A 72,089-nucleotide genomic window follows, 5' to 3' on the forward strand; every position below is an offset into this window, starting at 1 on the left:
CATAATTACTTGTTAATTCCATGATATGTTAGGTAGCTTAAATTTCTCAATCATCTGATTGTTTACCAGTAGACTGAAAAAAAAATTCTATCTCATGGAATTATTGTATACATGATTAATCGATATGAACCTATTTGGAAAAGTCTAAAGTTTAGCACACTTAAAAGTGTGTGGTGTTATCATCCCGAAACATCTTTCAGCAAAACACCAGAGGTTTAACTTGAATCATTCACATATCCTCTTGTCTCACCTCGAATTGGGAAAGTGGCCAGAGGAATATGTGAAAAAGGCAGAACAGAATAAATGGATTCTCACCGAAAGGATTCAGATCATATGAGCATATATACTACAGGAAATTCAGCACTTGGGTCGTGGATAAGGTAAAGTGAGGTGAAGAAAAAGAGAACGTTACCACTTGTTGATCCTTAAAAAAGAAGATTGACCAAAAGCTACACCTTGTGGCCTTTGAACTGCCCTTGGCAGAGAACTCTCAGAATCTTCTCTGGTGTGGGCATGTGAGAAATGGGGGTGTGGGGGAGATACGACAACAAACCAGCAGAGCTCTGAGATCCCTCAGGCAACAGCTTGGTGGGGTCTTCCAAATCAAAATTGCAAAGCTTTAACGGAGACGTCGGCTACTTAAGTCTGGAGTCAAATGGTAAAAATAAAAAAACAAAATTGCTCTTAAGAAAGAAATGAGGGGCGTGTGGTTTTGTTGCTGACAGGGAGAAGACAAAGAGGAGAGAAGGAAAAGACACCTGGGCAGGAGAACCGGAGGCTGCAGGTCTGGAAGTGACCAAGGGATCTGCTTATAGATCAAAACATATTTTAAGATATTTACATTGTTTGAAGTAAATCTCTCCATCCACTGAAATCATCAATAAAGTTAAATTTCTTTTAAAGTGGTTTTCCTAGTTCTGATGTATGGGAGGAGTTGTTTTTTTCATAAGCACACTTATTAATGCAGCCTAAGTGTGCATCATACATGTTTGTGGTTATTTCTACTTAATCTTTTTATTAGCGAAACTAAGCATATAATTTAGCACAGAGCTTTGCACATATTGGGAGCGTCCTAAGACAGGACAAGTGCAGCAGTCACATTGGCTGATTAGGATTGTATTTCCCAGCCCCAGACCACATGGTGGTGAAGGGATTCAATGTGACATTAAAGATTCGTCAGTAGAGAAAAGGAGTCATGAGACTGAATAATTCTCAAACTGAATAATTCAGCTGTAAAATCACTGATTCCAGTAACACCACCTCCAGAGTCTCTAAGGAACTACAAAAAAACTATTCACGGCACTTTTGTCAGAAGCAGTTCTTCCAGATCTGCTGCAACAGCTGCTTGTGGTGTTCAGCAGGGAAGCCCAGGCAGCTGTTGCACACCTTCCTTTTTATCACCTCCTACAGGAGTGCAATATGAATTAAAGGGGCGTTTGTATTGTAAAGTCCACCGAAAAGGAAACACAGCCCCCAAGCCTCGTGATACAAAAATACAGAGACTAAGAAAAACTTGGTTTTCCAAGGTAAGGGAATCTCAGTATCTTCACTAGATGTCAGGCAGAAAGGAATAAAGATAAGGAAAACATCATCTGGGAAGAAAAGTACACTCAGGAAATGAAGTATATACAGAAAATGATAGTCATATTTCTAAATGAACAAACCCTGACATTAACAAAAAGGGACGCCTTTCTTACAGTAGCCTTGGCCTGCTCCTGTTTCAGCTGCTCACTCTGCTTAAGATGGTCAGCCGTGTTGAGGGAGTCTCGCCCATGGTGTCCACGGGCAGCACAGTCACCCAGCGCCAGACCTGATGGTCCCCTGTGATGAAGGGAAACAAGGAGAACACTACAACTTCCTTCTTCAATGTACTTCCATTAAATTCCTACTTTAGAGTTTATTTTTAATATATCTATTCTATAGTACATTTATATCACTTACAAAAAAGAAAATGCATATATAAACCTATGTACATATTATATATATACACATATGTGCACATATGCATACACTGAATGCTTAAACATTTCTTGCAATTAGGAATTTATAATAAAAAATTTGAATACCATTATTCTAAGGACTTAGATTCATCAGGGATCTCTTTACAAGAATGATTCAGAAAACTCTGGGGAAAAAGTTTAATTTTATTTTGACTGTGTCTGACAGCTCAGTAGAAATTGGAAGGCAAATACTTGGGAGTTGGCCTGGGTTTTTTCTTGAGAAATTGTACAGATAGAAGATCTCTTTGCAGACACCTGCCTAGGAAAGACCCTTTTGTAACAGCTTGAGAAGAACATGGTTTCCTGGGGTTACTCAGGGGATGGAAATGGTACAGAGAAGGGATGCTGAGAGCTAGGATAGCTCTTTTCAAGTTGTAAATAAACAGTTGATATCAATGGTTTTTCCTCTGCCTTATTAAGTTGTCACCTATTTGGACACTCTCAACCCACATATGGAATTGAAACCCCGAGAATCAGCAACGTCATATTCCAAGGCTCTGTAGGATTTCTATCACTATATGTGATGGAAAGCCAGATGCAGAGTGGTCCACTGTGGGGGAAAGCATTTTCTGAATAACCAGTTCTCGGCACAAAAGCTAAATATGTCTGCAGGTAAAGCGCTGGAATGACATCGAACTTTTAGTTTTAAAATTATTCATGATCGAGACATCAAAGTCTGTTGTCATTAATAATGTATTTCTGCAAAGGATGTAAAGTAATGGGGCATTTTATTATGAACTTCGGGTCTAGGCTTAGGTCAAAACTTGAATTTTGCTTCTTTTCGGACAAAAATATTTGGGTAGAAATTTGTTAACTGCCCCCTCCTCCCAACAAAAAAAAAAAATGAAAGAAAATTCTGATGATTACAGAAATCCAGCAAATGTATTAGTGTAGGATAGTCTTAGAGTGAAACTTGATTTTTGCTCTGAGATTTGCATTCTTTAACTTGATTTCTCCTAAAGTGAAAGCCAGCAGCGACTCCAGGGTTAATTAGATCAGGCAAGACTCAGGAAAACTTGGGCTTTGTGATATTTTTATTCCTACAACTGGGAAAATCAACAGAAATTCAAAATTGTTTTTCTGTGCCATGAAATAACAAGAGATTTGAGTTTATCTACCCTGATCACCACAAAATCAAATAATCTAAAAATAGCTTGGTTGGGAGACAGATGGGGGAAATCCCCTTGGAAAGACCTTTTTACATGGGCATCTTTGGGGCTTGAATGATGGGACTGCCACTGATTTACAACCTTTTTTTACTGAGAAGAGCAGGGCCAGACCAGGATTATCAGCAAAAAGGCAAAATATTTAATCATATTCACATCCATTTGGCTTATTTTCAATTACCCTCACTGCTTGTTTTGCATTGAGTTTGGTTTGAGTGCCAGCATTCCCTAGTGACTTAGGTTAAAAGGGAAAAACAAAAACAAAACAAGAAGGTTTACAGGAGTTTAAACACGAAGTAGCTCTTTCCCAGTGCTCCAGTGATGAGTGGAGTCCAAGTGAATCAAGAATACACTCTTAACAGCCAATGAGCAGAACTCAAATTGGCCCTGAGTCATTCTATCATCATTTTATAATTACATCTCCACATACAGCAGATTTACATGTGTTAAGATTCATTTAGAAATGGCACACGAGCACCTGCAATTTGGCATTCCAGTTAGAGCCCCAGTGTATCAAACTCTTGATTAATAAACTCTGAAGTGTTGAAATGATTCTCTGTCATTAATCATATTCTCTTCTACCTCTATATTACCTGAAGTCATTAGAGGAGAAGAAAGCCTGAAGTGCAATCAGCTACCAGCATCTTAATGCAATAACTTAGACTCTTAGCTCCAAATAAGCAAAAGAAATTAAGTAAGTGGGAAATAACACTAGATGTGGTTTTCATTTTGGGGAAATTATGGGGGCAATTCTTCTTTAAAGCAAGGGGTATCTTATGAAAATCACCTTTTAATAGCATCTAAAATAATTTAGGCTGTAGACAGACTTTCACCTTCTAGAATAAGAATCTGAGGAGCTGATGACTTTGGGCAGAAGGAAGCCCCCAGTAGCAACTCAGAATTCATCCCAGGTTTTGTGTGTGTGTGTGTGTGTGTGTGTGTGTGTGGAGCTATTGAAATGGACCGTGCAAAAGCAGTAGGAAGTTCTTTTACATTATCAGTTATCTCATTCTCATTCATACACATTTAATTCACTAATCGATCAGAGCTTACCCAGAGATAATGCAGTCTCTTTGAAGTATGGATCCATGTGTCTATGTTTCATTGAGATCTAGTAGCCTCATAGTCTAAATGTTTTTAAAAAATTGCAGCAAAATCCAGGATATATCAGGTCCAGAGCCATATCAGCTGGTCGATGTTGGCTTCCTCCATATTAGGAATGCACCTATGAATTAATGTCTACGTGCAAAATTGTAAAGCATAAAAGATGTTTACAAGGCAAAAGCAAAGAAAAATCTTTTGAATCAGACAAACTGACTTACTATGAGTTTGAATCCTAACATTGAAAGATATTTTAATATTCAGACTGGAGTTGGGAAGAGATATTTATCTTGAATCAAATAACTCTTAAGTGCACTTTGTTTCTTATAATTTAAATATTAAATCTTCCTAGTGTCAAGGATTGTGAAAGAGCAACCCTATTCAATAACTTCCAAGAAGCAGCTTTAGAGGAGCTATTTCTTAAATGCTCATAGCTAAATATATCACGCAGCCTGTAATGTGCTGGATTGCTATTTCTGGTTCATATGTTGAACAATACGCTGGAATATTCTATTTTCCCCTAATGATTTTATATTATTGGGGTGACCCTGGAAGTTACTGAAGCTAACAAGGGAAAAATGCCCTGTTGGATATATACATACATACCCCCTGCCCACACTCACTCACATTAAACTCAGCACTTTAATTCAGTGGGCTTATTTGAAAAGTGAATGTCTTGGGCCAGGTGATCTCTGGATGGCCTCCCGCTCACACACTCCAGAGATCTTCATCAAATGCACGGAGATGTAAGCTGCATGAAGGCAAGGACTTTGGCTTTCCTGTCCACTAACATTTTTCAAAGAACATTTACATCCATCACTTTACTTGTTCCTCATCGCAATCCTATGAGGCAGGAATATCAGACTGGTATCTTCACTTTACAGAAGGGTAATATGAAGTCAAGAAGTTAAGTGATTTTCCAGTGGCTGAGTCAGGACCTGATCCCAAGTTTTTTTATGCAGTAATGTCTTTGGCCTACAGCCAGTGGTGTCCTGGTGAATATTTAATACTCTGATATATATCTGTATATATGTATACATATATAATATATCACATACATATTTATATCTATATTTACATGATATATAACACAAATTCGATTATATATAACCAAATTGTATATAATAGATGTTTAAGGATGATATAAAGGATGTTTAACAATTTAAAAATAATAATTCAAAAATACATTAGTCATTATTGAAAATTCCTGTAGTCAGTTGATTCCCACAGAATGCTTTTGTTGGTCTCTGCCAGATTTTTGTATTTGAAGCCACCTATAGCTGCAATTCAAACATGATTTGACAAATAGGTGTTTCCTCTTAATTTACTTGCCCTTTCCTAACAAATTTATTGTCATTCACTCTAATGTGTGATATTCTCTAAAACTATTTCTCACTGTTGTGTAAATTATGTTAGTTAAATCAAAAATTTTCAACTTCAGCAAGAAATCAATCCCTGATCTGTTGGGTTTCCTAATTTTGATGGTGTAAATACTCCATGGACAAATTCAAGCCGCTGATGTGACTTTACTTAACACAGAGTTGGGAGAGATGCACGGTGAATCATCTTTATGTAGTATTTCCACTCTGCAGATACAATAGATATAAATTAACTGAACATCATAGGTAATAGTAAATGTAGAAATTAGGGAGTAATGAATTTCAAATATTCATTATCTTTCCCTTTAATGTAAGTTTTCTTAAATGTAAGCTTTTATAATTTACATTTTAATAATGACCATGTTTAACTACCAGGTTGCAAAAATTCCTGAAATTTTAACAGTTAGCTCTTACAAACAAGGCCACCAGGACCTAAATATTTTTTTTGTTTCCTAAGTAATTCTATGTTTTCCAGGTCTTGCCGTTTTAGAGTTTGGGTAGAAAAAGTACTTTGCCTACCTTGACTTAGGTATATTCAGTCTTAGGATGCTCACTGCAGTTTTGTTTTGTGGTAGTGGTTGTTATGCAGCCAGGTAATTAGTGCAAATATGAAAATGGTGAACTCTCTGAGTTCTGTGGGTTCTATGAGCCCACAGTGAAAAATAACTTGGCTTCCTCCATCCTGTCATCATTATGGCTTGAGATGTTCTCTGATGACCATCAGGATAGACTTCCTAGCCTCTTGGCTAGCTTCCTTATTCCCTTTTCAGCCTCTGGGAATCACTGGCTGTCCTGCTTTCCGCCCTTATACCACTCTACCCGCCAGTCCTTCTGACGCATCTTTTAGAGATCTTACACATTACTTGTATCGACGTAACCTTATTAAATCTTTAATTCTATAGCCATGTAAAAGCACAAACCAAACCAACAAATATTAAAAGAAAATATTGTTTTGCCTGCATCTCAGTATTTAATTATATACATAATGAAGCTGAGGTCAATGAAAGGCTGAGCATAGAACAATATATACAAAAGCATGGCAGCTTCTCCTTTCACATGACTGCATGCCAACGTTAGACAACATAGTCTCTCCCTACAACTGGGACTTGTTCCTCATGTAGTACTCTTCCTAAACCTCTATCTTCATTCCTCTTCCCAACAAGATAAAACCAAAAAAAACAAAAATGGTGAGGTGTTTTCATGCATGTTTCCACTGAGATATTTATTCTCTGCGGTAGATAGGATTCTAAGATGCCACCCCTGTCTCCAATTCCCACTCCCTTATGTACACACCCTCTGTAATCCTCTCCCTTTGAGTGGGTGTGAAACTTGTGAAAATGATAAAATATTACTCCTATGATTAGCAGCTAATCAGGTGGCCTGAGTTAATCAAAAAGAGATTATTCTGGTTGGACCAGACCTGATCAGAGGACCCTTTAAAAGAAGGTGAAGTATCATAAAAATGTTCCCCTACTGGCATGGAAGAAAGCAAATAGCCATATAAACCTTTGTAATCACATACAGCAATGCATATTTTAGTATGATACTAACTTTTTTGAGGGGATAAAATATATTACAATATCTAACTATTATTCATCTGTGAACGGCCTATACACATTGAAGACAAAGATACTCACCTGCTACTGTTTCCTAATCTCATTGTGGTATCTCTCGATGACTCATTTGTTAGCCATTCACATTTAGAACAAGTGTGCACTAAATGTCATACCATTTCTTTAACTAAAGGACATTGGCTCCATGCCTGTAATTCTGCCCTCTTTCTCTTGCATCATCTTTTACTCCCTGTCTTCTGCATCTTTTTTATTGATGTACAAGCATATTGTCTTTCCCTCATATTAAAAACAAAAATACTATCTTGACATGGCCCCCTTCAGCTACTGCCCCTTTTCTCTTCTGTCTTTACAGTGAAACAGCTCACAAGAGTTATCTAAACTCACTGTCTGCAATTCTTCCTCTTCTATTCTCCTCTGGAACATACACCAGACTTTCATCCCCAGTGCCCTTCTTGATCTGCCCTTATCAACCTGACTATTGGCAGTACTTGACAAACTGCATTGCTCCCTTCCCCGGGAAACCTTTCTGCACTTGGCTTCCAATACACAACTCTCTCCCAGTTTTCTCCTAATACTAAATAATTACTCAGTCTCTTTTGCTGATTCCCCTTAATTTCTCTAAATTCTAAAATTAAATGTGCTCCCAGGTTTCAGATCTTGAGTTGCTTTTCCTTTCTTTCTATCTTTGTGATCCTTTCTAATCTATACTCTGATGACTCCTAAATTTTTCTCTCATAGATCTCTCCTCTGAATTGCAGACTTGCATATTCTATTACTTATAGATACCTCAATTTCAATGCCTAATAAATATCTCAAACTTAATGTGCCTAAAGCCATACTTTAGCTTTCCCCTTAAACTTAAATTTCCTATATTCTTTCTCATTTTGTCAAATAGCATCTCACTTATTATAGGTATGTAAGCCATAAAACATAGTCACTCTTGCATTCATTTTTTCTTGACATCCACATATAATCTGTCAGCAAATCCTGCAATCACTCCCTCTAATATGTATCCAGAAACTGACCTCTTATCAACACATACATCATCACCTTCCTGTTTCTACCATTCTCACCTGAATTATAACGATAGTCTTCAAAGTGATTTCTATCTTCTTAGTTCATCTACCTAAAACTTACTGTAAAAAAGACAGTAGCTAAAAAAAATTTAAGATATAATCTAGGTTATTTTACATCACAGCCTAAGATTCTCCAATATTTCTTATTTTCATCAGAATAAAAGCCAAAATAATTCAAATGACCCATATTATCATATTTGCTGGCCAATCAAAGAACAAAGCACAGTAAAGTAGTGAATAGGAAATTTAACATCCTACAGAGGCCAAAGAAACCAGTACTCATGAACACCCCATGGAGTTAATCAACTGCCAGGCACTACCTCACAGTCAAGAGTAGACTTGTACTTAACACACTGCATGCCCAGAGGCCAGCAGGCACCTTGGACCAGGATGTTGGAATAGAGATGTCCTCACATTCTCCTTGACACATTTAATACATTCTCATTGCTTAATTAATTTTTCTCTCTTAGACATAGAAGTTTGAGTGATTATTTATTTGTTTATTTATTTTTTTGTTTATTTGTTCATTTATTTATTTATTTTTGGCAGGGTGTCCATTTTCATGGTACACTAGACATAATTGAGATTATTGATATTTATTGTTTAGTGATCCTGTTTAGATTGAGGACTCTACAAATCCCAATTTGAAAAACAGAGGCTAAGAGGAAAAACCTCTGTTTCTTGGGAGTCTGTGTATTTTCAGAATGTAAGTCAGCAACATAAGTACAAGGACTGAATATCTGGGCAGCTTCTAAAAAGCACTTTAATCTCCTATTAAGAATGTATGGACAGGGAAGGGAACTCTAGACTTTTTGAGTCCCTTGAAAACATATGTTGGACATCAGAATTGGAACTTGGTATCTGGCAACAACCCTGGAAGGGCCTCTAAATTCCACTCTGAAAGGACGGAGATAGGAACCCCATGGTCCTCAAAAACGGTTTATGGACAAGGAATCAGAACCAGTAATTTTTAACACCTACATTCAGTTCATTTCTATTTTATATTCAGCTATCTCTAATACATTATCCTTTTGTCTTTTTTGGGCACGCTCTCTCAGCAATCCCCAAACCTAGGTAAATTCAATTTCCACATACTTTATTTTATCCTTAAATATTATGTCCAAACTAGATGGGTTACTTTGACCTATTCTGCTCCTCCTCCAGATTTATGACTGTGAGTGGTGCTATCATTTTCTCTCTGACTCGGTGTATCTCAGCAGCCTGCCTAACTTTTCTCCTTCATTCAGGAAAACAAATAGAATACAGATGCTTGACTCAGTGTCATGGTATTAAACTAAACCTCTCTATGAGAGACCTTTCATAGTTTCAGTTACCTGTCATTGATGATAGGACTTTAGTGGCATGAAGGTCTTGTGCTTCTGTTTTTAGTACTCCTTAGCCATTGCTGAAAATTTCAAGCTTTCAGGTGAGTATGAAAGGGAATCATTTTAAAAAGACATACAGCCACATGAGTAAATCAAAATATTTAGACCTTTCTGCTTTACAATGATGAGAGGGGCTTAGGCAGGTGCAAAGGAGAGCAATTATCTTCGCTTACAGCCTTCCTGACAGTCATGAAATTCGTTGATTCTTTTGTATGACAAGTTACAAAGGGGATAGCTGTACTGAATATTTGCTCCCTACAAAAGTACAATGATGAGTCTTGAAATGAGGCTTTGGCAGAAGCATGGTGCAGTATCTTGTGCATTAATCAAACATAGCAGTTTCATTGTTGCACCTAGCTCTCTGCTGTTCTCACAGAAACTCAAAGAGCAAGTTACCACAAAGCTACAGCAATCCTGCCAACTTGACAAAAACAGTCAATACATTTCAGCTACAAGGCAGCAAGGGACATCTTTCTCACAAGCCAGAAGCTGGGGAGCTGTTAAGACCTTCTCATTTTAGAGTCTGTGTCCAAGGAGGACCCTTGGGCCAGAGTCTTTCCTGGAGCAGTTGTGGTTTATCTTTCTGTGTGTTTATTCAAAGACAGGTGGGCTCAACTTGTGCAGCACTTGCAAAAGGACAAAATCAAATTTCACCTATGCAGCTGGTTGCAGAATCTCTTCAAACCCTTAGTCAGCTAGTTTCCCTCTTTCTTTATTTCCTCTCTCCCTCCCTACTTTTCTCCTTCCCTCCCATCCTTCCTTCCTTCCTTCCCTTTCTCCCTTCTTTTTTCCCCTTTTCTTAACTTATCTGGACTAAGGTGAATGTTAAGCAAAGCATCCAATCCAAGGGATTCCTGAATCATATCACTAAATCCTAAAGATTGAAGGAAGCTCTAGAAATTGCATAGATAACCCCAGTCCCACAAATGCTTCACAGAATGACATGTGATCCCTAACCTACTACGATGATTTAGAATTCTAAAAAGCAGGAAATACTTCCTTATGTATTAAATTTTGAAGAAAGAATGTTAGGGTTTTGTTCATACTCATCTCCCAATTCTCTCAACCTGTAATGATTTAAAAGAAGGCCCTGACCAATCTGCAGAAAAGCATCTAGTAGAGTTTCTTTCCCATAAATCTTTAACTTCTCACACGGTGACTGGAGAATTAAGTAGCCCATCAGCAGAGGTAAAATTTATGAACCTCATAGAGCTCACCTCAGGTACCAAAGAGAAGGAAAGTAATTCACTGAATAGCAAACCCAGTCTCAAAATTCTCCCTGGAGCCGAGAATCATTCTGGGTGAAAGGACATGGGCCCCCTTTGGGACCTGACCCTCGGAGATTGAGCTATTACCTAGGTAGCCTGAGTGTAAATTTGCAACACAAAACCGAGTGTCTCATTGTTTATGCAGAAAAGGGCTGCATGTTATACTGTTTATCCTAATGACCTTCATAATGAAGGGCTGTTAGTCTGCAAATGCAATGCTCTCTTTATCTAAAATATGGCAAAATTCTGGTGTGGAGCAAGAATTTCATTCTCCTTTGAAAAGCAACTGAATTTATAACATTCTTTAAAATAAATTCACAAACGAAACTAAATTTTAAATAGGCATATGTTTGCCTGGAAGCAAAATAAACCATCTGAGTTTTCCCTCATTCTGTGCCTAATTCAACTTTTGTTTGGCAATCTGCAAATCCTAGGGAGGCAACCCCCAAAGATTTTGATGGGCTAGAAAAGAAGCTCTAAGAGCAATGATCCAGTTTCTCAGCTGGCAAATATTTTCTGACTCTGGACAGCTCTCTTCCTATTCGGATCCTTCTGCTCACTGAAACAGAATCATGATGGTTTCCAATTCTTGCTTTTTGGTCCAGGGAGGTGGCAGCCACACTGTTGCTCCAGGCAGCTGCTATCTCTTGAATTTACTTGGCAAGTAGTTGCCAACACAAGGTGTTGGATAGATTTCAGAGTACCAGCCACTGCTTTATTCAATACACAGTAGACAAAGCTGATGCATGTGCAGTCTCTTTAAAAGGAGGCTTGTCAAATCATTTCCATGTGTCTTTGGTTCTTGGTAGAGAACTGATTGATTTTAAGACTATCTGTTTTTTCCTCTTTGGTTCCTTGCTGTGGGATACCTCCCTAGGGAGCTCCCCGCAGTGGAAATTCCTAGAAATATTCCAATCGCATGCATCATACTGGATAGAATTTAGGGAGTTGATAATGGCTCCTCTTTTTCCAGGAATCTCCCATCATTTATAAGTCTCATCCCCCAACACACACTTCCTCAGGAACAGTTACAGTGCTGTCTTTTATAGACAGTCACGCTCATTAAGTTCCGAGGAGGACAAGATTAAAGAAAAAATTCTATCTTAAAGAAGAATAGTCTGGAAGGTAAAATACAGACATTAAAATAATTTAAAATATTTCCCAAAGATTTATTATTACTCCAGATTTCAATTTTATAAAATATTTTTGTGTATGTGTGTGTGTATATATTTTTAAAAATTGACTGTCTTTCACTTGATATATATGTAATCATGTAGGAAACATATTACTCACCAAAATGTCTTTTAGGAACACCTAGTCATAGACTGCAGGAATGCCTTCCATCATAAACAAATAGAAAACCTGACAAAGTATTTGAAGCAAGTTTTTATACAATGACAGGCAGTGCAGAATTGTGATCCTTTAGATAAGGGACACATGGATTCTGAGTCCCATATTTATCTAGGCATTATTCCTTGGGGTATGCTTCCTGTTATGGAATGATGAAACCAAGGGTTAACTTCTCACTATGCTGAAAAGGCAGAGTTTGAAGCTTAGAGCTTCAAGTGAAGTAGCTAGAACTTTTAGGGCAGGGTGTTGAAAGAAGGATGTTACACCAGTTAGAGAGGGATGGCCAAGGACGTGGCATGAAAATTTACCACGGATGCCAGGCCAATTACTAGATGGTAATAAGCAGCAAGGGCCTGTTGAAAATCAGCTGTTGTATGCCTGAGAAGTAATAGTACTAGGTTTAGAAATGGCATTTGGTCAGTGAGAATGAATAGGCACTGTTAAATCTTTCAAGTATTTAGTAGAGACACCAGAATGGCCATGCTTAGGAATAAGAAAACTATCCTAGAGTAAGAGCCATGACTGAGGACTAAGGATAAAAATTAAGTAGACTCACCCTAATAAAGAATTAAACTAAGTGAGAAAGAACTGCTAGTAATTTTACTGCCTATTAAAAACAAATAAACAGACTTATAACCCTTTGATAGAAGGAAGCAGAATCACTATTCCTTAGAGTGTATCATTCACAATGTTTACATATAATTCAAACTTAATACACATGCAAAGAAACAGGAAAATAGCAACCCCTCAAAGCAGTTAATAGGAACAAAATACAAAATTAGCCAGATGTTGAAATTAACAACCAAGGACCATAAAAACAGCTATTATAAATGTTTTCAATGACATAAAGAAAAACATGGTCATAATGGTAACCATAGATAAAAAATGTTAGTAGAGAAAAAGGAAGTATAAACAAGTGGAAATTCTGTGTCCAAAATTAAAACAAGTAAAATGAAAAATTCCTATGTGCTCTTAACAGCAGATTGGAAAGAGTAAATTTAAAGACAGATCAATAGCAATAATCCACTCTGACATTTATAAAAGACCACATTCTACAACTAAAGAAGTCACGTTTTTAAAAAAATTTCAAATGAAACCAAGAAATATAACATATGCTGACTCACAAAATAAATTTCAAAAGTATCAAAATCTTACAGAGTATGTTTACAGAATAAAGTGACATTAATTTAGATATCAAGATCACTAAGATATTTAGAAAATGCCCCACACATTTTGACAGAAAATGATAATTTTATAATAGCCTGTGGATTAATGACAACTATAATGAGGGAAATTAGGGAATATCTGAAGCCAAATGATATTGAAAATATGATATAAAACTGTATGAAATGCAGCTAAAGCAATGTTTAAAGGGTAATTTAAAGCTTGTAGCTTAAATATCATATTAGGAATAAATAAGGTTTAAAACAAAAGATCTCATAGTAAGGTAATGGTGGTCACCTAATTCCAAATTTCTCCGCTCCTTCTCCAATAAACTAAATAAATTAACAAGAACAACAAATAACACACAAATCCACACCTTAGGCAAATGTAAAAGATGTAAAATTTAACTTAAAATTACCATATATTAAAATATAAATAAACACAAAAAAAATTTTCAGCAGAGCTCCCATTGCAAGCTTTTGTTGAGAGTAGTGGGTATAGAGAAAAAACATAATGAAAGAGAAAAGAGGATACCTGTAAAAGGGCACTGGTTGGTCAAGACAGTGACTGTAAGGAAGCAAAATACAAGTTCACAGAACTGAGAAATGGCAGTATTGGAAAAGCAATGTTACTGGGGAAGAGGAATAAAAGAAAATTGAGTCTCCCTTTGGAGAATGAGATAAATGAGAAAAATAAATAAATTAAATAGGAGATAAAGCAAGAGGGGAAATTTTAAGACCCTATAAGACCAAATAAAATCAAAATAGTTGAATATAACACCTCTCTCACCTCTCAAAGGAGCCATCCATGAATCAAACTTTATTTCGCTACACAACAGACAGGAACACTCCAAAACACTAATCCTGTTCACAGAAGCTATTAAACAAAGAAAACAAAACAAAATGTCAATCAAACAGCTGATAAAATCTTCCCTTCAAATAATCAAGAAGCAAAAGAGAACTGTAATATAATACTTCAGATTGAATTACAGATCCTCAAAGAAGCATTTCAAATGCTGTATATACATATACATATACATATACACACACACACACACATATATACAAACTTGTATCAAAAAAATTGAAATTAAAGAATTAAAGACAGAAATAAAAAACAAAAAGAAAATAAATTAGAATTCTTTAAACTCAGGAAAGAAAGAGAAGAAAAATATAAAATGAAGTTAGAAATAAAGACTAAATTATACGATGACAAAAAGAATATCTTTAAATAAAACATTTTTTCCTTTATTGTTTAATTTTTTTATTTTGGAAATAATATTAGTCTTACAAAAATGTTGCAGAACTGGAACTCATTGTAGTCTGCAACATTTCTTATATATTCTTTGCCTATTTTCCTTGTTAATATAACCATAGTAAATTATAAAAACCAGAAAAATCAATACTGATAAAATATTATTAACCGATCTGGAGACTTCATTTGAATTTTTCCGCTTGTCCCACTAATGTACATTTTCTGTCCCAAGATACATTCTAGTATCTCACACTGCATTTAGTTGTCCTGCTTCCTTACTCCTTTCAATCTGTGAATATTCCCTAGGCTTTCTCTTCCTTTCATGACTTTAACAATTTCAAAACATCTGACCAGTAATTTTATAGGATGTATTTTAATTCATGTTTATCTAATGTCTTTTAATAAAAATCAGGTCTGCATCTTTACAGAATTCCACAGAAGGTATGACATTGTATCCTTTTTAGTGAATTGTATCAAGAAGCACATGATGTTGATTTAACAAATTAATAATGATGTTAATTTTAATCATTTGTTTAAAGTAGTTTTCTTCAAGTTTCTTTACTGTAAAATTGCCATTTTTCCCCCTTTGTTATCAATGAATATCTTCTGGGAAGATAGTTTAAGACTGTGTAAATATTCCATTTCTTTTACTTTTGTCAACTAGTTTTAGCATTTTCTGAAACAATTTTTATGTTGGTGTTAGTCAAATAATATTTTATATTTCCATAATTTATTTTATATTTATTAATGAAACTTCTACAGTGAAGATCTTTGTTATCTCCCACTTGCTTATTTATTTAAATACTTATTTATATTTATATAACACATGGATTTTAATTTATTGTATAAATAATAATCTATTACTATTATTATTTGCCACGTTACTGAAATTGTTCCAGTGTTGACCATTGGGTGCTTCTTCAAGTTGGCTTCTGTGTCATTTTGCATGTCTCCATAATTTTTGAGAATTTTCTTATTTCTGGTTACCACAGTTTTTCCAACGATTTCTTATACTTGCCTTGCCTAAGCTCAGGCATCAGCGATTTTTCCAAGGGTCCCTGGTTCCCTTTCTTAAAGAAAGACATTTAGAAATCAAGCCCATTATTAGTACTGAAATGTCATTGCTCATTGGGCCTCTCAGCAGACGGATCCAGGAAATACATGCATAAAAACACACACACTCTCACATCCATTTCTATATCTACCCATGTGAATTCACATTAAAAATCACTGATACAGTTCTAGATCTGTAACTGATGTTAGAGACATCTTTTCTTTACATTCTAATTTTGTTTAGTGCTGCCAAAATTAGATAGATGGCTAGATCTACTTTTCTTTAGATTTTAGCTTTAGGAAGAGAGCCCTTCAATATCACTTTATTTATAGGCTCATCAAAAATATCAATCCACTCAGCTAGCTATTCAGATCTTTACCAGAATGAATAGAATTTTGAAGTATACACTACATTAATGTCAGCAAATTAGTGATAAGTGAGATAATTTGAAGTTTAGCACTTTCCATCATTAAGCCATCATCTTATTTGGCACCCAAAGATATCTGATTTTTATTCTTAATTCTTCTCCTCTCAAGAAAACAGAAGGGCTATTGCCTGGACATCTATGTATGGAGACTGCTCCAAAGAAGGTGGAACTAGCTGCTCATAACTGGTTACATTTCTAAGTAGCCCTTTCCTTCCCTTGTAACTGTCTTCATTTCCTCACCTCGCATTCTCTCCTCAAACAACTGCAGCCAACCTTATGCTCACATACTTAGCAAAATTAAACAAAGGCCATCTAGCTGTTATTAAGAAAATGTTTCAGTCTTCATTCCTCTTCACTTTGCTGTTTTTATCATGTTCTCCTTCGGGGCTCTTACCTATGTAGATTTTGTATAAAGTCAGTGCTGTTATGTACTGCAACCCCACTCTCCTTATTGAAATCTACCACCATCACACCTCAACTCTATAATATCCAAACAATTCTTCCTTTGAGATTTCCTGTCTTTTCAAATAGAAACCTGTTATCACAAACTTAAGAAGCACCCTTAATTACTGAAGCTCCCTTACTTTCGCGTCTACTCTGTTTCTAAGTCTCACTAATTCTATTTCTAGTTTCTCATTTATCTTCTCTTTTGCATCTGCATAACTGCCATCCAAGCCAGACCTTCATCACCTCTCCCCTGGACTGGAAACTCCTCAACGATTTCTCGATCTTTAGAGTTCCCTCTGAACTCTATCCTTCACCCTACCATCGATGAGACTTTTATACCACTTACATCTGATCATTTCACTCTTCCACTCAAATCTCTTTGGTATCTCTTTGCCTATCAGTTTATATCTACCTCTTTGGCAAGCTTCACACTATCTTTAATACCTGCTTATTTCCCGCCTAGCAGTTTAGTTATCTTAAAATCTCTCTGCTGTTTCTCTGCTGTGGATTAGTTTTCTCACTGCTCTCATTTCTTCATTATGTAACTAAATTGATTATTTTCACTATGGGCATTTTCCTCTCAGGTTTGTGTCAATCACTTGCACATCATGAACCTATATTTACAAACACATATATTTTCCTAAATATGCATATGGTGATCTTTGTATATTCTGAAAGAGATCAAAGTAAACAGAAAATTAGGGAGAAAATTTCTCCTATGAAAGAGAATAACTTATCAAAAGCAGAAACTTAATGTCTTCAGCAAACAAGGAAACAAAATAAGCAAGTGGTTCTCAGTGGTTTGATATGAGTGTCAAAGAGAGATTAGGGGAGGATATTAAAGTCTGAAAGGAGAGTCACGTTGATTTTGAAAAAGTTGATAAAATTTCTCTAATTTGTCTTTGCCACACAGAATTCACTTTACATTCTGAATAATGTTAAATGAAGTCATGAAAGAATCTTGAGAGACACTGATCTCAATCAGCATTGGCTCTGTCTCTTAGGCTTTGCAGCAAAATTCCTTCACGTCAGGTGAGATTTGTGGTTTGGCACAATCCTAGCTATCACAAGTTAATAGTATCTCCTTATTTCATGGGTATAGCATCAAGCACTCCTGAATGAGTGATTTTTTACATGTCATTTGGCTATCCCATGGTTTTGCAGTCTTTCACTTGAATATAGTTACTCAGAAAAAGTGCCTGGTTAAAATAAAATTTAAGGTAGTCTAAATAAAGATTAAAGCAAACTGCAGAGATTATGATAAAAGGTGAGGGAGGATGGGGAGTAGAGGAGAAGTACTGTGTCATATAGCCAGTCTCTGTATGTTCTTAAAGTACGTAAAAAAGCATTATACAACAGTATCTGTGGCATATAGGCAGCCTTCTCCAATATTTTAGCTGTCTGTTCTTAAAAGAGCTCCAGAGGGCATCCCTGAGAGAAAATTTTACATGTAGGATGCTTGGCATCGGCTGAAAGTCAGAATCTCACAGTTGTCCAGGCTGTGGGGGAAAAGTAGAAAATATTGAGACTGCAGTTGGGAGAGAAGAAATAACCTGGGGATTTAAGATTCTCTCAACTCTTTCCTACACACATAATTGGGCCTGGTCCAAAGAAACAGCTGCGCTGTTAAAAGAGTAAGTGCATGATGTTGTGGTGCTTTTAATTGAAGAAGGCATAATATAGGCCAGATGAGGGTCCCACCATAATTAGAAGACAATTTAATGGTCATCAGCCGCGTCCAGGAACGGTGGGAATTTGGCTGCTTGGCATTTCTCTCACTATAGTTCATAATGGATTAATTAAAATTGTATAAAGATAAAAAGATGCCCAAGATAAACATAAAGCCACATGGAATTATACTGAACAGCATTCGGAGCACTACAGCTCAGGGCTTGCTACATACACGCCAAACTGGAAGCGCTGAAATGAAGGCTGTGGGGAGCTCTCTCAACTCTGCCCTAGCCTTTTACTCAGCCTCCGTCTTGAAAGGGTGCAGCTTTACAACCAGATCACTTAGGGCTCCTACAAAAGGAGGTTGCAGAAGAAATCCTTCTCATCAATGCTCATTTCGAAAATGAGCTTTTTCTCTTTCACTACTTCCTGCCACGTCATTTCCTGGATTGGATCCGTCTCTGAAATAGCTGAGTTTTCCATGTTGCCCACCCTCAGAAGGAAATTTGAGGTAAGAGGACACTTATACTGATGCCAAAAGGGTTGTACTGGAATTTAATCCATTTATAGCAGGCTGGAAGAATATGAATTCCAAAGTGCAGAGGTTTAGGCTCATCTCCTTAGAAAATGTAGAAGTTGAATCATATCACTGATTTTTTTTTTGAAGGATTTATATTAGATTGGCTTCCTATTATGACAGATAGGTACTATTTTATTTGTTTATTTGTTTACTTGAGGCTTGGGTAGATGGACAAAACAAACAAAATGGAAGATGAATGATTTTCATCAATTCTTATTTGAAAAGAAGCTAGAAGGACCAACATGACTCAGATCTATGTATCAGGTAATAGCTCACACAAGCAATACGATAAGGTACCAGGAAACTTTTCTATATTTTCTGGATATATGTTTTTGTTTTTGTTTTTGTTTTTGTTTTCAGTAATAATATCTGGGATAAAATTGAAGTTCACTTTGAAGATTTTAAGCAGTGAGTCAGTATTTACTTCTTCAAATTTTGTGTGTGCTAATTTAAAACAAGGGTCCTGTTTCCTCAACAAGGAAACAGGAATGAAATATATACAGAGACACTGCATACTTTTAAAACCCAAGAACTTCTAGGAGTTGATATTCAAACTATATCCTAAGTCATGCTACAGGCTTTAAGAAACCAGAGGCACCATGCATATTCTAGTTTAGAATATTCCTAGGGTAAGGGAGGAAAGATGGGGCATCTAGGACAGTAGGAGGGGTAGAAAAGAGATGATAGGAAGGCATAAAAAACACATTTTAACTATTTCTAATTTTTTACCTTGACTCTAGAAAGTGCAGTGAAGATCTCTCCTTCTCTGAGTTTTCAGACAGAGACAATTTTTGAAAACAGGTTTTGTGAGGCATGTGACTGTTACACAGAGGGACTTGAAGATTCTATATCTAGGAAGTCATGCATAGCCTACTGCCCAGCTCCTACTCTGAGCTCTTAATGCTTCATCTCAGACTCTCAAACACACGCACAGTCCTTAATATGCAGAAATGGACGATGACTCCCTTTAAAACTGCTTGACATATTGTGTTTGTAGAGGTGGAAAGAACAGTTAAATAAAACATGCAAGCTACGTAATCCTTAAAATTCCTCTCTCTTCCTCCCTCTCAAGGTGCTCTGTGTGTTGTATAGTGACTACTTTCCATAGAACATAACTAGGCTGTCCTTTTTGGTGTTTTTATTCCACAGTACCCCTAGGCACTAGTCCATCTTTTGGAAGAATAACTTAATGAAGCCTCAGGAAGTCATTTAATTGAAGCAGAGGAAAAGAGTGAGATGGGTGCAAGGCTGAAAAGCAGTAGGAGGGGCAGGGAGCTCATAGAGGCAGTGAAAGACAAATAAACTGGCTCATTTATAAGATGTAATGAGAAAGAAAAATCTCTAGACTGTAAGGGGAGCAAAGATGATGCAAGAAAGTAAGGAAGAAGCATTATGAACACTCAGTACAGAAGGTTCCCCAACTGGCTTTGTACTTCTCATCCAAGGCATCTGTTCCTCTTTCCTTCCCAAAAAACCCCACCATAATTTATTATGTGTGATTTTCCTTATTCCAAGAAAAGAGGCATTAGTAATCACTCTCAGATCTATGCTAGAGAGTAGTTTTTTTGTTTTTTGTTTTTTTTAAAGAAAGCCATAAACTCAGTCTAATGAGACCAGAATCTCAGTAATTGCTACCATTGTGTTCTATGCAAATGTTGCCTGCTGGATTAATCTATCTGGTTTGTGGTACAGCAATAATGTTTATTCAAGCATTCGTTCATGTGATAGTAATTTATGAGCACCTACTGTGTGTATAAGACATCATTCTTACCCTTGAGGATCTCACAATCTGTTGTGAAAAGTAAAAATGTGGGTAACTATAATAAAAAAGGATAGCAATTGTTACACTGAACTACATGCACAAAGCGTTCTAGACATAAAGGAGGAACCATATTCATTAGTTCTGTTTGGAAGCAGGGAGAAGATTATAAAATCCATCTCGCAAGAGGCGACTCATGAGCTGAGTTTCAAAGGACACAGACAATTTTGCTAGGTAGAAAAAAAAGGTATTCCTTGGGATAGAAATAGCATAAGCAATGATATATTTTTGAGAGAAATGAGTGGATTGGTGTGACTAAACATAAGATATGATGTAAAAAGGGTTGGGAGTTGTTATAAAATGTGGCTTGTATGGTAAATGGAGCCAAGATAGTAAATCAACCCATGGTTAAACAATCTGAACTATATCTTTTAGCGATGGGCCATCAGTGAAGGGGTGGGAGCAGGAGAAACATCATCAGAACTTTGTGTTAGAATATTCACTGGGACCTGGTAAAGGATAGTGAAGATGTTACTGGAAGCAAGGACAGTTTAAGCAGCTATGGTGTCCTAAAATAGAGGCTGAACACAGATACAGGAAAGATGGCAGTGAGGCAGTTTGAATATATCCCCAAAACTGTGTCTAATTCAACTTGGAATTCTGAAGTCCTGTTGGAATACTCTGAGTCAAGGTGAAGAAATATATAACAACATGGGAGAACACAAAGAAGTGTCTAATAAAAGAGAGGAGAAACACGTGTCTCTCAGGTAAAAGATCTCATCCTGTGAAAAAGATGGCCCACCTTCCCTGGAAATATGCAAATTTAAGACTGGGCTCTTGACTCAGAATATATAGGTTGGAAATCATTTCCATGATTTTTGAAGTGGGCAACTTGGAGAAGTTACGTAATCTTTCTGTGCTTTGCATTGCTCATCTGTAAAGTGAGAATCACCCAATACCTCTCATAAAATGTGAGACTGATGTGAGGATTAAGTTAAATAATGCATATAAAATGCTGAGAAGAGAGCCTGGAACATCTTAAAGGCTCAAAAAGAATCGGTTGTTAGAAGCAAGGGTAGACATTATCAATCTTAAAGATAGTTTGATAGGAATCCTCTTTATCTCAAAACATTGAGATAATCTGTTTTGCTTGTTTTTGCTTGTTTTGTTTTGTTTTAATGGACATGAAATTCCAAGAGGAGCGATTAAACATTGAAGCAGCACGTTTTTAAAAAGAAAGCCTTTTTCGTTGTTGTTGCTATATTGAAAAAGTGTATTCAGTCAATGAGCGGGGAGGAGATCAATACCCTGAGAAAATTGTGCAGTGGGCATCATCTCCATTTCCTGACTTTGACACTCCCATGAGGACTTGGAGATTCTTGACACTCAGGCAAACACAAATCACATCAGTGAAAAAAAGCAATGCCTATTAGAGCAGACAGCATTATCTCAAATTATAGAGAAGCAAGGAAAAAGGCAAAGCTAAAGAAGAGAAGGTAAGGAAGGAGAAAGTCTTTGTTAAAACTAATCAGCAGAAAGATCTTGGGAGAAACGAAAAAGAAATTAACATGAGAGCAGAATCTTGATGTACAACTACGGCTTCAAAAATAGGATGCAATTAAGTGCTTCTAACAAGGCTCCAGTAGTCTGATGGTAAGTGTAAAAAGACCAGCTTAATGAAATGTCATGGGGACACTGCTTATAAGAATCATATGCCCTGGATGCCAAATGGAGCTTTACCTGCTGGAGAAACAGTTATAGAGGGAAAGAACAAAAGCTTGCCAGCTGTTAGGAAATAGAACAGAATGAGGCTCAGGACCCTAGGGGAAGGTGGAAAATTAACAGAGCCTGTGTCTTGTTATGTTTTCCCTACCACTGCGCTTTTCTCTTCTGGATTTAAAACTGTACGTTGCTCACAAAATGGGGGCTCTGTTAGAGAAGTAGGATTGGGGTCAGGTTGACAATAAGATTATATAGAGCCAGGGATGAAGCGTAGCTTGCGAGTCTTTACAATAACTACTCTTATCTTTTGCTTTATTATTTCTCTTGAATTCACAATTTTTACTCCCTGGAAGCCAGTTAACTTTTGTTCATTCAGGTCTCTTCTCGAAATCATGTCAGAGAGGTCTTCTCTGAACATTTTATCTAAAATCAACCTCATTCAACCCCCCAGGAGCTCTCTAGCCCATTATACTACTTCATTTTCTTCATAGTATTTATCAGTTTATACAATATTATTTGTTTATTGATTATTTACTGATATATTATTTGTCCTGCCCTGTATTATACAAGCTCCATGAGACCAAAAAACATGAATCTCTATTCTGCACATCACTGTATCCCCAGTCACTAGTGCAGTACCTACAATATATTCAGAGCTCAAGAGATATGTGTAGAACAAATTTTTTTGACCTATAAATGTAAATTAGTTTTAATGCTGCCAAGCACTCTTACTTTATGTCCTACTCTCAGAGATTATTTATTACATTCCTTCTCCACTCTCTTCAACATTCCTACCTACCTTCACGTTTTGTTTCCTTAAACTTCTTTCTCTCTTTTCTCGATGACCTGTTTTAAGTCTAAACTTTTTACCTTTACCTGTTCAAAAATCTTTCTGTAATCCTTTCATTTTCCTGCTCTATCCATTTTTCCTTCTTTACCTCATCATTACCACAAATATATAAATGTGCTAGTTTACTCCCAGCTTTAAAAACAAACAAAACCAAACCCCACCAGCTGCCACCCAATTCTTTCACTTGTCTTTACAGAAGAAAAAAAGTTTTCTCTACTCATTGTTTTTACTTTATGTCCCATTTCCCTGGAAGTGGGTTTAATCTTTACTCCTTTAATAAAACACATTATCAAGGTCACCAGTAGTCTTCATATTTCAGAGTCCAGTGGACTCTCCTTAGTTCCTTCCCTTCCTATACCTCTCAGCAGCATCTGGCAGTTGATAAGAACCTCCTTTAAAAAAAAGAAATCAAATATATTAAGATATAATTTGTACACTATAAATGCATCTTATTTAAATGTGCAGTTTGATGAATTTTATAAATGGATACATCCACATATGTAATCTGTACAACCACCAACACAATCAAGATATAGACATACTAAAATGTTCCCTGTACCCCATCTCAGTTAATTTTGTCCTACTCTCAGCTTTAGGCAATTATTTATCTGTTTTCTCTCACTATATATTAAAATAGTCTTTTATAGCTTTTCATATAAATGGAATCATACAGTATGTACTTTTTTGCATCTACTTGTGTTCATTCTGTATAACAGTTTTTAAAGATTCATTTATTTTTGTCTGTGTTAATAGTTCGTTCTTTAAGTTATTCCCAAATAGCATTTTTTTTTTTTGGTTTGGATATATCTTTTTAAAAAATATTCTTCTACTGGTGGACATTAGGATTGTGTCCATTTTGGGGACTATTGTGAATGAATAGAATGCCCATTTATACCTATAAGGTCAAGTTTTCATGTGGACACTTTTCATATGGACAGCTGTCCTCATTTCTACAGAGGAATTGAATTCTGAGTTAAACCAACCTAATATTCCTGAAAGAAACTTCCCTTGGTCATTATGTACTTTTTATTACTAGTTTCATTTTGTTAATATCATGTTAAGAATTTTTTAAGCTATATTCATGAAGGATGTTTGTCAATGGTATCATTTTATGTGTTTTGCGTATCAAGATAATATTAGCCTCATGAAGTGAGCTGAGAAGTATTTCTGCCTTTTTTATTTGTTTTATAATAGGCATTATTTATTCCTTAGATATTTGGTAGGGTTAGATAATTAAATAATCTCAACCTAGAGTTTTATCATTTTAACTATAAAATCTATTAATTTAATAGATATATGACTCAGATTCTTTAAATTAATATTTCTTTTGAGTGAGTTTTGGTTGTTTCTGTCTTTTAAGAATGTGCCTATTTCATCCGAGTGGTCAAATTTATTTTCATCAAGCTATTTTTAATATTCAAAAACTTTTATAATTCTTTTAATATCTTTAGTGTTTGTTGCAATTTTTTCTCTCAAATTCCTGATAATGACAATTTGTGATTTTTCTGTTTTTCTTTCATTTTTTTTCTTGACCTGTCTAAGTAAAAGTTTATTAATGTTGTTGATTATTTTCAGAAAATCAGCTTTTGGTTTAATTGATTTTTCTCTACTGCTTTTCTAGTCTATATTTTATTTATTTCAGTTCCTTATTTTATTTTTTTTCTTCTGCTATGTTTGGTTTTAATTTACTCTTTTCCAAACTTATTATGATGGAGGACCAGTCATTGATTTGAGTTGGGTTATTTCGTTCTAAGAAAAGTGTCTAATACTCGAAACTTTCATCTAAAAGCTGCTTTAGTTGCTTTTCACCAGTGTTAAGCAATATTGTAATTTTATTTTAATTTAATTGAAAATATATTTTCAAATTTTCAAATTTCTTTATGATTTTTCTCTGACCTATAGATTTTAAAATGTTTTATTAAGTTCTAAATATTAATTTTTACAGTTGACACTTTTTAAATAGCTTTATTGTTATAGAATACCATTCATCCTCTCATTTTAAGTCTACTAATTGTGTACTAATTTTAAACATACAGTGATTTTTGTTTTCTTTTTTTTTTTTGGTAAAGTTATAGAGTTGTGCTACCATCACTGCAACCCAATTTTTTAACATATCCTTACCTTAAGAAGATCCTTTATGTCCCTTTTGTAAAATTATGGTTAAAAAGAAAACATATAACATAAGATCTACATAACAATTTTCAGTGTATAGTACACTAGTGTTAACTCTAAGCATATGCAAACATGTTGTACAGCACATCTTGCATTTTGTGTTACTGAAACTCTTTACTTGCTACACAGCAACTCCCTATTTCCCTTTACCCCTAGCCCCTGACAACTACTATCTGCTTCTATGAGTTTTACAGCTGAGGATACTTCATGTAAATGGAATCAAGCAATAGCTATCTTTCTATAACTTGCTTATTTCACTTAGTATAATGTCCTCAGGATTCATCCATGTGTAGCATATGCCAGAATTTCCTTCTTTTTAAAAGTGTAATAATATACCACTGTTGTATATGCCATATTTTCTTTATCTATTCATTTGTCAATAGACATTTTAATTGTTTCTACTTAGTGGTTACTAGGAATAATGCTGTAATGAACATAGACCTGAAATATATCTCTCTTTGTGATCCTGTTTTTGATTCTTTTAGATAATACCAAAAAGTAGAATTGGTAGATAACTCTATTTTTAATGTTTTTGAGGAACATCCATACTATTTTCCACAGTGGCTGCATCATTTTACATTCCCATCGATAGTGCATAGGAGTTATAATTTTTCCACATCCTCACCAACATTTATATTTACTGTCTCTGCTTTTCTTATCGCAGCGTATGTATATTTGTAAAACACACACACAAAAAAAAATGATGGGGTTGCATACTTTTTCCAGCTCTTTCCACTGTTCAAATTCTTCCTTCTCTGCAATCTGGTTCTTATCAAGCCAGTTGATGATTTCATTACACTTGTCAAGAATGTTCTGTTTGTCCTCATCATTGATCTTGCCTTGAAGTTTTTCATCTTTAACAGTTGCTTTCATGTTGAATGCATAAGATTCAAGTGAGTTCTTCAAAGACACCTCATCCCGCTGTTTCTCATCTTCAGCCTTGTATTTCTCAGCTTCTTGGACCATGCGCTCGATGTCTTCCTTGCTGAGATGACCCTTGTCATTAGTGATGGTAATCTTGTTCTCTTTTCCAGTGCTCTTATCCACGCAGAGACATTAATATTTTTTTACCTTTTTGAGCATTAGGAACATGCTGCTAATTTCATCACATTCATCATTTCTGAGTCTGTGTCTACAGACTGCTTCTTCTCTGGGTTATTCATATGATGTATTCCATGTTGTTGTTGTTATTGTTTACTAGTCAAGTAGTTAAGGACTAGAAGATTTAATTTTTCTGAGGTTTTATTTTAATCTTTTTTTCAAGAAAGATCTAGAGTACCTTTATTGAAGGACTAATTTAATCTCATTTCTTCATCTTGCACTTCTGTTTTGTCTACTGAATGCTTATCCATAGACAACAAGACTTAAAAGTCAGCAAGACTTTTCCATTTTATCTGAAGGAAAATCAAATGATTCCTTGCTCTGTGTAAGCACTGGAAATTTTTCTTCTTATAGCTCTGTGGTTATTAGTCTTTTGTCAGTAGTTTTTTTTTGTTTGTTTTATTTTGTTTTAAATGCCTACAACACCTCGTTTTCCAGGGTGGTCTCCCCTTCCAAGTACTAACCAGGCCCAACCTTGCTTAGCTTCCGAGACAGATGAGATCAGGCATGTTCAAGGTGGCATGGCTGTAGATTTCTCAGTAGTTTTATTTCTTCTTGACCAGCATAGTGATGCTTTACTCACATACAGATTGGTAGTCAAGAACTTTATGTAGACTTATGAACTCTTACTCAGTTTAATTCTCTCCTCTCTGGAAGTCATCTCTGCAAATTCTAATTAAATTGACATCTCTGAATTCTGATCTTTTTCTCCTCATCTCAGCGAAATTACTGAGAAATGTGTGATGTACTCTCACCTCTCTGCAGCTTGGCAATTGCCTCCAGTGAGTAACCCAGGGCTATCAAGCGATCATTTCATTTGCTTCCTCTTTTTCAGGAATTGTGGGCCTGCACTATCATTCTCTAATGTCTGAAAGGGTTATTTTGTATATTTTGTCTGATTTTCCATTTGTTTATGAAGGGAAAGAGAGTTCTATTATAGTTAATACTTCATGAATGGAAGTAGAAGCCCACAGCTTTCTTGAAACATTTTTTCCCAAACTTGGCTAGCGACACAGTATGACACTTAGTGACACTGTATGATACATAATGACACTAGGGCTTAGTGACACTGTTTTGCTTTACCTACTACCACACTGGTTGCCCTTTCTTAGTCTCCTTCTTGAATCTACCTCTTTTTCCAAACTCCTAAATATTGGATTAAACCTCTAACTTCTCCACATTTCTGTGTGTCCTCATTCTCTGGTTTGTCTCACAGTTTCATGGCCTTAAACACAACTCTACCATTTTGGTGTTTAATAAGACTTTTCACCTTAACTTGCCAAAAACCAAATCCATGCTTTGTCATCAAAACCTACTCTAGCTCAAGTTTCATCATAGAAAATGACCACCATTCTCTAGTTGCTAAGGTTAAACCTTGGAGTCATCCTTGACTCCCTTTCTTTAATATTTCACATCCAAGTAATCAGTAACTCTTGGGTATTTTACTTTTCAGATATATCCTGAATCCAGCTATTTCTCACCACTATAATCTCAATCACCTCATCATCTACATAGAACTCTGCCATACTCTCTTTTTTGGTAATTTGTTATTTTTAAAAATGTCTCTAAATTATCATTGTCATACAATGTTAAATTAGTTTTAGGTGTATAACATAGTTTTGACATTGATATATACCTTATGGAGTGATCACCACATTAAGTCTAGTACACAACTGGCAGCATACATAGTTTTACACTATTATTGACTATATTTCCTATGCTGTCCTTTATATCTCATGACTATTTTTTACTTCTTAATCAGTTTGTACTTCTAAATCTTAAGCAGTTTCTACTTCTTAATCTTTTTCATCTTTTTTGTGTCTATCCCTTCACCCTCTTCCCATCTGGTAACCATCAGTTTATTCTCTGTATCTATTTGTTCCTGTTTTTGTTTGTTTGTTCATTTATTTTGTTTTCTTTCTTAGATTCCACATATAAGTGAAATTATATCGTCTTTCTCAGTCTAACTTATTTCACTTAGTATAACACGTTGCAAATGGCAAAATTTCATTTTTCCTATGTCTGAATAATATTCTATTGCATATATGTACCATATCTTCTTTATCCAATCATCTATTGATGAACAGCTTGGCTATTTTCCCATCTTGGCTATTGTAAACAATGCTACAATGAACATAGAGATGCGTATATCTTTTCAAAATAGAGTTTGCATTTTCTTCAGTTAAATATCCAGAAGTAGAATTGCTGGGTCATATGGTAGTTCTACTTTAACGCATAGAACTCTGCCAGTATTTTAACTTGTCTCCCTGCTTTGATTTTTGCCCCCTCTAAAACTTATTCTTTATATATAATTCAGAATTATCCCTTTAACACATGACAGATGATGCCACTCGGCTGCTTAAACCTAAAACAGTTTCTATTTACATTTTGGAGAAAATAAAAAGTCCTACAAAGCCCTTGCTTTTTTTTTAAGTCCATCTCTAACTAGTCACTTTCCCCTTACTCATGTCACCAGAGTCACACTGATCTCCCTGCTGTTTCTTATGCAGTCATACATCCTCTGGCCTTAGTTCACTGTTATTTCTGTTTCTGCTACATGGAACATTATTTTCGTAGCTGTCATAATGGCTTTTGCTGCATTCAAGTTTCTGCTTAATTGTCACTTCTTCATAGAGGCATTTCATAACCCTCTTACCTATAATAAAAACTTCTGTCTCTCCCCATCTATTTATTCTTCTTAAATAACTATTTTAATTTTACTACCTAATATTATATTATCTACCGCTTATTTGTTTTTGTCCCTTACTACAGAACACAAGTCATAAGAGGGCAGAAATGTCATTTTTTTTCATAGTCGTAACCCTAGTGCCAAATATATAGCTAGTAAGTGTATCTTGGAGGAGAAAATAAATGGTAACTAAAATTTTGTAAGGCATCACCAGGTAGATTGTGACACCTGTTAGGAGAGACCACTCTGAGTATACCAGATCTAGATATTTCATGTCTTATAGTGATTTTTTTTAATTGAAAAAGAAAACGTTCAAATAGGACTTTGTCCTTGGAGTAATTCCCATTCTTTATTTTTGGATAAAAGAAATAAAATAGCTACCCATATCTTTCTCCAATTTCTTTCAGCTCTTTTCTCTTTCATTCCCAGATGAATTCACTGATAATCCTCTTCTGTAAGTTTCACTCATTCTAGTTTTTCAGTTAACTAACTTGTTACCCTTTATCATAACCTCCATCCCTACAACTGAGTTGTGAGATAGCTTGAAATGAAGTAATTATCCCAGTCCTGAATGTAAGCTGTCATGTTACAAATGTTAAATCTAGCATTGTTTCCTTTGTTGCCTATTAGACTTTGAATCTGAAAGGCAAACAGCCTGGGGAGACATGGAGTCCATACTCATACATGTTTCTTATGTCTAATCAATTCCCTGCTTGGAAACCTAGTCTTTTCTTCTGGGACTGGGTCCCGATTTAATATCTGAGAAAGCTCATGTCTTTTACCCTTCCCAGGGCCCATGCTTGATAGGATTTTTCCCAATATGGACATATTCCTGGAATAATCAATGCCTTCAAATAAAAGGTAAGAAGAATTGCCTATTGTTTAGAATTTCTGAAGACTTGCCATGAATGTCTGGTTGTATTTGTGTCCAAATTAAAAATGAGAACCTATGTTCACTTAAATTTTTACCTGTACTATATAGATGTTATTTTCCTTATCTTTGGGCTTTCTCAATCAAGATGATTCTTCTATAACCATTAACTTTTTGTACCAAGATTCCAATATGTCCATTTTTTTTTTCTGAAGTTCACCTTAGTGACATAGATCTCAAGTGTTTTTGATTAGTACTTAATTCAGTGCTAAGTAGTTTTTGTTTCGGTTGTAATTATTGAGACTTTTTTCCTTCCATTTTTACCATTTATATGACAGTTGAATTAGATAGGGACAGCTCTGCTTGCCACTTCTTAACTGCTTTGACAATTAAAGTCAATTCAGTTGCTTTAAGAAACATAGCTGTTGCCTGATGCACTTCACAATTTTACTTCACTCTTTCAAATTAAAAAGAATCATTAATTGCATTTTAGTATTATGTCTAATTATCAATTCAATAGCTATAAAGTTAAAATTTTTTGCTGGATTTCTACTTGCAAATTGGGTTTTCAAAATGTCCCTTGGAAAGAGAATATTCTTTGAGGTTAGAAACAAAATATTAGACAGAATTTTCCATATCTCCCCATTTTAACCCAATCTACACTGCTTTACCTACAATCTCATGACTTAATTCTTAACATGGAATATGTTGCCTAGATGACAGCTTTCAGTCATCAATCATTCTCCTTTGAAAAAGAAAATATAACAATTATTTTACACTGGATAATAAAACTTGCCCTCTAAGCAATTCAGTATTTGATTTCTATACCCTTCCTTATGTTGATATAACATGACAGATATTTTTCTGAAAGAAATTATTAAATAGTTATCTTTTGTCTATTGAATACTCAAAATATGTTAAATATAATAAAATAATTTTAAAAACATAAAAAGTAAATTCCTTACATTTTCTTAGTAGGACAGCCCCCTAAAATTATGAAGTTGATAAAATTTGTCTTTGGGGTCTCTCATTTTTGAATTGTCATGCTGCTTCTTACATGCTATTGCCCCATGCCAGTCCCTCTGATGATTCTGCCACCTTAGCCTGTTCTTATCTCGGCAACCAGCCTTCACATATTTTTTTTCTCCTTAACTGATCGTATTTCCAATGAGCACAAACATTTCTCAGTGAATTTTTACATATGTGTCAGATATTTGTTCTACTAATAATATTTACATTTGAATAAGGACTTTTCAGTATGGATTCTATATTAGACACAAGATCATATCTTGGTCCTATCATATCTGCCATTTTTCTGTATGAGCTGGAACAAGTCAATTAATTTTACCAAGCCTTAGTTTATACATTAAAAGCTACTTCCTGAGATTTTTGTAAGTATAAGATAAATTTATTAATAAAATGAGTAACACAGTGTTTGGAAAAATGTAGATGTTCATTATCTTTGCATTTCTTTGTCCTTTGCAAGTATATGGAGGACTTTATTGCCCTTCAAATTTAATAATTTCTCATTCACATTGTTTACCTTCATGAACTCTCTTTTCCATAGTCAATTATAAAAAGGATTTACATTTGCTGTATCTTGCTTCTTTTTTTTTTTTGTTTCAACATTAAGTCTTTGTTTAACTGCTAGGCTTCCTTCTTATTGGAAATATTAGGTGAAAGAGCTCATACTAAATGGAAAGGATAAAATACTTGATTTTTCTTTAAAGGCTTAAGGAAAACAAAATATTTTTGACTGTCAGTTTAGAGAACAAAGGATGACAGAGGCTACAACTGGGTTAAGAACTCTCGAATCATAGTTTCATGACCCGAATTTCCTGATACCTAGAAGATTTAAGTACCTTTGTTTTCAGGACACATGCTCTTCTTTGATCAGCTAAATTGGTTCATAATGAAAGTCTTTGCCCTGTTACAAGTGCATTTTTTCTTAGTTTATCTTTCGGTTGAAATCTCCCTGTGCTGTATAAGCCCATATATTTGCACTCCCTCTGGTACTATACTCATTGCTGGCAAATATGCTAGAAAATTCCATATAGTAGGTAAAAAAATTACAATCAATAAATGGTCATTTTACTCATAAACTGTATTGTCTTTTAATCGTAACCTCTCATCAAATTATTTAAGTATAGCTCCCTAGGGACAGGAAACTAATGGTGAATATATATTACTCAAAGCCTTGTCAACTAAATCATGATAATAATAATAAAATAGCTTAAAAACCTTCTTATTAAACATGCGGTATGTAAATCCTTATCTATTGAGCAAGAAAGTAGGCCACTTTCTGGGTTAAGATAAAAAGAAAGTAAAAATAAAAGATAGAAAGCGAGATAAAGTTTGAATAAGAAAATCTGAAAGCCCTGGTATGGTAAATGCAATTTCAAACTAGAAGTTATTTCCATAATAAGATTCATGTAAATACAAATATAAACATAGCTAGTTGTGCAAATCTCAAAATGCAGAGAGCACTGATAGGATTTTAAAGCATAATATACACAGATAAATGCATATATTTTCAATACAGGAAGTTTCTTTTTCTTAAGAAAATAAAAATTGAACTAGACAACTCATACCTCTTTTTACAAATTAGGTTTAGAAAACCATGCTCCTCACCACTATTATCCTCATGTAATGTTAGACATGATAGATTATTTTCTTTTACCAGGTATTATAATACACTGCCAGAGAACTGACTGTGCATACTCTTTTAGATTTCATCCTTTGGAAAAGAGAAGGATATCTTCTATGGTATTCTAGAGGACAGAAAAAGAGCAATAGATGAAAATGAAGTTATGAGCTCAAGAGAAGGAAAAATCTTCTTATAGTAATAAATGCCACTCAGCATATATTGTAAAACTCACTGCTTGCCACTGCAAGGGAGTCTAACAGAACCTGGTAACCAGGTATCAAATAGGTAGCTGACGTGACTTCAGTGTGCTTGGAAATTATAATAAATCATTTCTGAGCCTTTATTCATAATGAGCTTACATGACTCTGAGTGTAGCATTGATTTCTCAGGCTTAACTTTGAGCAAAATAAAGATAAGAACAAATTTAGGAGGGGATAACTAATTGAGATTCGTGTTTTTTGTAGACCTTACATTATCTGAAGGAAGATTCTATTCAGTCATATTCTCTGTCCATTTTGAACAGAGGATTCTAAATGGAATAGTGTTTTATAGTAGTGATCTGATGTAAGAATTAGAAAGGAAGAGGGAATAGGAGAGGTGGGGGAAAAAAGCAAAGTAATATACAAACATTTAGTTTCTTCTTTAAAATCCATAGTTATGTGATCGATACTTAGATGCTAAATGGTGTTAGAAATAAATTGTTGGGGCATGAGACTGACCATTAAAATATGAGAAAAAAAAACAGATTTGCACAGGGGGAGAAAGTTTTAAAATATAATGCATATGAAATATAACAGAAATGAAATAATATGTTTTTTTGCAAAATTTAAATTATGAAACATTTCAAAATCTGTACATGTTTGGAAAAAAATCAGCACTGTTTCCTATGAAGGAAGGACTGTTCTGATACGGAGACATTGAACCACTATGTATGTCTCACTAATTTGAGAGCTTTCAATGTGAGTAAATAAATATTGGCAAATGCACAAAGACTTGCCTTTTCCACTTCTCTAGGTTTCATTATCAATGCAAGCACTATTTTTAGTCTAGAAAAACCTTTCATTCATTCCAAAGGTAGTGCTTGTGAGTGCAACTGAGATTATAGTATTCAGTACAGCCTGCTGCCATGAATGAACTATTAAAAATGCTGACAAGTGATACGACCTATTCCACTGAAACAGAAAAGCTGTGAACCACAAAGTGCATACCTCTTGTGTCTGTGATATGCTTAGCATCAGACGAAATTTCCTTAAGTAATCTCAACTGTTTTCTCTTTCTCCAGTTTTTCTCTATATAGCATATAGATTTTGACAATTCCCTGTCATTATCTGGTCTTATTCTCTTCTCTATTAGCTATAGATAGCATAGCAGGCTGGCTGTCATTACTATATGAAACAATGCCAAAATTAATATGAGCTATGTGGGGTTAATTTACTAGCAAAAACATTATTTACTGTAGAACTGATTTGGTTTGTTTTATTCAGAGCTGAAGCCTATTAGTGTGTTATGCTGCTTTAAAGATTTTTAAAGAGATATTCAAAATATCCCGTACAACTAAAGAAAAAAAATGGACAATAGCAACATTTAAAGGTAATATTAAATATCCAGAGGGCTTAGCTATTATTGGATTCTTAGAAATAATTCTTAAAACATAAGTATTTTCATTATTCCCATTAACGAACTTGTTTTCTTGACTATAACACTAAAATATGAATCACATAAGAAAAAACTTTTAGGCTAAACCATCCGAGATTATCAATAACCAAATAATCAGATGATGATTTTTCAAAGAAATCAAGTAGAAGAGCCAATAGAAATTAAATAACCTGAGATGAAAAATTAAATTTTATGATAATAGTTATAAAATCTTGCCAAGTCATATAACCTCTGATCCTGAACCTTCTACCTTTATAAATCGAGGAAATTCTCCTCAGTATTCTCTAAATTCCCTAACATTGACTGTTTTGCTTATTTGAGGATTCAAACCAGTTACAAAAGTATAGAAGAGGAGTGATATGGACTTGGAATTTAAGTTGGCATTAAAGTAATTTTAAGTCAAATTGTGACATTGTTTCCCCCAAAGCTAAATTTAACTTATGGTGGATCATAATGCACACGATGTCCTGAATTAGAAAAGAGAATTTTCTCAGTTTCTTACTTATTCGTCCTCATCATTTGTTGAGTACATAGTTTATTTTATTTTATTATTTAATTTTCTATCTATCTATCTATCTATCTATCTATCTATCTATCTATCTATCTATCTATCTATCTGGTGAAGCAACCTTTGGTTGACCTCACAGATTGCAGCTTACAACCCCTTATTTTTTTAAATTATTTTTGATGCCTACAGCACCTGGTCTTCCTAGGTGGTCTCCCATCTAAGTACTAACCAGGCCCAACCCTGCTTAGCTTCCAAGATCAGACAGGATCGGGCTTGTTCAGGGTAGCATGGCCGTAGACTTAATTTTTTAATTTTCTTTTAAGTCATCCCCTCCCTTCTCCCAGAGTGAGGGGCCTCATTTATGATGATGGTCATCTCTGTAGGATGGAAGTGAATCCATAGAGTTTCTGGACAGCTAGGGTAAGTCTGCCTGGCTTTCTTTAACCTCTTTTTTTTAAAATTAATTAACTAATTAATTTATTATTTTTTTTTATGGTGACATTGGTTAATGAAATCTGATAAGTTTCAGCTGTACATTTTAACAGTAAGGCATATATATACTTTTACATTGTGTGTTCACCTCCCAGAGTTAGATTTCTTTCTGTCACCATATATTTGACCCCTTTTACCCCATCTACCTCTCCGCTCTACTCTGGTAACCACTAGTCTATTGTCCATGTCCATGAGTCTCTGTTTGTTTGTCCCATTCATTTGTTGCTTTTGGGTTTATATCCCACATATAAGTGATACGTGATTTTAATTTTTTCTGTCTAGCTTATTTCACTTAGCATGATTATCTGGAGGTCCATCCATGTTGTCACAAATGGCAGTATTTCATCTCTTCTTATGGCTGAGTAATATTCCATTGTATATATGTTGGGTACATATTTTAAAAGGTATATCAGAGGATTAGAACGTGTCCCTAAACAGTGACTAAACTAAGATGGTGAGGGGACTTAATGCTATATATACACACTCACACACATACATACATACACACACACACACACACACATATATGTGTGTGTGTGTGTGTGTGTGTGTGTGTGTGTGTGTGTGTGTGTATAAGACTAATTAGAAACTGGAAATTTTTTGCCTGGAGAAAAGAAGACTTAATTATAGGTGATTCGAAACATTTGAGAGGTTGTCATGTGAAAGATATGTTAAACATATTTCATGTGATTGCAAGAGCAAAAATTAATGACAATAATTGGAAAAAAGAGAGAAGTAGTTTCAGGCTTAAACTATTGTCAATAATTAGAGCCACCAGCAAAATAAGTCTGAGTTTCTTTATATAATCCCGAGAGCTCACAGAATATATTTACAAAAAAAATTGTATGTTATCATGGTAGAATTGGTATATTACATATAGAATTAATGCAATGGAAGGGAAGAGAACTTGATGTCTTTGGGGTATCTTAAAGTGCTTAAATTCTATTTATCTACTGTCATTTTAATAATTTCCCAGTGGATATCTAAGTAAAGAGAACGCTTACATAATTGTGGACGGACAATTTTTATGGGGAAGGGGCATTTTATATTTAAATTGAAAAGCACTTTTTATAATTGCTAGATTGATCTGTTCTCAAGTTTAAATGTTTGTGACGCAGTGGCATTTATACTCTTTTATTCTTCATTACCTTCTCAAATGTCTCTATGTTGTGTCACTTTAATTATACTAAATGTTCTACTTGAGGAGTGCAAGCATCTCTATGTCTTTGTACAGACCACATAGAATCTAGTAAATTAGGTTCACAATAAGTATTTAGTATTCAGTTAATTAAGTATAGACCTAAAGGTTTTTTTAAATAAAATTATGAGTATCTCAGATTCCCACTAGAAAGACCTGTATATAAAGTAGAAGATTCTATAAGAGCTAAAAACTCATCAATGGTGATATATATTAGATAAAAACTTTATACTCTTTTTGATAAATATAGTGATGATGAAAACAGATTAAAGTATGATATTGAAGGTCAATGTACATTCTCCCTCTTGAGAAATAGTAGCATATTCAGGAAGTATATTAAGAAGACCCTGACACAATGTAGACTCAGACTGAGCAAAACTACACCTAATTGAATAGTATCACTATAGTTCATTATTTAATTATTAAAAAGTAAATAGACAATATTCTTTTATAATTGCAAGCATGATCTAATTAGAAATAGATTGACTGGTTCTGTTGTCAAGTTCATTACTTAAGTCAGATGAGGAGGTCACTATTAGATCATTTTACTAGCATCATTTGAAAAGTTTGACATTAATGGTTCCCAAAATTCTCATACAGGCTCTATGTTATACAGATCTAAAAGGCCATAGAGAACTTGGGCCTTTATAGCTACAAGGTAAGCAGGAAGAATCTGGGCACATTTATAGTTTATACATGGTATGCGAGTTTTAGGTACATAACATAACGGTACCTTTCTTTCCCACTTAACTTGAGAACAAACTGAGAAATAAGACAAAAGAAAAAGCCTGTGAAATCGAAAATATTATTTGTTACTAATAAAGCTTATAAGAGCAGCTCAAACATATTGTCAAAGTACTGTTCTAAGTGATGTACATAAATTAACTCATTTCATCCTCATAAAAGCCCTATGAAAGGCAATATTATTATCTTATTTTACATATAAACAAAACTGAACTAATGAGATATTCAATCATTTGACCAAGGTCAACTGCTCGTAACTTGCAGAACTCAGACCTGAACCATGGCACCAGGCTCCTTGCTCTTGACCATTATGCTTTACTCCTTTTCTAACTGACATGGAGAGAGTGCCTTCACTTGTGAGCAAGTCCTAATACTGAGTCCAGTTATGGATAGTCATCCATTCATCACCAAGAGCTCTGGGCTGGAGCAGAACTTACACCTGGGAAGAGACTGACCCTGGCAAAATTTCAGAAAAAGGAAAGAGCTGAATACATGATGTAAATGGACAGCTTACTCTCAAGAGAAAGGATGGGAAACATGGGCCACATATGTCCATTTTATTTTTCCCAAATTACCAATCCAATTAACTTTCTCTTCCTCTATGGAGAAGAGAGTAAAAATATGGAGAGAAGAAAGGGTATTACATCACAGGTACTACCTCGACCTGGAAGAAAACATTAGTAATGAAGAAGTATTCTCTGCTCTCCCACCTCCCACTACCTTCTCCAGCCTTTTTGCTCTCTTAAATTGGACTGAATCTATGCTCAAGCACAGCCATGGGGAGGAGATCGACGATGCAACAGGACAAATTTGTTTCTACCTTGTTAAGGGAACTAATCACTGTATCTAAGGTACCCTCTTAAGACCACTGATGGGAATTTGAGATTTTGCCTGCAGAGGGCTCTGCAATAGATATGAACAATTCCAAATCAATGACTTCTGGGTCTATCCAGTCACCACTCAAACAAATCTTTTCCTTCTATAATCAGATATTTCTACCCAGGAGATTACCTCTCATTATTCAATATTTAAACAGTATTTAATTTGATTATCATCCTCATCCTTCTTGGCTTATGTTTAATATGGCTTATATTGCCTTTTTGTTTCCAAGATTCTGAAGTCCAAAAATTACTTAGACATGATGTTTCAGGCAAAGATAATATCTCTACAATTCCTTTCTTGAGCCTAACTAAAGAATATAATTTTGGACAGCTGACCCATTGCAGTAGATTATGCTGGGCATCGGTGATTTAAAGCTGGGAACTCAGTAGTGCTCTGTTGCTCAAGAATTCAACGTTTAACGGTAGCAAATATTATTCTGTTCACCAATGCCTAAAAGGCCTGATTATGGAAAGCCTATCTTGTCCTTTAATAAATATTTGCTTCGACCATCTTTGCTTACTAAGATTTTTGTGCACCTGTAGCCTGCCAGCATCCAATGAGGTTTTTGCAAGGCCCATGAACATATGCTCTTGCCAATGCCTTTGAATTCAAGATCAAGCTGCAGTAACATATCTTAAAGTACAAGCTATTTGGCTCTACTTCTTCATTGACACTTTTACCTTTGCTGAAGCAGTATGGCCAAACTACCCCACCCTATCCAGCATCTGGAAAAGTCACGTGAACATTAATTAACATCAGATCAAGGTCCCCAGACTCTACACCATTATTGAGGAAAGCCCTTTCTGGTGAGGCCCTCAGCCTACAGCTCTGAAATTACACATTCTCAATTCTCCTGAACCTCGCAGACTCTACCTGTCTTGAGGCACTTTTGACTAGAAAAGGTAACTTAAGGTCCAAGCTCAGATGCCTTGCCTTTATAAAAAACAATAGTCACACACCTGGGATAAAGCCAACAGAAATATCAATTACTCACCAAAAAGAAAATCCTTCAGAGGCAAACACTAAAGCTAATGCAACATGGCCAAGTTGCAACAGTTAAAGGCCAAATGCCTGTCTATAAGAAGAGGTTATATGACTCAATATAATGTCTAAAAGTTGGTAAGATATAAAGCATATTAATTCTTTCTCTTTGAAAATAAAAAAAAAATATAGTAATTATGTTGTATATTATACCCCTTGAATTTATTGATCTTATAACTGGAAGTTTTTACCTTTTGACCCCTTTAATCCATTTCCCCCACCCACTCCCTACTGCCTCTGACAACCACCAGTCTATTCTCTATATCTATGAGGTTTTGTTTTTTTTAGATTCTACATATAAATGAGATCATACAATATTTGTCCTTTTTTGACTTATTTTACTTAGCATAATGCCCTCAAGTTCCATCCAGGTTGTCACTAATGGCAGACTTTCCTTATTTCTCATAGCCAAATAATGTTTTCTTTCTTTCTTTCTTTCTCTCTCTCTTTCTTTTTCTTTCTTTCTTTCTTCCTTCTTTCCTCTTTCTTTCTTCCTTCCTTCCTTCCTTCCTTCCTTCCTCTCTCTCTCTGTCTCTCTCTCTCAGTTTCTCTTTCTATCTCTGTCTTTCTCTGTGTTTCACATTTACTTTGTCCATTAGGTACTCAGTGGATGCTCAGATTGTTTCCATGTTTGACTATTGTAAATAATGTTGCAATGAACACGGGGGTTCAGACATCTTTTTGAGATAGCGACTTCATTTCCTTGCTGAATCACATGGTAGTTCCATTTTTAATTTTTAATTTTTTAATTTTTTGAACCTCCATACTGTTTTCCATAGTGGCTACACCAATTGACATTTTTACCGATAGTGCACAAGGGTTTCCTTTTCTCCATATCCTTGCTAGTGCTTGTTATCTCTTGTCTTTTTGATAACAGCCATTCTAACAAGTGTAGGGTAATATCTCAGTGTGCTTTGATTCGCATTTCTCTGATGATTAGTGATGCTGAGCACCACTTCATGTACCTGTTGGCCATTTCTTTCTTTTCTTAGGAAAAATTCAGTTCCTTTCTCCATTTTTAATTGATTTTTTTTTTCTATTGAGTTGTGTGAGTTCTTTATAGATTTTAGATATTAGCTCTTTATCAGATACACAATTTGCAAATATTAATTCCCTTTTGTTGGTTGACTTTTTATTTTGTCAATAGTTTCCTTTGATATTCAGAAGGTTTTTTTAGTTTGATGTAGTCCCAGTTATTAATTTTTGCTTTGTTGCTGTGCTTTTGGTGTCAAGTCCAAAAAATAAATATATCATTGGCAAGACTAATATCAAGTTTACCGCCTATATTTTCTTCTAGGAGTTTTATAATTTCAGGTCTTTAACCCATTTTTGTACTACTCTTGTGTGTCATATAAGATAGGGGTCCAGTTTCATATTTTTGCATGTGGCTGTCCAGTTTTCCCAACAACATTTATTGAAGAGACTATCCTTTCCCCATTGTATATTCTTGGCTTCCTTTGTTGTAAATTAGTGACCACATATGTTTGGATTTAATTCTTAAGAAGTCTCATTTTCTCCAATCACCTCAGAAGCCACAAACATTTCACATATGTTTTTCCTCAAAATTTTGTTTCCTGCTTATTTATCAGTATTCTGGGTTCATGCAACAGAATATAAACTTTTAATTTAACTTGTCATCTATGATTCAGGTCTTCTTTCCCTATAAATTCAACTTACAGCATGAGGAATACAGCATAATGCATGTCACTTGCAAGAAAAAGGTAGAGAAAGAAGATGAATTGCATATGCCCACATTCTCTTTCCAAACTCACTCAAGGAGCTTCTTCTATACAGAAGGAAATAGTAGAAAGATAAAAAAAAAGCATAATTCCCTGTAAGAAAATACTGTTAAAATCTAGCATGTAAAATAGTACTAAAGTTAGAGAAACAGAATCAATCAAGGAAGAAGAAAAAAAAAAAAAAAGGCACGGAATTGAATTTTCAAATATCTTTCATTACTCTCATTCCCTTTGTACAACTGGACTTTTGAAATGATTATTTTATCCCAGCTAGCTCTACAATTATTTTTAATTTGTATATTTAATTTTTTTCAATTATTTTTGACATACAATATTATATTAATTTCAGGTGTACAACACAGTGATTAGACATTTTACGTAATTTATCTGGATGAAGTGATTGTCCAGATAAATCTAATATCTATCTGATACCATACATAGTCATTACAATGCTACCATACATAATTATTCCCCATGCTATACTCTACATTCCCATGACTATTTTGTGACTACCAATTTGTACTTCTTAATGCCCTCCCTGCTTCACCAATCCCCCAACTCCCCAATATGACAACCATCAAAATGCTCTCTGTATCTATGAGCTTATTTTTGTTGTTTATTTGTTTATCTTGTCCTCTAGATTTCACATATGACATTTGTCTTTCTCTTCCTGACTTACTCCACTCAGCACAATGCCCTCCATGGTCCATCCAATGGCTATAATTTAAATTATGAGGGTAATCTAATAATAACCTTGTACACTATGAAGGTAACCAAGGAAAATGAAATCTTATTGTTTGTGAGCCAATTCCAGGCCTTGAGAGATATGTCTTTTTTCACCTCAAAAAGATGTAAATATGACAACAAAATAGAAAAACAACAAACAAACAAAACAAAGGGCCATATAAAGACTATGCAACTAAAAGATAATAGACATCATTAAATAATTTAAGGAGGGTCACATTTCTCCTAACATTTTATTATAAAAATTTTTAAACATTTAGAAAGGCTGACAGAATCGTACAATTATTGTTTAATAATCATTGAAATTTTGTCATATTTGTTTATACATATAACTAAATCACTTGAAAGTATATTTTAGACATCATGTCCGTAATCATCTCCTAAGAAATAAGACATTTTCCTATGTAACCACAACACCATTATTTCATCTAAGAAATTTGAAATGATTCCCCAAATTTTTTAGGTTTTTTATATTTACATAAAGATCTAATCATGGTTAACATAATGCATTAGGTTTTAGTCCTCTTTTTTCTTTAATTTAGAACAATTGCCCTTCTTTGTTCTATGACATTGACATTTGGCATAAGATGACTTTTAGACTACTCCACAACTAGATCAGTCTGTTTCCTAAGAGTAGTTTAGTTTATTTTCTATTCTCTCTATTTCCTGAAACCTGGAAATTAAGCCAACGAGAACATTCGCCAATCCAGAAAATGCACAAAAACTGGCATCTATTTCAGAGCACAGGTAAAGGAAATATGAACCCTGGTCAGCAACATTGCTCCCACACCTCTTCCAAAACTGAGAAACCTATGTGCCCTAGAAAAAGGAAGTCTGATGTGTGGTTGCAAGTGATCTTTTTCCAAATGGCTATCTAATTGTGCATATTTCATTTATTAAAAATTCCATATTTTCCTCAGTTGTTTGAAATGATGCTAAATCTTTCTTTGTACTACAATCTACTCTGGATTTTTTATTTTACTGCATTTGTCTGTTTATTCATATGCTAATATCACTTGGTTTTAAGTATAGTATAGTATAGTATAGTATAGTATAGTATAGTATAGTATAGTATAGTATAGCATAGCATAGTATAGTATAGTAAAGTGTGATTCAGTGTATTTTATATTTGCTACAGCCATATCTCCTTTGTTACCTTTTCTTCTACAGTATTTTCCTAACCATTATTGCTTATCTATTTTTTTCATATAAATTTTAGAATCAGATTGCTAGCTTCAGATTAAAAAGTACTTGTGGATATTTTTACTGAGTTTGTGACAAATTTATTTGTTAACTTTGGGAAAATTGACATTTTTATGATGTTGAGTTTTCTTATCCCAAAAATGTCTTTCAATTTGCTCAAAGGTGTTTGTGTGACTTTTCAAGAGTTTCTTAAAGTTCTCCACATGCAAGTTTTGTACATTTCTTATTAGGTTTATTTCTAACTATTTCATCTTTCTTTGCAATTGTAAATGAAGTCACCTCTTTATATTTTTTAATTATTAGTGTCTGTATATACAAATATTATTGATTTTTATATATTAGTTTTATGTCCTTCTACATGACTAAATTTTCTTACTATTTGCATTAAACTTCCTGGAGTTTTAGCATTAAATCTCCTGGGGTTTTCAGACATAAAATTATATCACCTTCAGTGAGATATTTAAAAACTTTCCATTTCAATTTTAATGCCTGTAATTGTTTTCTTACTTCCTTACAAAGTCTAATATTTTCAATGAGACATTAAAAACAAATAGAGATAGAAGCACTCTTTTCTTATTCCTGATTTTAGCAAGCAGGCCTCTAGTATTTCTTCACTGAGTAGGACACTGACTTTTGGAATGAGGTACATGTTTTATCATTTTAAGTAAATATCAATGATTATTTAATAATTTTGTTTGGATCAGAATAGATGTCTACTCTTGTTAAAGGCTTCTTCAGCATGTATGCAGGCAATCAAAGGTTTTCTTTATTCTTTTTATGTTTATTAATGTAGATTATTAGTGAATTTCCTAAAATCGAACCACCCTTACATTTGTGAAATAAGTCCCATTTGGTCATGATGTATTATTTTGTAATATGTTGCTGAATTCTATTCAATAATATTTTATTTAGGATATTTCTACCCATATTCATAAGTGTATTTGATAAAGAGATTTTTGGTGCAATTTTTATTAAGTATTTTTTTAAGAAGATATTTTCCATCCAATTTTCTGGAATAGTCTAAGAATATTAGAGTAATAGAGTCTCTGAAGCTCTGATAGAATTTTCTACTGAAAGAATCAAGGCCTATTATTCTTATGAATGGCTCATTGAAAACTTTCTGTGTTTTCATCTGGCATTTGGTTGTTTTAAACATTCTAGGTAGACTGAGGATGTTTGGTATATTATATTTCCCTGGAAAACTAATCATTTTTTGTAGGTTTTCAAATTCCTTTGCATAGAGTTACGCCAATAGTGTCTTATGATACTTTTATATATCTCCTCTTTCATTTCCATTTTGCATAATTGTTCTTGTTTTCCATTTAGAAAACGAAGTTAACTAGGGTTTTAGAATTGTCATCATTTCTTGAATGTGGTTCCATAACGTAGCAGTTAGCATGTCTGCTTTACATGCAGAAGGTCCTGAGTTCATGTCCCAGTGGACCCATGGTCCATGATCTACTGCCATGCTACCCTGAACAAGCCCAATCCTGTCTGATCTTGGAAGCTAAGCAGGCTCAAGCCTGGTTAGTACTTGGATGGGAGACCACCTAGGAAGATCAGGTGCTATAGGCATAAATAATAATTAAAAAAAAAAAAAAAAGAAAAAAAAATCGTCATCATTTCTTATTCTATTTTCTAATATTTATTTCTCTTCTTACTCATAATTTTTTCTGCTTTACACAATAGTCATTTTTTTCTAGTTAAGACAAATATTATACTCACTTATTTCCACTATTTAATTTTACTAATACACAAACATGATTTTGAATTATTCTCTTATCATTGCTTTAATTGTACCTCACAAATTTTGACATGTAGTACTTCTATTATCAATATTAGTATTATTTTTTAAGAAATTCTGACATTTTGGCATATAAGTCCCTTGAAACCCAAGAGTTATGTGAAAGAGAATTATAATATCAAAGAGGAATGTCTTTTTAATTAGTGCATAATTTCTGTTTATTAAAAATATTATTTGTTATTTACATTTTATGAAACTGACTGAAGTTTTATCTGTGATGTAATTTATGGTCAGTTTTTGGCAATGTTTCTTTTGCTTGAAAGGAAAATAAATCCACTGTAAGAAGGAAGTAATTGCTATATATTCTTGAGGCTTATCTTTGTTATTGTTGTCTAGGTTCTCTGTATTATTTTTTGTCCACTCAAACCACCTTAAATCAAGATTTATATATTAAAGTTTCATATGAGTAGTGTGATTTTGTCAATTTCTCTTTAAATGTTTTATATTTTAAGCTTTATAAAGGTGTTTGATTCGATATGTTCTGCATAGGTACTCATAACTGTTATACTGTTATTGTGAATGATATTCTTTAGCATCATAAAATAGCCTTCTTTTTTTTAAATTTCATGATTTTAGGACTGAATTCTATTTTGACAGTTATAAAGATTGCCATATCTGCTTTTTATGTTTGCACTCGCCTGTTCTATTTTGCTCATCTTTTATTCTTAGTCTTACTGAATCACTTTGTTTTATATATGATTTAGTTTTGTGAATAGTTCTTATAATGTCTTTCCATTAATAAATTATTAAATCTTATTTATATTTACTGTTAAAACTGATATGTTTGATCTTAGATCTATCATTTTTTTCTATATTTAACATTCTTATTATATTACAATTCTGCTTTTATTCTTTAGTATTTTTATTTTCCTTTATTGGATACTTAATAGTTTGTTTGTTTTAGTAGACATCATAAAAGTAATACCTTTATAAAAAGCTCTTGGTTTCTTTTCCTTGTTCATACTTCTACTATTTTGCTTTTTACCTTAAAAGATAGGTAGCTTTCACTCCTATGTATTACTTATGTAGGCTCAAAAAACTTACTTTACTTTTCCATTTCTCTCTAATGTATTTTTTCATTTCTCATTTTAAAGAGAATTTTCTTTGATTTATAGGTGACTGATATTTTCTAAATTCCCTATTTTTTTAAAGTAAAATAAGTTTACTTGACATGTTTTAGAGTTAACTGCTCTCAGGTTTTCAGTTAACATTTTTAGTATGTGAAACCAGGCATTCTGTTACTTAAAATGTATTTTCTTGGAGTGTATATAATTAAGTCCATTCCAAATTTTTTCAGTGGCTCCTTTTATACATATGTTATATCACTTTTGCCTGTGCTCTATACCTTCATTTTTTTTCTTTTGCCCATTTCTTTATTTTATTCTTGGTCTCAATTATTTCTCTCTTCCATATTCTTTATTGTACTTGAAATGATGTCTCTTCTATCTTAAATATCTTGCAATTTAATTTCTATCTTTGAAGTTATTTTACTTTTTTCAATTTCTCTTATTTTTCATTTTTGTGTCTGTTTATTTTGAAATGTCTGATTTCTGTTGTTCTTTCATATCTTTTTTGCATGTTTAATTAATATTTTGGAGTTATGTTTCAGTTCTTTTTTGTTAGGATGTTTTGATAATTATTTTCTCTTTTATTATAGTAGCTTTCTAGGGATGCTGTACCATTTTTTCTGTTCATGACAATGTATGTAGAGCAATAGCATGTATAGATGTTCATAGCTATCTTGTCATTATTTTAATCACTATCATCATCAGCATTTTCTCACTGAGAAGGAAGATTTTGGTTTCTTCAAGAGTGCATTATTTAATCTGTACAGTAAAATGCACTTATTTTAATAAATGGGAACTTTTGGAGAAAGTACTGTTATCTTCTGATTATTAAGTTATATCATGATTTAATCAACCCTTTTTTTAAAGCTATGTTCTTCTTTTCTTTTACCACCAAGACTCCAAGGGGTATTACATCTTTTAAGATGCCTCCTTCTCTCATATAATGGGTGGTTTATTCAACCATTACTTCTCATTCTACATATTTTCCAAAACATTTTTTAAAAGTCTTAAATCTAATGCTTCGCTCTACCTAGTGAAACACTTGTTTTCATCATTTCTTTACTAGGGTATATCTTCTTCTTTTGGGGCTGCAACTTAGATGATGCTTTCTGTGTTCTCCCTAAGTTAAGACTGACACAATCTCTACTTTTCTAAGGGCTCCAGAGATAAATTTACTCATCTCTGTGTTTATTTCCAAACCGACCTGTGAATTTGAAATTGGTAGTATTTTCAGTATCATTCTTGTGCTGCAAGTAATTGTGCTTGCTTTCCTTGTTAATCTGCATGGTTTATAGAGAATATTTGAAACAAATTATAATTTATCTGGCACAATTATCTTATTAAAATCAGGAAGTTACGAGATCATATATTTCACTAAATATATGTTTTTAAAATGAGGAGATAATATGATGAAACTGATTTTGCACCCTAAGTAAAATCAAAGGAAACTTGGATTTAAAAAAATAAAGTAATAGAATACACATTGAAGTGGATTCCTTGCAAAAAAATGTAAGGAATTCAATGTAATATCATAATTAAAACCCAAATTAAAATTAGTAAAGCACAGTATCAACATCGTAGAATATAAAATTAATGACTTAATAAAGTCTTGATAAATATTCCCATAACAAATATAAACAGTCAGGTTATAGACTGAAAATGTTTGCAAATATATCTAACAAAGAATTTTTATCTAGACTATATTACAAAGTCTCAAAATAAAAAAAAAAAACCACAAAAACAAATAGAACAATCTAATTAAGCAATTGGAAAAAAACTCAGCCATTTCACCAAAGAGGAAATATAAATAGCAAATAAGTACATGAAAAGATGTTAAACATTATTAGCCATTAGAGAAGACAAGAATTAAAAACACCATGAGCTATTATTAATTATCTATCAGAACAGTTAAAATAAAAACTAGCAATATCAGATGCTGGCAAGGATGCAGGGAGAAAATAATCTTTCATACACTGCTGGTAGGAATGTACAAAGGTTACAGCCACTCTGGAAAAGGGTTTGGTTGTTTCTCATAAAACTAAATGTACATGTATGATGTGACCATACAGGGCATTATGCTGAGTGAAAAATGCCAATCTCAAAAGGTTATATACTATAGAATTCCGTTTCTATAACATTCCCCCAAAATGAAAAAATGCAATAGAGATGAAGATCAGATCGATCATTGACAGGAATTAGAGATGGCAGGAGGTGAAGCAGAGTGAAATGTGACTATAAGGAGGAAGCTGGAGGGAGTTCCTTTGTGGTGAAGAGTTTTTTATCTTGACTGTGGTGATTTGGTTCACAAATTTAACAGATGTGACAAAACTATTGAATTCCACATGTATAAACAAACACTCAAATGAGTACATGTAGAAGCATACATACACAAATGAGTACCCATGAAATCTGAATAGGGTCTGTAGGTCATACCAATGTCAATTTCCTGGTTTTGATACTATATTATAATAATTTAGAATATTATCACTGGGAAACATTGAATGAAGGGTATATGGGACCACCCTACTATTTTTAAATCTTCCTGTGAGTCTATAATTATTTAAACACACGAGTATCAAACACACGAGTATCAAACAAAATCAAATTATGAATTAGAAAGTAATGAAAGAATAGAATGTGTTCGAGCATTGAATTCACTGAAGAGACTGGTGAAATATTGAAGCCTATCCAGAAATTGTTTAAATAAGAGGAATGACGGTTTATAAAAGTTTTGCTCAGTTTTTGCTCACATTTCAAAATTGTCTTTAAAATTAAAACATAAAATTAAACTTAGAATCAGAAAACAGCAATGTTGATTTCTTTGGGAATTTCTAAGCACACTGACAACAATTGTAACTACATATTCCAAATAAGATCTTCTCAAGAAGTTCTCTCCAGGTTAGGGAGTGGATGTCCAAGGTCAATCATGTCTTATGGCTGCCTCGTGTAGTAATATTTTTACTGTCAAAATATTAAGATTCAGGGAATTTTACCAACATTGTTACTTAAATCTCTCCCTTTCCATTAAATATTTACTTTGTCTTTCTTTGGAAACGTCAGGATTCTATATTGACTTTTACTACTACCTAAGCTTTACCTTTGTGAATGTTGCTGTACGTATTTAACCCATTTCCTCTTTGCCCCAAGAATACTTGCCAGTGGTGTTTGCAGCGGCGCCGTTTACTTCAGATAACTTGCATATTAAAGTCCTAACCTTAGCCTCAAAGTTTTCCATAAAATATCTCGCTTTTATTATTATTTTCACATCGCTCTAGTATATCAATAGTCTTTGGAAACAAATGACATCATTCTATTTATAGTTTTTAGTAGTGGTATTTCCATTTACAAAATATAGTAATTCTCGATGGCTGAAAATGTCAAATCCTAGAAAATGTAGCATTTCTATACGTGATGTTAAATTAACACTAGCAGTGAACTGCACTTTCCTTTTTCTAAATGAGAAAAGAATTAACTATATGATAAAAGTGGCAGCTTTCAAAAGCGAGTCTGAATCAGACTCCTTATTGTTCAAACGTAGATGTGCTGCACAATCAGCACATTTCTGGTAATAGTGCTGGGAATTTGAGTTGGACTACTGAGGGGTCTTTAAATGCCAACCTTGGGCCAATTGCTGTTTGATAGAGGGTATCAATCTTTTGAAAAGAACATTTCTCCCCACCCACACCTCTCTGAAGAAGAATTAACATCAGAAGAAAAAATATATTTTCTTAACTATATTTTACTTCTACAATGCATCAAACCAACCCAGAAGAAGAAAAATTTGGTACTTTTATCTTTTCACAGATAATAAAGGAAATCGAACAAAAAAATTAAAAATAATGAAACATCAGTCTGAATGTGTGTATGGGTAAAGTGTGGTGCTGGGCTGTGTGGATGGTCCAAAGATTTAAGAAGCCATGTCTGTTGCTTGAACCTAACACTGCTCTAAAAAAATAAAGTATATTAAAAAAATTTTTAAAAGATATGTTTGGCCTACCCAGGAGCAACTCTATATTACACACAAAGCAAGCCCGGCTTACAGTGGATAAAGAGAGCACCCGATATCGTCTGATGTTTGATCTGAGCATCTCGAAGATTCACGGTGGACCATTGGTTTGATGGTGTGGAGTTGCACACCCCTTTTCTTTTGGCAGTGACATACTCAGCATATTTTTTATTTCTTGTGTCTCAATGGTTATATGATTATGTTCTGTAGAAGGTAAAACATGATAAAAAAGGAACAAAACAGTTCTTTTAAAGGATGCATTGAGTTTTGTGACACCAAATTGTAAAGATTATATGTATACATATATGTATATATATTTTAAGCTGTATTATATATATTATTTTGGGTACTTAATATAAAAAAATACTCATGAAGTTGGTCACCTGAAGCTTACCTATCCACCATTGACTAATGTAGTCTGAGTTTACAGTCAGCTCATCCATTATAACATTTTGTCCCCCAAAGTAAGAGAAACACTAAGAGAAACTTTTTCTTTTCCTACTGAGAGCTTAGGTTGGTGAATAAAACAAAATCCATTACTGAAAGTTTTATTGCCGGAATCAGAAAAACAGTGAATAAGAAAATGAATATTTTATATTTCACCTGCCAAGAACTGAAATCCCAAATGACATAGCGTACCTAAATACAGTTATTATGCCCATATAGTATTTGGTCTGTAGCAATATAGCATTTATTAAAATGTTCAATTGTTAGTGTTAAAATTCATATAAAAATGCATATATTCCATATTCAAAGGCAGCTTCTTTGTATGAAGCCTGTTTTAAGAGAACTGTCAGTTTATGATGAGCTTAAATGTTCTGTGCTGTATATTGTTTTCTAAGCCACTGCAGGACACTGCGTTGATTTTAGCACAGAGTGATTTCCAGCTGTGTTATTCTGTGTACTGAATCTCCTAGTACCCAAGCATGGTTCAGGGTAGAATATTTTGTCCTGAGACCAAAGTGAAAAATATCTTCTACCGAGTATTGTTGGCTACAGGATTTTAAAACCAGGAGTGAATCAGACAAGTTTAAATTCATTTGGACATATTTTCTATAATATCACACAAGAACTTTTCCACCAGTCAATAAATCTACTCAAATACAGAAACTCTCTGCTCCAGGCTAACGAGTATGTTTATAGTGTCCAGAGCACTCCATACACATTTTGCCTTCTTTGCTGGAGATAGCCCCGCTACATGAAATGCTTCCCTTCTCTCCAATTGCCTTGCCCATTTAGTGACAGGCAGAAGTTTTCTCTCAAAGAGAATTACCTGCCAAAGAGGACACTGTTCTAAAACCCTAGGAGCTTGGGCTGTGTTTTTCCCAAGACTGATTGCCACAGACTTCATTCAGTGCCTCTGCCTAATAAGTCACAGATAATTTCCAGTACTATTTGATGCATAGTCAAATAGTAAAACTGCTTGCTTTACAGGTCAGTCAAGAGCCTCACTCAGCGCTGGAGCAGGGTTCCCATCTATAGCTAGTGCTTTATAATATACTTGGACCGATGTGATACATTGGCCTTCAAAATCCAAAGAGATCTCTTTGAGGAGTGTGCCTTCTTTATGATGTTAAGTGTAATAAGGTATAGCAGTTTTTCTTTCACTCTGGTGGCCTTATATCAAAATGCTATAAACCACTGATTTCCTCCATTCCCAGGAATGCCACACACAAAGCAGAATTCTGAATACTTTAATAGTTTTTCCCCAACCTTCTGTCAAGCATAGAGGTATCTGTTTATTCCTTTTCACTGGCGTCATGCCATCAATATAGTAGTTCATGGGGATGTTCTGTGATATGGCAAGATAATCTAAATTCTTGGAGATTAAATCATGAAAGAGAGCCAGAGAGTTGGTAAAGTCTTGAGATAAGACATTAATAGTGTTCTATCTCTGTCTGGTGAATGGAAACTTTTCTACTGTTCTCTGATAATTGCACAGGTTGGGGGAGGGGAAAATCAGCTTGATATCTGCATTCCAGAGGTAGAGCATGTATTGCTAACTCTAATAGAGAGACAACAAATAGAATAGCAATTGCAATTTGTTTACCCCCTGAGAAAATTTGTGAAATCCATTGTTCTTTTTCATTTTACTTATCTGTCTTACATATAATCAAAACAACAACAACAACAGCAACAATTAAATGGAATTGCGATAAGAATCATTAACCTAAATCTTTCGATGATTAAATGATGGCTCTAATCTTTGTTATTTCACTTAGAACATGGTTTTGATTTGTGTGCATTATTATCTCTTTGCTCCTTGATACCATATTATCACTGACACGGGGTTCAGGAGCCCATGTGGGAAGTCTTCTAGCAGCTTACTTCAACTATGTATTCAGCAATCAAAGAAATAACAAGAGCTTGGTTTTGCAGACTTTGTGAACCCATAGTTTATTGGACTTGGGAAAATAAGTTATTTATCACCTCAACCTTACAACCTTGACTCTGATAAGCAGACCAAAGTGAAGTTCTTGATCCATAGAGATTACCACTTGCTCAGAGTTACAAAAGGTTGAGGATTTACTTTCAGTATGCACAGATTCCCTGGAAAATGTTTACAAGTCCCTTTGGAGATAGCTATGAGAAAGATTTGCAGTCATAACTTCTGTTCTATCACAGAACAGTTGCCAAAAGTTTTACAGGCTCTTTTTCATGCAAAAAGTTCTCTGTCTGTGAACTAAGTCAAATCTAGGCTCTGGGTCACTCAAATTAAGCCTACATTCTACTGAACTCTGGTTAAAAAGCGCTGCCATGTAGCTTCTGGAATTCTGAGATTTGGTCATCTTTACCAAAATTGGGGAATACTGTTAAGTGAAGAACTTTCTAACTTTCATCCTTGGTTTCTAGAACATATCCACATTAGACTGACTGACTCATTGATTATTTCTTTGTTTGTTTGTTTATATAAATCCGGTTCTCTCTTTACTCATGTATTTCTTAAGTTTTAGTGAAGGAGTTTTCCTCTAGATCCTTCAAGGGAGTATATGTATGAGCTTAATGTGTCATTTACAGAGGATGTGTGTGTCTTGCTTTCTCTCTAAGTATTTAGATTCTTTTCTTTATATTATACCCAGAAATTTCTGACATCTCAACTTCATTTAACATAGTCTGCCCCTGAAACTAGATTTCAGCCCACCAACTGAGCAGTTATTATAATCACTCTCAGCTACATAAATTAGTCCTTTGAATATAGAATTTCAGATAAAGTTTTTCTAAACTTAGATCAATATAAAATTGTTTCTTCCACCCTTCTATAAGACCAAAAAATTCAACTTCCACACATATTTCCAGGTTTCTGCTGATATAAATTTAAATTAGCAAATTCTTGCAATTTTTTGTGTATAACTATCCTTGAAGGTCAAACTTTACTCTTGTTCCCCCCTGGAGTGTGCTGAGCTGTGGGTCTGAGAGGTGGCAACACAGGTGAGGTAAAAGGATAAATGGCTTTCCCTTACAAGGTATTTCTTTAGGTGAAGTAAATTTAGGGTTCAAGCCAGGCTCACCAGAAGGGAAGAGGGGCTATTATTGCTGGCAATGGCATCTCAGTAGTGTTCCAGGGCCGGGGGAATTCAGATTACTCAAATCTATTTGAAAGTTCCTAAATGCTTAAAGATCAACTCTTTTCCCAATGTCCCCCAACTATCATTTAGAAAAACTGGTCAGTCTATGCATTCAAATTTGCTATTTCTCAACAGCACTCAGAATCAGACTCAGCTTCTGATTTAAATATATGTCTGCCCTAAAATGAGAAGCAATAAGAAAATATTTGAGGGTAGTCATAGAAGCTTCCCTAGGCTCCTGTCCGTGGCTTCAGTTGAGAATTTAAGACCATGAGTTTACCATTTGCTTTCTTTAAATCTTTCAATATATTCACATTTCTTATATTCTTCATTTGTTCAATAACGATCTTCAATAGCAGACAGCCACTTGTCCACTAAATCTTTGCTTTCCATCACCCTTCGTATAATTAAGTATACTATCTGCCATTGGCTCCTTGGATTGCTGAACTAACAAGATTATCTTTACATTCACACTTAACTAGTTTGAATACTCAAAATCAAATTTCCATATTCTTTAGTCTTCTACCTACAACCCCTGCTGGTTTCAATTATAGTATCCATCAGGGTTTAGTTTTAGAAAACAGAATCTGCAATAACTAGTTTGAGCAATATGTGTTTCCTTACATTTCAGGAAGCAGCTTCTAGAATTGTTGATAGGGATGAAAAAAAACGGGTTCTAATTGAATGTTCAGGACTAACACCAAAAAACATACTGCAGAACCTGGTAACTAATTCACACTGCAATCACTACCATGAGGAAGCTGTTGATGTCTAGAAAATGTTCTGATCAAGAAGTAACCACAACCATGAAACTTATCAGAAAGCTCAAGAACCAGGCTGCACTTTCTACGAGTCATACTTGCAGAAATTACATACTTCACCCTCCCTTCAGACACCTATGAAGCTAGTGACTAGCTGGATACCAACATCTCTGCTAATATAGATTCAAGTAAACCTAATCACTCATTGATGGCAACCAGCAGAAACTCAGAAGCAGCAACAATGAAACTTTTGCTTCCACCCTCCAGAACTCGTAAAAGTCACCAAATGGGCCAAACATAAATCATATTTTGCAAACTACTTTCAGGGAAACCTGAGAGATAAAGTTTTTTTGCTTTATTTCTCTTAAAGTTAAGGAAAGCACAAAAAATAGTTGTGTCTCAATTCACCATATTCACCATCTCCAGGGAGGAAGAGCAGATGTCAACATTGAGAACACTTACAGCTCTTTCTGGTACCAGGGATCACAATGTAGGATAGTTCTTGATCTTTACAAGCCTCTCTTTTCTTTTATATAAAATAAAATGAAAATACGTTGATAATAAGGATGTCGTGATAAGTCAATAAGACTACACTAAATGCAATGCTTGGGATATAATGGGTGAGTACAAATAAAATTGCCAAAGGAGAGCTGAAGCATTACCTCTCTCTATCTATGCATCACTCGTGTCTTTCTCTTTCCCCATTCCTCACACCCACCAAACAGAAAACTAAGCATATCTCTAAATATCATGTTAGCTAATATTCAAACTATATTCTTTTATTAGATATAAAATCAAATGATGAATGAATTAGGACAAAAATGGAGTCATTGTCTTCCTTCCACTCTTTATTCTCTGATGTAGCTGGCCTGATGTTCAACCCATGTGTTCCAGTAATAAGAGATGTTTACAGGTAGCATACATTGATTGATCAATGCCTTTTCCCTGTATATTGTTAAATATTTTGAATGCCCCTCAGGAGTAGATATGAGTATGAAATAAAAAATCCAGAAAAGAAACAAATCAGAGAGCAAAGTGAGCATCCGGTTCCTGAATATAAAGAGGTGCCTAAAGATAAACAGACATCATCCAGCTCCTGAATGAAATTTCTTTCCCATAAAATAAAACTGTTTTTTTTTCAAATTTAAACTGACTTCTTATATTGCTTCATAGTTTACTGAACATCTTTCTATATGCTATTGTATTCAACCTTCACAGCTACCCTGTGAACTGCAAAGTCAGAGTTGTCCCTTGTTAGAAGAGCATCCTTTTACCCGTCTGCCTATTACACTAGATGTGAAATAATTACCCTTTGGATTTTCATGTTTCCTTTTTTAATGTATTGGACCTGTACTGGGAAAAGATTGTTCTCTGTAATCAGGTGGTAGGACCTTATTTAAAGAAAAAGGTCATTTCTCTGTATAGAGAAAAAGTATTCCTCTCAGTCGTGATCCCAGAACTAAGTATAGTCATAGGTAGGAGGAAGATTAAGAACTCATTCTTAAGCTTGAATAAGGGAGCCAAGATACCTAAAAAATAGTTTTGTATTGTGGAGTCAATAATCGCCCCTGAAATATGCAGTCTAAAAGCTAACAAAAATATCCTTTGAGACTCCTGTGTGTTTGTGCACAGTTGTGTATACACTTTTCTCATCCAAAGAACAGGTCCCTCCATCCCTGGGTACAATTCACTGAAGGAAGTGTTAGAAACATATGTGTATATATATCATATGTTTTTATAATGTTAATACTTTTTGTTTCCATCATCATTTTTATTCTCCCTTGATACTTTGAAAAATCTCAGCTTTTCTTTGTTATGCTAAGTAGAAATAAGAAAAGATATTTCTGTGTACAGAGATCATATAATTAAAGTGGGAGGAGGTATCAAGGTATATTTTCTCAAAAGAAAAATGTAACAGTGCAAATAATTCAGTACCTTGAGTCAGCTTTTCCATATCACTTGAAGACCAAGGCTTTTACTCTTTGAATAATAACTCATCAAAAATTATACACTCACTGCAAATCCTTGACGTTTCTGGCATTCTTTAAGATTTAACATATATTTCTTCTTTATGCTAATATCTCTACTTTATAAATAAATAGAACAAAACCCAGCAAGGTAAATTTTTATTTTATCAAGATCCCACAGAACCAGGACTGAAACCCTTTAGTTCCAATGATTATACTCCCTCTGGTGCTGAAAAAAATTATCTTTCTTGCCATAAGGGTTCCAGGTAAGAGAACGGTGTATTTTAGGTCTCTGAAGTAGCCATGACAATAACTGGTATCGAGATGGCTCAGGGACTAATGAGATCATAGAGACAGCAATGGTGCAACAACAAAGCATCTCCTTAGGACCCCTATTTGATTAGAAGCCATGAAACTGATAGATGTTCAAACAAAAGAGTTGTTTTTCTTCCTAGAGTCTATGTTATAAAACAGGTAAACATAAATCGATCTCAGTTTTTTTTTTTATTTTTTGTACTGTTATCCACAGATTTGTGCTGCAGTGGTTCTGCTTATGAATGTTCTCAATATCAAAAGAAAATTGGCCTTTTTAAAACCTACTTCCCATATTTAAGGAACCAAGTAAACATATAAAGCATTGAAAATAGAAAGATTAAAAAGGAGATGAAAGAAGAAGAAAAGAAAGAAAAAAAAAGAAGGGCTAAGAAGGAAAAAGAAAAAAGGTTCTAATCAATGTGATTAGTCACTGGGAAACAGAGACTTGAACTCCACCTCACTTCCTGATCTAAGTCTATTAAATTCTTCCAATCCTATGCCATAAGTGAGTGATAACACATTGTTTCTAATAGAGATGATGACAATGTTCTTTACTTACATTGATTCGAACATTAAGAAGAATATTTGCAATGTTGAAATTGTTATCCAAATATTTAATACAGATATGATAGGAGCTCGTACTATAACTGAGGTCAAGATAGTCAAATAAACACTTTGACATAAAATAGCATTTTAAGAAAATATTGGCTTCTCATTCCAACTTCTAGAAAAATATCAAGGCTTTTTTTATTTCCTTCAAACCCATTTCTTGACCTCTGCATATTGATTAAGGGCATAGAGTTGATACAAAAGTATAATTAATCTATTCAAAAGAATAACACTGTCTTGCTCTTTAGTTTATCTTTTGTAGATTTTTTTTTTCCTTTCTGGATATCGTTGTCTGCTCTTCTTCTCCTCCCTTCTGCTTTAGTAATACAAGCACGCAGTCATTTCTTCACTTGGGAAGAAGTACCATTTCTCATATTTCTTCCAGTTTAAGGAAGAGAACTATGAAAAAGTATTATGCAGTAAAATCAAAGATTTACAGGGTTTTAAGACTGAAGGCATAACAAATGCAATAGAAAAGCCACAAAGATCAGGGATAGAATAAGATCATAGGATGCGATTGACAATTAGGAGGTGATAAATGACCTTCAGAAGATCAGCATTAGTGGTGGGGTGTGTGATAAGATTAAGTGCAGTGGAGTGAATAAAATGAAAAAGAATGATAAATAGAGTTGCTCTTTATTTTTAAGAAGATTTAGATTAAATAGCACTTCCTTAGTAAAGACTTTCATTTGGTCAAATTCCTATCAACTAAAATACACATTTCAGTTATCTATTCTTATATACAACTTAGTGGCTTAAAATGTTATTATCTCTTAGAGTAGAATTTGTTGACTGGGCTCAATAGTGGTTCCCTGTTGAGATCCCTCGTAGCTTGCAGACAGAGATCAGCTGAGGCTACTTTCATCTGAATTCTTGACTGGACTGGACATGCCAAATGGCTCACTTGCAATAATGATAGCTGACGCTGACTAGTGGCTGCAGGCTTAGCTGATGCTCTGGACCAGAATCTTATTCATAACACCACTATGTGGCTATCTAACAGTGTGCTGGATTTCTTCAGGATTTTCCCAAGATCGAGTGCTCTAAAATATCGAGATTGAAGTTGCAACGCTTTTTGTGGCATATGCTCAAAAGTCATGTGATATCACTTTTGCCACATTCTATTGGTCAAAGTGAGACACAATCAGCTGCATTTCTAGAACATAAAAACATTGAGTAAACTTTAAATATAGAATCTATCATTACAAATTCCCCTCTGGCCCTAAATTGGTTTTCAGATAATATTGTTTTGAAAGACACATAGCGTTAGGTTGTGATCAAAATGTAAGATTTAATGAGAATTTAAAAATTTATGATGTGCATGGTCAAGATGCTATTTTAGAGGTCTACATTATTTTCTGCAGAAGCAGAAGGAGTAAGATATAGGAAATTAAGAACCTTCTCCTGTTTACCCACATAAGTTCTACTCCCAAGCCTTACTGACATCACTGATGATGTGATCATGTGCAAGGAAGCTTTCAAGACCAATAAGATGAAAAAAAAAGATTGTTAAATTCGATGCCTTTGGCAAGAAAAAAAAAATACATACATATGAATAAAGAAAGAAAATCATTTAAATAAACAAAAGAACTAATACATGTGGTGAGGCTAAGTGTCTGTTGCAGTGTAGTGTTAGGAGAAATCCTTTAAAGTAAGGATTCATTTGGCCTATAGAACATTGTAGTGTATTAGACACTATATTGAGCTCTTATTTTGAATACATAAATGGCTGAGAAAAAGCATGATGGATTTTTTTTTTTACACATGCACTCCAATGCCTAGATTTGCTGAAGCATTGTGCTCCCAATCAATAGTGCCCTTGTAGCTTGTTTGTTTAATTGATTGCAATGCTATGTCAACCTTCACAACCAAAGTGTCAAATATTTGCAGACTGGAACACATAGTGTTTGGCACAACTTGGTCCTCCCTGCAATGCTGTTGCAGATGCTGTAGTTTACATATTATATTCAGCCAGACGTGAATACAAATTTACTAAATTAAACCAAGTTAGGTCCATAGAATGCCTCAAGTCCATCAACATTACTGACAATTGTGATTTCAAAAAAACAAACAAAAGTACTAGAGTTTCCAACGCATTTATATTGCAGAGTAGTTGTTCTTGATTAATCACTCTCAGTTTTAAAAAAAATTCAATGAAAGAAAGATATTTAGAAGAGACAAATATTTGTTTTCTGTATTTGAAGATCTCTTCTTAGTACCTTGTTCCACCTCTAAATATTTATCTGCAATAAATTTTGTTCCATTTGAACAAAAAATATGAAATGGAAAATTTCTGTAAATACATTATTGATTTCCAGCTTTTGTTCGGGAACATCAGATGGGCCCACATGCTTAATAATTTTCGCTTTGACTTGAACAGTGACAACAGCATCCCAGTGTTTCCATTGAAAGTCTTGGTGAAGAGAGAGCAGTCAGAGCTGAGATGAGGGCCTCCTGATAAAGTGAGCCTGACCAGGCAAATACTTCTCTGGGAGCAAGCAGGCAGCCCCAGAATACAGCTAGTCAGTAGAGCACAGTAACATGGCTTGGGCATAGTGACATTCCACGTGGTTATTTCTTTCTCCTCGCTTTCCCTGCTCCCTGCACTGTTAACACAAGGCTTCAGATATGAAACAGACCCTCCCGAGATGATAAGATGAAATAAAGGTTGAGGAGTAGGAAAAAAAGATGGCTGACACACTTTGGTCATGAATCTTTAGGAGACTGGGGGTAGAAAAACAACACTTTGCACTGAGGCAGTGACAACCCTAACCTAGTTGAGGAAATATGTGCAAGTAGATGAATTAATTTTTCCAAGACCACGGAGAGTTATGAAATAGGAAGTCTTACCCAGGTATGTCAGGCTTCAAAGTTCATAATTTTTCCATACTTCCATGTCAAAATATGCACCTGAATAGAACTAATAATGATTTTTAATAAAAGATACCCATGAAAAATGACTAGGCATTTTATATAGTTGATACAGAAATTTTTTCCCCTTGGCATAATTTCATCAGGTTTATAAAACTTACCAGTACCAAGGTACATGTTATAAGCCTGGAGGAGAGGAAGAATTTGTCTTTACTTATTATATCTAGAAGTCATACAATCAGTTCAACTTGATGGTGCTTCATAAATACTTGTGTATTGATTGATCTAAGAACTGTATGAAGTTAATAATAATGAGGATAATATCAAATTCCACTTTTAATTATTATATGTGCTGGCTTCTGTGTTGTTTAACTAAAATATCTTATTTATTCTTTACAATGCAGTATTATTTTTTGTTGTACATATATGGAAACAAGTCCAGAGTTTCATTAAAATAGTGGAGACTGTATTTAACATTGTGTCTATTTACTCCAAAGCCTTTACTCATAGCCACTATTCTATCCAGCCTTCCTCATCATTATTCTGTGAAAGAAAAAAAGAGGAGTGCTCTGTTATCATCACGTTATGATGGAATTCTACCTGTCGAGATCACAGTCCTGAAAATTCTGTTATTTGTGGTGTTATGGAGCGCCTTAAAAATTTTGGTGGTTTCAACAGAATACGGCTTCCACTGGTTGGTGAAGACTCTACAGTGTTGCAAAAATTACCTAAATTCCTCTCCTGAGTGAAAATTCCACCTAAATTCTTGATTGTATAGATCATTAAGCTCAGTGCTCTGAGCGCTAAGCTACGTAAATTCAGTAACTATATACTAAAATTGCCAAATTGAGACAGACTAGTGTTATAGGTAGGGAACCAATTGTGTAGATGGTGGTGGTACTGGGGACAATGCAGAGGATTCCTTGTCAGCATATTGAATACTTCATCATATTGATACTGTTTTCTTTATTAAAAAAAAAAAAAACTAATAAAATTTCCTAACTAACCAGGGCATGCACTATAGTATAGTGAGAAAAGCATCAAGTGGTTCAAGAGAACTAAAATCTAATTCTGGATATTAAACCAGTTTTTTCCCATCCTTGCAATTTTATCTTTCCAGGCCTTAGCTCTCTTTCTGTAATTGAATAAACTAGAAAATTTTAAGATCTATTCAGTTCTAAAATCTACAATTAACAATGAAATTATGATACCTGGAAAAAATCAACAAACAATTTGTAATGACGACAAGGTAAAATCGAGTGCACCATTTTAGAGAAGAAAAAATTAGCATACTCGATTAGGTAGTATGGTCTGAAAAAAAGACTATGCCCAGAACTTTGATTTTCTGGAACTACATGGCTTTCTGTCTAGAAAAGTAACAGAGATATTTTGGAAGTAATTTTCCTATATTGAACTCAGGAAGCATAAGTGCCAGTACACATGAGCTCCATAACTGTGATGGTCAAACCTATGCATCTAGAGGTGCCATGCTAAATACTCATGACACTATAGGTTTTTCTTATGAAATTAGAGTATTTCCACTGACCATCAAAGCACATCAGAGATAGAATTCTGAAGCTTGCACTTAAGAGATCCTAGCCTTTTTGAGCAAAAGTGAATCGAAATCTATTGATTAATTCCCTTAGAGGTGAGGATATTAAATTTCGGTCTACATTGTTAATAGTGTGACATTGTTAAATGCTAACATAGACTTCAATAAGCAAAAGCAAAGTCAAAAGTGAGCCCAAACCTAAATATTCTCTTAGTCCTCTCCACTTCTCAATCATTATCATTAATATATTGACACACACAAGCATACACACACTTTGCATTTGGCAAACATCCAGAACTTGGGAACTCAGTATAACCATGTTTAGGCCCCCTGTCTTCAGACTTTACTCTAGAGCTCTGAATAACTCTTGATGATAGTCGCTTCTTTTTTCTTGGGTGTGTGTGTGTGTGTGTGTGTGTGTGTGTGTGTGTGTGTTAACTGCCCCCATCCTGAACCAATTTATCAGTTTCAAAGAAAGGATAATAAAACTGTCATTTCTGGCCATAGCACCAAGGGTGCTGCTGATACCTGATATTAAAGCTTATTAAAAGTAGAGCTGTCTCTTGGTTTTTGATATCAAAATTGCTTCCAAGTCTTGTTAAGACTCCATGTTATTCTGGATGGAAAGGAAGAAAAAAAAAAAACCTAAAGTGACCCCAATGGAGCATTGAAGTGACTAAGCTATTAAACACCTAGCTATGTGGATGATTTTGTGGAGTTCTTCCATTTATCACAGATACAAGCTGCCAGGAGAAAATTAATTTAAAACTCACTTCCTCCGCAGACCTGCTCAAGATACTCAAAATTTGAGAAAGGTTTACAGAAAAGAGTCAAAATAATTGTTGACTTCCCTGCTTTCTACTCTTCCAATAACTTGTACCTTCTGAAAGCTCTTTATAAACAGGAATTTTGAATGAAGAAAGCAAGTAAGTTAATTATTCCTAATGTGGAATAATCCACAGGAAATGGTTTTGACCTAGGTAGAGCAGAGTCAGAGTAAATAATTTCTCTCATCCTCTGACTAAGGGTAAAGAGTTTGGCTTTTCTAATGAGAGGCAGTGTATGATATTAGAAAGAGCTTTTGGAGTCAAGCAGACCTTTGTTCAAATTCTGGCTCTTCTTCTCATTAGCTGTGGAAACTTGTACAAATTATAACACCATTGAGCTTCCTCCTTCATCAGTAAAATGGAAATATTAGTGCCTGCATATAAGGCTGCAGAGACAATGCTCAAAAACTTGGCACAATTATCCCTTTTGTTGGTATTATTACTTTTAAATCACATTCTATCCATATGATGAATATGTATACTAGGACTTTAAAGCTGGGTATAACTTTTTAAAGATCTTTGAATTATTATTAAGATAGATATTTCTGGGGCCTAGTACATTTGTTAGAAATATTTGTGCCACGGCTAAGAAAGTAAGTATGCCAATTCTTTCCTACTCTATTTTATGTTAATTTCATCAATTACTTTGAGGCAGAATAAAATTTGATTCACTAACCAGCATGTTATTCCACCCCCACTGCCCCCAATTACCCATATGTTGGCTACACAACATGGGCCGATGTTAACCTCAGAAAAATTTGTCAGACCTGTGCTGGAGAATAAGGATTCTAATGTCTAAATTTAAGAGCTAAAGATTAAGCTATGTGAGAAAAAGAAAAGATTTAGATGTTACAGAAAATCATTTCTCCATTCCTTTCACCAAGCCCCTACACACTAGAACTCTTCAAGTGAGAGAAAAAGAGAGAGCAAAACTGGAAGAATCTGAATTACTTCACAACAGGTCTGCCTTTGTGGTCTTCTCCAATCTTATTCAAGTACTAAGCTGGGAGATGAGGCTGATGCGTTAACAGAACTCTTCCTTTGAAGTTGAGGCATATGAGAAATGAGAAAAACTGTGTGATACTGATCATTTCAAGAAATGTAATAAATACCTATGAAAGGCATTAGAAGCATAGGATGCCCACTCACAGCCTTGAGTTTCCTGCTGCACCCAAATGTCACATGATAACATTTGAAATTTCCTATAAGCTCAGAGAAGAGTGCATGTTGTATAGCCAGTATATGGGTAATTGGGGGCTGTGGGGGTGGAATAACATGCTGGTAGGGAGAGAGAGATTGAAAGAGAAAGAGAGGCAAGGGTTTTATTATAGGGATAAGGGGACATAGTCCAAGATTATGTGGCATGTACATTCCTCCTTGGAGGTCATAGGAGGTCATGAAGACTGCCAGCATCAGAGAGCTGTCCAGTTGCCATACAAAGACACCTGTACATTACTACCAAATATAACAGGTTCATCTTCAGTGGAAATCTTGGCAATATGCAGCAGAGAATTTTTTAAAATGTAGTTATTGGTTATTTTTCCAACAACATTACTTCAGTAGTTTCTTAAACCTTACTACTTCCCCTTTACTCACAAGTCCTAAAACCATCAAAGAAGAGAGGGATAAAGAAAAAAAAAATACCAGAAAGGAGACACTAAGTTAAGATTTTTTAAAACACGAAACACAAGACTTGAAGTCAGAAAAAAATCGTAATATAACTACAGCCACAACCACCACAAGAGCAAACACTGACATGATGTTTGTTATGTGCCACGAACAATTCAAAATCCTTTATAGAGAATAATACATTTAATGTTCACAACGCCTTATGATTTAATTACTCTTTTTATCCTCACTATACAAATGGAGAAACTGGAGCACAGTGGAGTTAATGTAACTTGCTTACATGACATAGCTATAAGCTATAGAGCATGGTGCCTAAATCTTATCCCGTGCTCCTAACCACTATATGACTGCTTTATATATAATGTCAATATTATTGTATCTGCTACCCAATTCTGTAACTTTCAGATTTATATATGCTTTCTTACAGTTCTCGCGATAGTGACAAAATTCCAAATTTTAGGTCTCTGCCTAAAGTTGAGACTCCATGAAAAAAAATCTGTTAGGAGGATCTAATTAGATACTGGAAGAAAGCAACGTATGAATCGGTGTGACGATGATATATACTCCTAGGTCCTATTTTTGTCATCTGATTCTTAGAGCCCGATAAATGATTTGCTATAAACGTGTTGCTATCAAGCATTCTAAGTTAAGCTTTTTGCCTCCTGAAGTGAGAGCTCTTGAGAATACAGTTATTTCCAGGTAGACTTGTCCACTCATTATTCCTAGAGAATATGTCATGGGGTTATAGAAATTCTTATGCCACAAAAAATTAAAATATAAAATATACAAACATACCACTGATAGATGGATAATTCGTGTCACCTCCCTTTCCTAATCGTAGGACATTTAAAAATTCAAAATTATTTCCAGACCGCTCTCCTGTGGAAAAAAGCTTCGCCCTTGTTTTTCTTCCACAGTTGGGAAAGCTGGAGGGGAGGATTTGGTTAAGAAAGAGTATTAGAATCTTGCTGCGTGTTCCATTGTAAAGTAAACAACCCCGGTCTTTTATTCAAGGCAGATCAAACCATGGCCACATTATTAGTTATTGTTTAGTTGCCTGGGTTTAGGATGAAATTACCCGGCTGCCCAGGGACACCACATTTTAGCTGCAGATCCAGCTGTGCTCATAACACAAGGCACAATGCTTAGTGGCATTGTCAGCCATTTAACATAAAAAGAACATGCTGTAATCAAGTGGGGGCTGTTCAACTGTGTCACTCTTGGGTCCCATTTCAGGGACCCTAGGAAAACTGCTACTGAGTTTTAAAAGAAGAGAACACAGAAAATGCTCCAAACGGGACAAAGGTAAATTTTCACTATATTTTCTTCTAAAAATACTTTTTTTTAAAGTTTCTACTTATCAACATGTCCCCATTTTGACAAAATTGTACTGATGGTTTTAAATATGTTACTATTATACATCTAATTTTTCATCCATGGATCAGAAGCTAAGGAAAGTCAGAAGCTCCCAAAATGCACTATTTAAGTCATCTTGGCTGCCACAACCCTTGAGAATGGGATCTAGTTCTTAGCAAGAATAATGTTACCTGCCACCCAAATAAATGCTAAGGTTTAGTGTGTGGTAATAATAAAGCCAGAGAGATAAAGTGGATTCCAGATATATTAAATCTGGGATAGCTTCAAATAACAGCCTTAAGCAATAAAGTGAAACTTCCATCCTGTATTCATAATGTCAGTGTTACTGTGGAAATGCTAGCTTTAAAATACAAGCACCAAGGTTGTCTTCTCAAAAGAATCTCTTTAGACATTATTTTAAGTCCCTTTTAACATGGAAACATAATGTCACCATTTGGGACCCTTGAGTTTTGATAGGAAGAATGTCTGCTGACATCCTAGTGTTAAAGAGGTTTCTCTTGAATAATTGAGAACTTAAGGCATTTCTGTATGGATAAGTACTCATTCCAAGAGGAAATAATTATGGTGGAAAAATTGGGCCTAGATAGAAAGAGGACTTAGATAGCTGTCCCATTTTTGAAATTTTGGATAGAGGACTGGAAGGTGGTAGGTTCAGAAAAGCAAATGCATTGTTAGATGTAGAATAGAAGCTGGCGTGTTCAAGTGCAAAATTCAATACAGGATGAGGTGAGATTAAAAAATAAATAACCACCAAGTGTGTTTCTCTTCATTCTGTGAAGAGATAGCAATTCTCTTTTGTGTAGTTGGAAGATCCCAAATGTGGAATCAGAAATCCTCGGTGGAGTCCTGGCTCTCAGAACTAACTGGGTAACATTGTATGAATCATTTAACCTCACAGAGCCTCAGTTTGCTACCTATTTTTGGAGCTAGCAAGGTAATGTCTAATTCATATGAAGCTTAGGATAATCAAAAAGAAACAATGCATGTGAGAATGTATTGCAAACTACAAAGAGGTATATAAACATAATATGTTATCGTAAGTAGGAAGTTAAAAGGTCATGAAAGGATAAATAGGTACTTGAACGTGAGCGTCATAATGGCAAGGACATTATTTTCTCCACTAATATATCCTCAGCACCTAGAAAACAGGCACATGGTAAGTGCTTAACAAATAACTGTTAAGGAAAAAAATAAATAATGGTCTCATTGCTTTCTGGAAGGCTTAGCAACATTTTCTTTTTATTTTGGAATTCTTGTCTAAAAGCACAATACCTTAGCAATGCACGATCTTTCTAAATCCTTTTCTTCTTTAGTAAAATGAGAATATTATCTTATTTTCCATCCCCAAGGGAAAACATTCTTTTTGTCTTATTTGATCTCTTTCGGTATTGAAATGTTGAAAAAGTGTGTGTGTGTGTGTGTGTGTGTAGGTGTGTGTATATTCGTACACATCAAAACATCAAGCTAGGTCAATAGAAATGTTAGTAAAAGATTAAAAACTCTGATCTGCTGTACCACTATTACCCTCGTTTATGAAGTTTTGCTCATGTACAAATGCACAATTGCCAATGACCTTGTTATTTATAAGAAGAACCAGAAAAAGAGTTGGCCTGTCTATGCTTACCATGCACACACACACACACACACACACACACACACACACACACCCCAGTTCTGGTCTTTTATTTAAAATGTGACCTTACAATAAACATTTGGAAAAAAAAAAATCTCTGTTTTAGGATTGGAAATGTCAAAACACTCCACTCTGTTTTGGATGGTTTTCCCGAACATTTCTGTCCTTTAGAAATAAAAAAATCATTACTATGAAAGAAACTGCTTTGTTATAATGGCAACTAAGTTTGCAGAATACCAGTCATCCAGCACCAAATAATACCAGATGACATCAATAAAAATTTGTGATAATTTTGATTAGAACTGGACTGAATTCTGTCTTTATGCTAGCAATAGAGAAAATGTTTTCTAAATAACTCATGGTATAAATAAATGTGCTGGAAAGATATTTAAAACACTTAAACAATTGTTTTCAAGAGCCTTCTAGCAGTTGAGAAGAACCATTTATAAACAATTAATTGACACAGTACCTATAAATCATCCTTATGTATGTGTGAAAAAACAGGATATCTAAAGAACTCTATTAGAATACGATTTGCTTCTTTATTTCCATCTACAATGTACATTTGAAACTACAAAACTGCCTTGAAAATATTCTAAGGTTCAAGGTTTTTTTTTTTTTTTGCATATTTAAATCTGCCCCTCCATACACATCTACCCACACTCACTCTTAAACAGTGAAGTTTTACTGTATTCTCTTCCTCTTCAGAGAAGAAGTCTGTGTTGATTACGACTTTGTCTATGAGAAAAAAAAGGGTAGACATCCCCATTGCCAGTATCAGGCCCTTGCTCCTGGTACTTCTTACACAATTTCCCCAAGATAAGCACTGTGAGAGCCTCTCCCATAGGCTCCTACTTGTATCCTTGGAAGAATCATTCTTAACTGTCTCTCACCCAGGTTTTGGCAAAGAGCAGAGATTGTTGAGCCCAAATTTCCTTGGGGAATGATCTCAATTACTTGTCCACTTGAGTGATGGTCCTGTTGAAATATCTAATTGATTGAACTGCCTAGTGTTTATTATTCTAATAGTCCTGAAGAAAGGCTGGGTGATTCTCTATTAACCCATGATGAAACTCTAGGGGAGCATTTCCACAGCACTTCAGAGCTTGTTAACCTAAAAGTAATTGGGCATATAAATTTGGAGGGTCTTATTTGTTCTGCCAGCTCCAAGTAGAGGAAAAGAATGGCCATATTTACCCTATTTAAATATTCGATTCAAAGAAAATGTGCAGAAATGATGCTAACTATCCCAGAATTTTAAGAGAGAGATCTTGGAAAGATACCACAGCACATACATGAGCTATTATACCACTCACATTTGAACATAAATAGCCACATATGACTGCTCTAGATTTTGTACCTTTATTTATAATGGCAGAAGAAACAACAAATGCAACCAATCATGAAAATAATATGCTGGCTCCTTTTTAGTATGACTTTCCACATTCTATCTTCAGCTGGTTAATATTGACAATTCAGTGCAAGATGGAAGAAAGAGAGTGGGGAGGGAACATTATGAAGTGGTCATGAGAATGTTAAGTCAATGTAAAAGAACATTCTAAGAATTTGGTGGAATGGATGGGTAACAATGTCAGTAAGATAAGCAACAGGGAGACTTTTTGAGAGAGCAATTACAAAGCTGAAGGGAGAGAGCAAAGGTTGAGAACAGCGGAGGGGAGCTAGGCATTGGCAACAATTTGCTGTGGTTTGATCCAGATTAATTCTGCTGAACAGTCATAGTGTGATTGCTGCTGCATTTTATTTGATCCACAGCTTGCATTTCTCTCTCACCTGGGAGTGCTTTAAATATGCATAACCTTTACTGATACACCTCTTTGTATATTTTTTTTCCCTCTCTCAGATAATGCAGTAACATTGATAACCAACCACCATGCAGGGAGAGTTATACAGGTGCAGAATGGCTCAATTATTTGAGCCATTGAAACTGACTAGCAAGTGTCTGGATTGGTCTGTCTCCAGAAGTAGCTATAGTGAACTGGAGTGAGCAAGAGCATCTCACGTGATGAAACTCACTTGTCATAGCAGATATTATTTACACTTTATTTTAAATCTTCTCCTTACATACCTTAAACCCTTTGGTCATCTTTACTAACTCCAGGCAACACTGTGATGATCTACTTTATGTGGACTCCAAACTATATCATGTGGGCACAATCCAAAAGCCCTTTGCTGCATATCTGTCACGTACCTTTTATCTCTAGCCACACCAGCCCATCGGTGTTGATGATAAAGCATGTGATGTCACAGGGCGGCTCTGCACCAATGCATGTGCAGTCAGGAAGTATGGGGGAATTACTATCCCATAGAACAAACTTTTGACCTATGGGAAACAGGATCCAGCTTCTAAATTTGTCTCCCATTCTCTTTCAATGGACTGTTCAATGACTCAAGCACTTGGAGGACAGCTATGGACAGTGGGAAGTCCTAGGAATAAAAGTTGTATTTACCGAAAAAGAATATGAAATCTGAGGTAGTAACAGAGCCTAGGGTGTTGTAGCAGAACACGGCAGGGAACTGCAAGATGATTCATATCTTCTTGTTATGAAGTATAGCATTTTAGGAATTATCTTAAGTCCTATGAGATATGTGCTTTTGTTCTTAAATTTTTAGATAATTAGCAATGTATATGTGCCTCTGGTTATTGTAGACTTCTACAATAAACAAAAGAAAATTAGGGTCTAACATTTAAAATAATGTCATTTCATATGAAGCCTGAAGATTTCCTGCAGAACAATGATGGCTACTTCAGCTCTGGTAAGTACTGAGAATAAAGTGCCTCGTTTTGTATGAGAAAACTAATGAGATCTACAATGGTATCATGTCCCTGAGGTAGGAAAAAGAGTTATAATTAATTTTATGAAAATATTTCTCAGAATACTTGGATTTTTAGTTCTTCAGAGCCAATTTATGTTATAAATTGTTGATCATGTTTTGTGTTACTTTGTGGTCATTCCAAAAATTTTCAGTTGACCTCATAAAGGTATTATGCACTATTTGATGCTTTATCTGAAACACATTATGCCAACTTAGGAGAACATTCATTCTACAACCCTAAAACTGTACATTTCAGAAATATTCATGTTGAAGGTAAGGTCTAAGGGTGACTCATTCAAGTCTGACTCTGGATTGACAATAAAGTCATCCTCAAAGTGTTACATGAATGGTTCACGTACTGCAGACCAGAGTCTTTTGTATGAAGGCAACAGTTTCAAAGTAGATAATCATTCCTTGTGTCAAGAGTTTTATGGCTTTTGGGTATAGAGATTTTCAAAGAAAAAAACAACATGGAACTTTTGCTTTTTGGATATTTAGATTTCCCTAGAGCCAAATGCTGTTTATAATTTGCTTGTATAAAGTAGCTCAACTACTCAGAGGTACGAAAACCTTTAGAATGAGGTTGACCATTAATCTTGCCTCTAGTTAATAAGGCTTATCTAGGAAATGGTTTCTGACTTCATATTCTACCTTAATGGTCAGATTTTCTTTTTCTTCTCCAACATTAATCAGAAACTATCCTTTGAAAAATAGATTTTGGAAGCCAATATTAAGATCTTATTGAGAAAAAAGGTGTTACAGACTATCTTGAAAATATTAATCTACATAGGAGGTCAGGTATTCTTGATTAAGGCATAAAAGCTGCTATAAAGTGACACCTGAGGTTTTATTAACCACTGGGGACTTAAAGAATGTCTGAACATTCTTCAGGAGGCATATATATATATATATATATATATATATATATACACACATATATATTTTTTATATATATATAAATATATATATATTTTTTTTTTAAGGAAGAAGGGGCTAAAGATAAGTGAAACATAAAATACTGGAAATATGCAGTAAATTCTAGGAAGTATTAATTTTTCTTAAACTTCTTATTAGTCAGTCAACCAATATCAAGATTACTTTAGTGAATATTACCTGTTTCACTTAAAGAGCACAGAAAATTCAGCACTGGCTGATGAATTTCACATTTGCAAAGGTTAATATTCAAATATTTTTACCTACAATAATACCGAATGCTTTCCCTTTTCCATAATCACCTAGCTTCTAACTATCCCTCTTCTGTGAATATTTTCCAGCAGATTATGATTAACATAAGTGCAGTGACCATGTCTGTCTGGTATCTACTTGGAAACTAGTTATCAATAAATGTTTGTGGAATTAATGAATGAATGAACTAAAATAATTTAGTATCTTCACATTGATTGTATTGAAATCAGGCTATTAGAGAGAAAAAAGTCTCATCTAAATATAGAGTAGCTCCCTGTTCATCAATTTATCCATTCTGTTATTCACCAGATACATATTGAGAATTTTATATGTGCCTGATGTCATGTGAGTTTCTAGAGATTTACAGGATAACAAAAATAGCACAAAACAAACATCAAAAAATTGTTTCTAACCTCATAGAGATCCCACTTATTAAATTTTAGAATAATATAAAGGAAAACATTTACATAATCTCTGCATCACAAAACTTGAAAGGAATCATAAAAAACTGACATATAGTAAAGTTTGAAATATGCATTCACATAACACCTTTCTAAATCTCAATCAGATTACTTAACTCTTTATAAAGGAGAAAGCTAATTATTATATTATTCTATTCCAAAATATATTATTTTCTTCCCCCCAGATAATAGAGGACTGTTTTTAGTGGACCACATGATTGCTCAAATATATGCTATGCTTTCTCTTGCAGCTGATGTGTGTTGCTCTGGAAAATAAGATATGAATGTAAGCAATGCGACAACTTTCTGCATGCCCTAAAAAGAAAGGAACATGCCCTACTCTTCATCTGTTTCCTCTTCCTTCTGTTTGGAATATGGATATATTGTTGAGCCATTTGGAATTACATGGGCAGAGGACATATTCTATGGGTAGTGGAGCCAGATAAAAACAACTTAAACTTGTTAGACTAGACTAGCATACAAGCTCAGATAATTCGTCGAGAAAATATAAAAATTGTAAATATATATGTAGATGAAGCGCAATTAACAAGATTCAAAGGAGAAAAAAGAACCCATATTCATAAACTTAGGGGATTTAAAAAACTCCTCCTTCAAGTAACTTATAAAACAACTAGAAAGATATCAGCAAATAACTAGAAGATCTGAGCAACACTATCAAGCAATGTGATCTAATTGAATTTATAGAACGC

General features: G+C 34.5%; 1 protein-coding gene, 1 non-coding gene and 2 pseudogenes across 2 annotated transcripts; 1 reads left to right on the forward strand and 3 right to left on the reverse strand.

Annotated features, from left to right (window-relative positions):
- Positions 1–5,939: 5,939 nt before the first annotated feature.
- On the reverse strand, positions 5,940–26,455 carry LOC120595590 (heat shock cognate 71 kDa protein-like; the record flags this gene model as incomplete). Its single annotated transcript, XM_039853755.1, has 3 exons — positions 5,940–5,949; positions 13,410–13,418; positions 26,136–26,455. Coding segments are annotated over 3 exons (339 nt in total), but the record flags the coding sequence as incomplete, so codon positions are not given.
- A 459-nt stretch (positions 26,456–26,914) lies between these two features.
- On the reverse strand, positions 26,915–27,033 carry LOC120595883 (uncharacterized; annotated as a pseudogene).
- An 8,018-nt stretch (positions 27,034–35,051) lies between these two features.
- LOC120595835 (5S ribosomal RNA) lies at positions 35,052–35,170 on the reverse strand. Its single transcript, XR_005651023.1, has one exon. It is a non-coding gene; the product is annotated as a 5S ribosomal RNA (ribosomal RNA).
- Positions 35,171–44,370: 9,200 nt separating this feature from the next.
- Positions 44,371–44,489, forward strand: LOC120595856 (uncharacterized; annotated as a pseudogene).
- The last annotated feature ends 27,600 nt before the right edge of the window (positions 44,490–72,089 follow it).

The sequence above is a fragment of the Pteropus medius genome, unplaced genomic scaffold, assembly GCF_902729225.1.
Source record: "Pteropus medius unplaced genomic scaffold, Ma_sr-lr_union100, whole genome shotgun sequence".
Classification (NCBI taxonomy): domain Eukaryota; kingdom Metazoa; phylum Chordata; class Mammalia; order Chiroptera; family Pteropodidae; genus Pteropus; species Pteropus medius.